The sequence below is a fragment of the Mastigoproctus giganteus genome, chromosome 14 (genome assembly GCF_048544385.1).
Source record: "Mastigoproctus giganteus isolate SK-2022 chromosome 14, ASM4854438v1, whole genome shotgun sequence".
Lineage (NCBI taxonomy): Eukaryota > Metazoa > Arthropoda > Arachnida > Uropygi > Thelyphonidae > Mastigoproctus > Mastigoproctus giganteus.
Window position 1 is genome coordinate 107,654,189 of NC_143588.1, and position 72,089 is coordinate 107,726,277.

The 72,089-nt window shown below is 38.4% G+C and overlaps 1 long non-coding RNA gene across 1 annotated transcript; it reads left to right on the plus strand.

Moving 5' to 3' along the window:
* Positions 1-15,060: 15,060 nt before the first annotated feature.
* Positions 15,061-48,630, plus strand: LOC150075511 (uncharacterized). The gene is made up of 3 exons (XR_016547920.1): positions 15,061-15,174; positions 18,548-18,816; positions 48,515-48,630. It is a non-coding gene; the product is annotated as an uncharacterized LOC150075511 (long non-coding RNA).
* Positions 48,631-72,089: the final 23,459 nt, after the last annotated feature.

The following is a 72,089-nucleotide window of genomic DNA, read 5'->3' on the forward strand; positions in this document are numbered from 1 at the left end:
AAGACAATACTTACTATTTCACTTCTTCATCCAGCCTAATAGTTTATTTAGTTTTTCCTTGAATTAATTCAAAGTGCCAACCTGTACAATACCAGATGGAGTTTGTTCAATCAACCATTTGCTGGCTGAAGAAAAATTTCCACACACTCAACCTGCAACCATCTGTCCTCAGTTTAAATTTTTTATGTCCCCCCCATATGCTTACTCTGAGCAAGAGAAAAATACCCATCAGCATTGAGCTTGCTCAATCTGTTCAAAACCTTAAACACCTCAATCAGATCATTTCGCATGTGGCTAGGCCCCAGATGCTGCAGTTTGCAGAACTGGAGCAGTTCTGGGTAAGAGCACTCCTTTTTTCAACTCTCCAATCTCGTTGCTCTTCTCTGTTCTCGGTCAGCTTTGCATGCTTTCTAAAATGAGGCCTCCATACCTGTATGCAGTACTCAAGATGTGGCCTGACTATTACCTTATACAATGGGATAATCACCTCTTTATCTCTGCTAGTAAAATTCTTGTATATCAATGATAACACCCCATGACTTGTCCTGGCAGCCTGTCTGCATTGCTCAGAAAACTTCATAACTGACTGCACAATTACTCACAGGTCTCTTTCAGTTTTCACTATCCTGAATGTAGTACCACGCAGTTGGTATGTTAAACTATTTTTGGGGAAATGGATGGGTTGAATAAATTCAAGGAAGAATGGCTGATCTATATAAGATTGATTTGTTGCACCATTACCACCCTCACCACCACCACTACTACTACTACTCTGGGGTTTCTGCTATCCATATGCTATACTTTGTATTGATAAATGTTAAACTTCACTTGCCATTTCTCAGTCCATCAGCCTAGCTTTTTTATATCTTGGTGCATTAGCATACCATCATTGCTGTCATTAACCACCCTGCCAACCTTTGTATCATCTTGCAACTTGGACATTGTAAGCCCGATAATCCTTAATATCATTGATAAATATAGATAACAACAATGGGCCTAATATCGAACGCTGACAGACTTCACTAATAGCATTAGTCCATGAACAACAGCTCTGCATTGATTTCAACCATCCCTTTATCCATAGCAGCAACTTGCCCTTAACACCACACTGCTCCTCCAATTTGTACAGCAGTCTTTTACTTTTATGTGCAACAGGATCAACAGCTGTTGCCATAAGTCAGAATGAGCATGAGAAAGGAATGTTGCTTGTTTTCCTTTCTTTTTGGGACAGTAAACCTCGGTCTCCTATTATACTTCTTTAAACTAACTTTAAAGCTTTTCTCCAACATTTAGGAGCCTATAGGTTAAAGCCTACATATATACCCTAAAACAGCTGTCTGGGTGGTGGTATCCACTGAGAATAAATAATATTTTCTGTTGGAGAAAATTTACTTATTTGAAAGGTAGCAATATAGGCAACTTGCTGTGAGGGCATTCACAGTATGAGATGTCATGAAATGATGACACTTTAATAACTTTGGTTAATTTGCTGCATAGCAACATGAGGCATTTGCACCAACTTATAAGTTTGTAAAGTAAAAAACACCAAATGGCACCCTTCTATTATGTGGTGCATGACTGTCCATTCACATGCTGCTAAACTGTCACTCAGCTTGAAAGGGACAGATGGATGGGGGGACAGCCGCAACCCCCCCTTCAGATCTGTATGCTTTGTATATGGGTAGCCGGATTCAGATGTTTCACATGCTAGTATAGAATCTGTATGGTGTGAAATAGTTGGAAGCAAAGGTATAATGAGAGTGGGAGTAATCTATAGGCCAGGTGATTGTGAAGATTTTGTTGAGAACCTCTACATGCAAATGGAATGGGCAAGTAAGCGTGAATGTGTTGTTATGGGTGATTTCAATTTGCCTCTAGTTAATTGGTGCAAATGGAAAGGAAACTCCACATGGGGGACAATTTTTAAATGAACTAGATGATTGCTATTTGTATCAACACGTCAGGGAAAGTACTAGAGAAAAGAATACTCTAGACCTCATCATCACCCATGAACCAGATTATATAATAGGGCTGACAGTACAGGAACCAGTAGCAGGAAGTGATCACAGAGTTCTACGGTGGATTAGAACTATTGTGTGGTGGATTAGAGGTAGCAGTGGTTAAAGGCAAAGGAATGGGTTATAATTTCAGGAAAGGAAATTACAATGCCTTAAGGTGCTACATGGCTCTATTAACTAGGTAGATATCTCACAGAGAGCGAATACAATTGAATTATGGTATACCTTTAAAGCAATCAGAAGCCTTGAAAGTTTATATTCCATTAAAAAAATACTCCACGAGGAGGTTTTTTTTTTTTTTTTTGATTTGGTAGTTATTGGCGCATCGGCTTCTGTGGCCATATTGCACCTCCCAAGGTTTTTGCAGTACTTTGATCCAAGCCCGAGGCGGGAATCGAACCCGCGACCTTTGGGTTGCCGGGCAGGTACTTTACCCACTCGGCTAGCCCGGTCGACCCCACGAGGAGGATTCCAAGTTGGATGAATAATGAAGTTGCCAAATCACTTGAGCAGAAAATGATGGCATGGAAAAGTTGCAGAGGAATAAAAAGTACTGAAGCCTATAAAAGCTACAAATTGATCCGTAATGCCACTGAAAAGGTGAGGCTGGCAAAGAGGGGGGATAAGGAATTCTTCACATATATAAATGCAAAGAATAGAAGGACAAACCAGATCGGACCCTCATGTAATGGACATGGGATAGTATTAGATACCCCAGCTGAAGTTACAGATGAACTCAACAGTTATTTTGCATCGATATTTACAGAAGAAAAACCCTTCACTTAAATGAGAAATTATAGGAGTGAAGTTGAAAAAAATGTAATTAGTGATGTTTCACATGTTTATTTAATGAAAAACTTTTGAGCCTATGGACTAGTAGGACTCCTGGGGTTGATGGCATTTATCCTATAATCTTAAGGGAGGTGGCAAGTGAGTGCATCAAACCATTGAGGCTAATTATGAGAGCATCACTGGACTCGGGAGTGATTCCGTTAGATTAAAAAAGTGCCAGTGTATCTCCAATACGTAAGGGCGTTAGAGCGTGAAGTGGGAAATTACCGGCCAGTTAGTCTAACTTCAGTAGTAGGGAAAATCAGAGACTATGATCAAAGGTGGAATTCAGGATCACTTAGAAATGGAATTCTGAAGGATATTTGGCATGGTTTTGTAAAGGGAAAATCATGTTTAGCTAATCTGATTAGCTGTTTTGACAGGGTCACTCAAGAGCTGGACTTAGGGAATAGTTTTGACGTTTATTTGGATTTCAGCAAATCATTTGACTTGGTCCCACATGAGCTGTTACTTTATAAGCTGGAACAGCTTGGAATCACGGAAAATCCTTAGGTGGCTTCGACGCAGGAGGCAGAGGGTTGTTATAAATGGCTATTCCTCAGATTGGATTGATGTAAGAAGTGGGGTTCCCCAAGGATCAATATTAGGACCACTGTTGTTTTTGATTTTCATAAATGACATTGATGAAGTGATAGACGGCATGATGTCTAAATTTGTAGATGATGTAAAGATTGGTAGAGTAGTTAATGATTACCGCCAAGCAGAGCTTCAGAATGACCTAGATAGACTTCAGAGATGGTCAGAAAATTGGCAGCTATGCTTTAATCCAGCAAAGCGTAAGGTATTGCACCTGGGGAACAGTAACCCCAAAAGAACTTGTACACTTTGCGGAATTGAACTAAAGCTGGTAGTGGAGGAAAGGGACTTGGGTATTATGATACGGTCAGATATGATGTTCCCTGAGCATTGTAGACTGGTTGCGAGGACCCATGGTGTACTATCGATGATTTATTGAACAGTCGCTAGTAGAGATAAGGACGTCATAATCCCATTATATAAGACTATTGTTAGATCACACTTGGAATACTGTGTTCAAGTATGGAGGCCGCACCTAAAGAAAGGTATTGTTTTCGAAAGCGTCCAAAGATGGGTAACTCACCTGGTAAGATCAGCAAAAGGGTGTCCATATGAAGAAAGATTTTCAATATGTGGGTTGCAGAGCTTGGAAACTAGGCACCTTAGAGGAGACTTGATTGAAGTGTTTTAAAGCTCTGAGAGGCACAAGCAATATCAATTTAAGGACGAAATTTTCATAGAAATGATTCTAGAACTAGCGGCCATAATTTCAAGGTATGGCAGGGGAGTTGGTTAGACCGGATTGCAGGAAGTTTTATTTTACCCAGTGAGTTATAAATTACTGGAATAAGTTGCCTACATGGGTGGTAGAGGCTGACAGTCTGGGAAAATTCAAAGGTCAGCTGGATAATTACCTAAGGGAGGAGGGAAATGCATAGGTTGTCCATTTCCTTTTCTCCTATTATTTTTTTTATATATTTTTTTCTTATTATTATCAATTTGTTTTTATTCTTATTATTATCAATATGTTTTTATTCTTATTATTTTATATATTTTTTGTTATTTTATTTTATTTTACTTTTTTAAATTTTTATTTATTTACTTTTTTTGACTGGTGCAGCATGAGCCATAGGCTTCCTTGCACCATGTAGCCAATACTAATACTAATTTGTCTTGAAATTGCCATGGCTATCTATAGGACAGTAAAAACAAGTAAATTTTTAACTATTTAAAAAGGATTTTTTAATAAAATACTTTTGATGGTAGGTTGGTTCCATAAAGTAATTACACTAAGTGATCACTAAATTATGACCACCTTATTAATAATGGACTATGCTGCATAGCTCACAGTATAAAAAACCAAACCTCATAGGCTAGAACATTGGTAATTTGCATCTGGTTGTGAGAGTTAGAGAGCAGCAGCAATTATGGGACACACTAAAGATATGGCGATTTAGAAGGGCATAATTTTAGGAGCTTGTGTTGGATACTTCCATGTCTTGTTCATTGCTCATGGCCCACTATGGTTAAGAAGTACAATCAGTCCTCATATAGCACAATAGTTGTGTTCCTAGAAACCCTCGTGCAATATAAATAATAGGCCCTATGGGAAATATAGGATTAGGTGCCGATCACATAAGATTGAACACACATTTGTAACCAAAACATTACCAAACAATAAATAATCGTAATAAAATAGTTAAGTATTTTATTATGACTTATTTAATAAAATATTAATGCTTTTGCTTTTATTGTAAGCAAACTTGTGTTTTTTGCAGATGACAAAGAATGGTGTGGAACAGGTGTCAAACCACCGGTGAGCCCTGTAAAGAACTATGCAAGGTTGGTGTTCCTGGCAAGCTAAAGACAGTGCATTCTCTGGCTCAATGAGAGTTCACTGCAATAGTTGACATTCCATAACGGGAATGCAAGAACAATGTCACAAGGCACCTCATCACTGATCATTGTTGACAGCAAATGCTGTTGTGTCAACATGCTAGTTGGACACTGGCAAAACGAGTGGTTGGATGAGTCCAGATACCCAGTACAACATGCCGAAGGAGGATGTCTTCGTGTGGCACTAGCAACAATTCCATGCAGCCATTGTGCTTGGTGCCCACTGCCCAGGTAGGTGGCAGTGGTTGCTTGATATGTGGCATGTTTTGCTCTAAAGAACTAGTACCTCTGGTGTGTATGCACCATGTCATCGAGCCACACTGTTCACAAATTCACTAACCAATGCATCAGAAACAATTCAACAGAGCGGGAACTAGAATGGGGTATGAGCCCCAAGTGCAGCATTTTAAGTGCGCATTCGACAAGTTATATATTTTAAAATTGCTTCATTTTTGATTTAATTACAGTCGACCTGTGTTTAACGAACTTCTTTATAGCGAAATTTTTGAATTACATTTAAAAGTTTCTGTAGAATGAAGAAAATTTACATATAAAGAATGGAGCATGCTTGCATTACACGGGGTATATCAATGCGCCTGACATCATTCTTGCAAATCTAGGTTCAACATATGTCACTTATACATAGATTGAGAAAACACTCCCTCTTGGTGCTGTATTATTCAAGCAAAAGAAATATAGTTTTTTTTTTTAATGAATTTTCATTTCGAACTACTTAAAGAAAATTCGGGACAGATTCCAGCGAAAAACGACGTGTCCATAATCTTGTGTACAAAAGATTACGAAAACCACTTTACGCGTGTGAATCCGTTAGTCTTGGGGTTTATTCTCCACTTGCCACCGTTTAAAACAGTGACAAATGGGGGATAAACATCCTAACTAAGACTAACCAAAGAGGACTAGGGATGTCAATCATTACTACCGCAACCATCAGTCGGAAGGGTGATAACTTAATTTTGATAACTTTACTTTTACTAGCATAATACAACGTTTTTTTTTTATTTGATAATTTCATGTTACCAAAAATAATACAATGGTTCCCCTCCCCATATGCCATTATATTAAATCCAAACTGCAGAGACGGGCCGTCCCGGGGATGAAAGGGGTGCACTGTACCCAGGCCCCAACGTTCAAGGGATGCCTGAAAACCTGAAATTTACACGAAGAAAATTATAAAGGGGGTTTGCCATATTTCAATTGGCACCCGCATGCCAAATACCCTAGGAACGCCCCTGCCAAACTGGTTCACTTTGGAACTGTTCTCAATCTATGTATAAGTGACACAAATAACCCCAGGGGCTGACATCTGGTGAGTATGGGCTTGGCACACCCCGAGTCCTGAGCTGGATATCACCATTGTTCTTTTTCTTGATTCCCTCCTACTTCTCTCTCTCTCAGGGTAATGCAGAAAATTTTTTTTTTGGCTGGTGCAGCATAAGCTTCAGTCTTCCTTGAACCATATGGCTAATAATAATAATACACTAAACCTAGATTTGCAACAATGACGTCAGGCGTATTGATATACCCCGTATAACGTAATATGCCACGAATGGATTAAGAGAGACTTAACTTTTTATGGCTTGTTTCCACCTCTGGCCTTTAGGCAATTTAAGCAATTCAAAAGCGCAAATTAAGGGTTAAAGGGATTACCATTCCAAAATGTAAGTGATGTGTAAAACGTATGGTTCTCCTTCCAGTCACAGTTCCCTGAATAGCTGTTGTGGCCACCAACAAATTCCTTCAACACCTAGGGGCTCACACCTGGTGAGCATGGGCTTGGCACACCCACGGTCCTGAGCTGGATATCATCATTCTTCTCTTTCTTGGTGATTCCCTTTAACTTCACTCTCTCTCTCTCTCTGACATTACTATTTACCGACGGGGAGGTCAGTGTTTTGGCTTGTATTTCTAGATTCTAACTGCAATGTGCGAGTTGGAGAACTTTCACGAACTTTCTTTGAAAATAAATCTTTAATGATAGTTTCTAATAAACTATATAATTGCTTAATTAATTTTTTTTTGGTCAGTGCAGCATGAGCCTCAGGCTTCTTGGCACCATATGTATTATAATAATAATAGTATGCAGCCACCTATAAAAATTGTATTAGAAGAAATACTGCATTATCTTTGTATGTACTACTTATGATTCCAGAAATTTTTGTGAGAGTGAAAAAAATAAATTCAGAATTTATAATCACGGGGAAAAAAATGAGGGAGGAACAGTGTTTTACAAAATTCGAAAATAACAGAGAAACTCCAATTACAAACTTCAAAAAGTATGGGCCGTTTTGAGACGTCACACCTCTGAGCTTTTTGGTTTGTTCTCCAGTGCTAACCACTGGAGGACAAACAAACTTTCTATTATTTTTCCAGTGGTACAAATATCTGTTGAAATATCAACAGATATTTGAAAAATAATGTTTTATCAATTCTGCAGGATATAAAATCTGCAACCCCTTTACAACTCCAATTCGTTCATGAGTATTGTCTAATACTCATGAATGAATCATTTCCCCCAGGTGCCTAGCTTAAGGGCGCAACTGAAGGAATTATCTATCACAATCAGGAGTGCCAGGAAGACATGTTGCCCCCGGGAATCGCCGACCCTAGCTATGCTTCTGAAAGATTGACTACCTGCATATAATGGGGGCGTACTTTTAACGCTTTTGCCCCAGGTGTAGGATTGCCTAGTTCCGGCTCTGCAAGTTAATATCTAGTAGTGCTACCTTTTCCTTTAATTGCAGCTCTAACATGTAGCATATATACTTCACTAGTGTCTAGATTTAGATGTGACAATTCTTCTGTTACGACATTTGTCAGCTGCTGAATTTTGATCAGTAGAGAAGCTGAACTGCACTTCCCAGCATGTTGCAGACATTCTCAATTGGATTCACATCTCGGGAATTAAGTGGCCATGGTAGATGTAAATTGCAATTTGATAACATTTGTCCCAGAAGAAAGAAGGAACTAACGTTGAACACAGTAATTCATTGGAGGTAAGATAAACCTAACGGTATGGGTGGACTGTTATACCAACATAAATTTTCACATCCAAATTCATACATTCACATCCAAATCCATACTCACCAGATATGAGCCCCAGGGGCTCATATCTGGTGAGTATGAATTTGGCACACCCAGGGTTCTGAGCTGGATATCATCATTCTTCTTTTCTTGGTGATTCCCTTCTACTTTTCTCTCTCGGTGATTCAGAAATTTTTTTTTTTTGCCTGGTGCAGCAAAACCCTCAGGCTTCCTTTGCACCACGATGATGATGATGATAATAAAAAAGGGGCGCGATGGCCCAGTGGTTAGACACTGGACTACCAGCCTGATAGACCCGGGTTCGAATCCCGCGGAAGCGAATGCGGCTCTATTACGCTGGGAGACAGATATAATAATAATATTAAAGTCACCCTATTGGACTTACTTTCCCTAAGGTCGCAGTTGCGACTGTGAAGATAGTGGCGCCATCTGGTGTCATTCATAAGAACTAGCTAAATAAATAAATAAATGACTGGATATAAGCCGAAGCTAAACAAGTCCACCTCCATAGATGGATTATGTCGCAATTAAACATTATTCATACTGCTTCGAGTGTGGCACAGGATAAAGTCACTCGCGTTCAGACTTTAGACAGAGAAGTCAGTTGGAAAAGTTGGAGACTGTCTCCCGAGCAAGACAGTGCAGCAAGTGGTGCTGTCCCCCACAAGAGAAGGGCAGGACCATCCAGCCTCACCAACTGGAAGTGTTACTGCACTAGTGACCACCCAGGAAGGAAGAAAACGCCAATGCATGCAGTGGAGCATTGAAATGAATACATACATAATGCGAGCATACTATGAAATAACCAGGCTAGAGACCAATATGACAATGTATAGATCGCGGCTACATACCAAGTGGTTAGAATGATACCCAGATATTCAGGTCACCGAACAGCGATTAGCAGCCCAGAGAAGGACCATCGTCACAAAGAACCTAATGGTTCCTGTCATCTTGGAAAAAATCAAGCAGGATGTCAGCGATCTGCTAGAAAGCACAAAGAATATGGTCAATATGGAACCAGAGGAAGAACAGCATACCATGGAACAGGAGGAGGAGGAGCAGCAAGAAGAAATACAACCCAGAGTAGCTGAAGTGGAAAGAGACAAAGTCATGATATCCAGAATAGAAGACGAGTGGAAGAAGGCGCTAACAGAATTCGAAGGAATGGACCCTACAAGAATCCATGTGATACATAAGCAGGAGCCAAATAAAATCCTATGGAGAGTAACAGACCACCTCAATCGGCAAATAATGCCACATTACCATGACAACAATGGTGAAACGCTGGAGGCTATAGCAGCCACTAGAATTAAGGGAGAGGAAACGAGAGACCAGCAGTAGAAAAACCGAAAACAGAAGGAACCGCCAGCTTGGAAAAGAAGACTTCAGATAAAAGATAGAAGAATTAAGAGTCAAGATAGGTCAGTTGGTAAAAAAAAAAAAAAAAAAAAAAACAGTGCCAACAGGGTAATAGAAGTAAGAAATTGATTGCAAGGTGAAGAGCATCCTCAAGAGAGACAGCAGCCATACCAAACATGAGACGAGAAATCAGAGAATAGGAGAATACTTACACACTGAATTAGAACCTCCTTGCACTTAGCAAGAGACTACACCAATAGAAAGAGAGCTCCCAGAGGAAAATAAACAACCGAATCTTCGATGAGGACCAAAGAGCCTTCTACAGGAAACCGGGTGAAGATGAGAAAGCAGGAAACGGACCACCCGAGAAGAAGACGATCGAAGAGTTCTGGGGAAATATCTAGAGCAGTGAAGTAAGACATAATAGCAAAGCACCCTGGGTAGAAGTAGAACGGAAGAAAACGAAGGACATACAAGAGATGAGAGAGTGGGAGATTCGAGAAGAAGTAAAACAATCGATCAGGAACACCCACAACTGGCGAACCCCGGGAATGTGTGTGCAGGTGAGCTTCTTGTCAAACAACCACTAGGACAAGAAGCTCACCTGCACACACAAGCACCTAGCAGAGCAGTTCACTCGAATGATAAGACACCCGGAGACAGTCCCGAAGTTTCTCACTGAAGGAGTAACATATCTGAAGCCTAAAGAAGAAGATACAAGAAACACGGCGAAATACAGGACAATCACATGCCTCCTAACGATATACAAGATCCTGACCAGCTGCATAACTAAGAAGATATTAGACCACTTAGAGAGCCAGAACATAATGGCCGAACAGCAGAAAAGATGCAAGCGGAGGAGCAAAGGATGCAAGGAGCAATTAACCATGGATGCCGCAATTATGGACCAAGCCTTCAAAAAGCACTGCAACATATACACGGCGTACATCGATCACCGCAAGGCCTTCGACTCTGTACCTCATAGCTGGCTAATAGAAACCCTGAAGATCTACAAGGTCAATCCGATAGTGACAAATTTCCTAGGAGCAACAATAGCGAAATGGAGTACCACCATTAAGGTCGAGAGCATCACAACCAGGCCAATCCCCATTAGAAGAGGAATCTTTCAGGGAGATGCTCTGAGCCCGCCATGGTTCTGTGTAACACTCAGCCCGCTATCCACCATGCTCAATGGCAGCAAGTATGGATATAACCTCAAAGGAGGAAGAAAGAACCTGTACACCCTCACCCACCTGATGTACATGGATGACATCAAGCTCTATGTGGCAACCGAGAAGCAACTACTCCGGATCACCGAAGAATTCAGCAAGGACATCAGGATGGAATTTGGTCTAGAAAAATGCAAGACCCACACACTGCACCAGGGAAAATGAGTTGGCCGAAACTACCAGCTGCTGACTGGTAAAGAGATCGAAGCTATGAGAGAAGGAGAGACCTACAAATACCTAGGGATGATGCAGGCTGAGCAGTTGGAACACAAGGAAATCAAGAAGTGCCTGAACAGAAAATATCATCAGAGACTCAGAAGCCTGCTGAAAGCAAAATTGAACGGAGGGAACACAGTTAAAGCCATAAACACCTATGCAGCTCCAGTAATAACATAAACATTCGGGTCATAGATTGGATTAACACCGAGCTAGAAGATATCATGCGAAAGACAAGGACAATGATGACCATAAGTAGCTAACACCACCCGAAGTCAGCAGTGGAGAGAATAACAATACCTCGGAAACAGGGAGAAAGGGGCCTGATAGACCTGACAGAACAACAGAAAACAGCGATAGTTAACCTGAAAGATTACTTCGAGAACAATACAGTACCACTCCACCAGGCCATAAGGAAGATAGACAAGTGGTATACCCCACTCAACCTAAGCGAGGAAACACCTCCCGCCCAAACGGTAGAAGAAACGAAGATAGAAAGATGGACAAAGAAGACACTCCATGGCAGACACTACAGTGACCTCCATCAAGATCACCTCGATAACATTGCTTCCAATGCATGGCTCACAAGCGGGACGCCCTTCCCCGAGACTGAAGGATTCATGCTGACCATCCAAGACCAGGTAATCAACACCCGAAACTATAGAAAATGCATCGCAAAGGAGCCCGGAATGTCAGATGACACATGTCGACTACGCCACCTGGCCTCAGAAACGACCCAAAACATCACCGCGGGGTGGAAGGTGATCACCCAGACTGAGTACACTCATAGACACGACCAGGTAGCCAAGATAATACATCAGAAGCTAGCGAGGAAATACCAGTTGACCAAAGAAAGTGTACCATACTACAAGTACGAACCCCAGTCAGTACTAGAGACCATAACCCACAAGCTGTACTAAGACCGCGCCATAATAACGGATAAGACCATCCCGCACAATAGACCGGACATAACTCTTGTGGACAAGAAGGAAAAGGCTACCTATCTGATTGACATAGCGGTGTCGAACACTAGCAATGTCCAAAAAACCCATGAGGAAAAAATTAGGAAGTACACGAACCTGAGACATGAGATCAAGGCGATGTGGCATATGCAAGAAGTATCAACCATCCCAATCATCGTTTCAACAATCGGTATGGTACCAAAGACTCTACATAGCAGCCTAGCAGCAATAGGTCTCCCACAGAACACCTACAAGGAACTCTAGTAAGTTGCAATCCTGAACACCTGTAGGATAGTCTGAGATTTCCTCGACCGACAGTAACACCAGACATTACAACCACCCTGTGTACTTGGCAGCAGTACCCGTCACGGAGAGGAATCCCCCAATGAGGGAGAAATAATATAAGAGCAACAACAACAACAACACCAATAATAATAATAATAATACCATGATACTTCCACATGCTTCAGTGGTGGACACGATATAGCTAGTTGAATGGTTGGTTAGTTGTAATGCAGTTTCTATGACCATTTTACTCTTTTTATACTGTAAATTACATACATTATTTATGATTCCAAGGAACTTGGAATCATAAATAATGTATGTATGTAAATAATGAAAAAAAAAATTTTTTTTTTTTTTTTTCTTCCTTGTTAAAATTCAGTGTGATTCGTGTAAATTAGACGCTTGCTGAATTCAAATATAGCAACAGTACTGCGGTAACAAACGACCAAAAATTTTTAGGGCAAATGGATTAAAGTCAAAAACTAAGCCAGTAAACAAAAAAAATTCATACATTTTAAGAAAACGTTTCATAGAGTATTAAATATTGAACAATATTAACCTAATTCTATTTACAAAATGTTTATCTGGTAACTTATTTAGCACTTATTTTTTTCTTTTTTGCCTTTTATAATCGTATATTGGTGTCTCCCTTTTGGTGAAACCTTTCACCATGTTCATCGAAGGCTGCTCCTAAATCTTCAAGAAGAAAGTCTAAATGGGAATGTAGGAAATGAAGCTCTAACGATATGTTGCATCCCAACTCTCTGTACGCTAAAATCATCCACAATTTCATTGTAATTTTGAGATTTCTTCTTGCCTAAACAGTTCAAATTAACGTTTTCGAATACCTTCCATGCTATTATTTCTGTAGCATTTAATTTTTTATTGAATTCCTCATCTTGGAATAACAGTTTGATTTGAGGACCCACAAAAATTTCCTCTCTTGTCTTGGCCTCAATGATTTGAGGAAACTTTTTCCTCAAGCAGGAAAAATCCCCCTTTTTTGCCTATAACTTTCGCAAATATTTTTAATAACCCTAGATTGATGTAAAGTGGAGGTAAATAGGTTTTTGACTCATCCATCAAAGGAAGATGTGTTACATTTTTCTGGCTTCGTATAGTTTATGAACAGTCTGGAAATTTTTTTAGTCTATAGTGACCAATTAACACGGCTGTGCCACTTGCATACAAAGCAGCAGTGTTTATTGTATCCACCTTGCAACCCTGTCATCAAATTTACCACTTTTAGGTAGGCGCATAGATATATGCGCCTATAGCCGCATAGATATTCCATTTGTATTCTTGATAGCATATTTTAAGCAAAAGAACATGTAGGTTCTCATACGTTTCTTCATTTGAACTGCATGGACAATGGTAGAGATGCATGCTTATTTCCATTATGGAATAAAACAGCTTTCGAACTGATCCTAGATGAATCAATGAAAAGCCTCCATTGCTTGGGGACATGCTACAGATGTAACTGTTTCCTTAATTCCCGGATATTGTTACAATAAACCAATGCACTGTCATTGGAATAATAGGGCGTTACATTAGACTGCCTCATTCTATGAAAAGACTTTTACACCTTTTTCAAGAAGATTCCACTTCTGAAGCTGTGATCCTACTAATTGAGCCTTGGTTTTGAAGAGTTTCAAATCTCTGACCAAATAGTTTAATTCTGACTGAGTGACTATATACGGCTTTGAAGTATCAAGAGTTGAAAAGTCTCGTTCTGGGTTCTGCATCTTCTGGAGACTCCTTTTCCAAGCTTGAATCAGAGTTGAGTTTATATATTTCTGATGGCTTTGGCACTGGCATTGTATCATCGTGAGGAACCGACCTTAGAACAGAAGGTATGATGGGATATTACAGATGGCTTGGATTTTACAGAGAAACCAAAAACGTTGGTCATGCAAAAGTAACAATCGTTTATATCATCACCATTATCAGCCATATGGTGCAAGGAAGCCTGAGGCTTTTGCTGTACCAGGAAAAAAAGAAAATTTCTGAGTTACCCTGAAAGAGAGAGAGAGAGAGAGAGAGAGAGAGAGAGAGAGAGAGAGAGAGAGAAAAGAATGATGATATCCAGCTGAGGACCCTGGGTGTGCCAAGCCCGTACTCACCAGATGTAAGCCCCTGGGGTATCGAGGTTCCCGCCATATCGCTGTAACAAAAAAAGGCATTGATTTATGACTACTTCTAAGCCAGCCGGTTAATGTCTTTGAACATGAGTTACAGGAAAGCTTTGGCGCTCGCACTTTCTCTTGATTTTTTTTTTTCTGTGGCTGCTTCTGTATCAGCTTGCCTTCTTGCATCATATGCTTCTACTAATGCTAATGCTAATTATTTCAGGAAGGAAATTGATACAGCCCATCGTTATTTGTTGACACCAATTACAAATTGTTTTTAATTTGATAGTCAGACCAAGACGATTTTGTAATGAATATTTTTTGATGGAGTAAAAGGATTATTAACTGTCCATATGAATGTTTAAAAAACAAAGAGGACGCTTCCTCCATTGTTTATTTTATGCGGATTTCCTTTTAAAAATGATGTTTAGAAATAAAATGGCAGAGGGCGCTGCCAAATGTTTTTGATAATACAGTATTTCTCTTTGAGGTTTGTTTACAGAGTAGTAACTAGTTTGTGTATACCTTGTTGTTATTTGATTAACGTGTTCTCTCTAACAAGTTGTTAGTAGTTTGATACTGTCACATTTTGTATAGTAGCATTCACTCTGCATCGTGAGTTAAAAGAATATGCACCATCCTGAATCTGGTAAATTTGTTTGAAATTTCCTGTTGTTTGATATTTACATAATATTGACGTGTTACTTTCGTGAATGGTTAATTAAGCATTCCAATTATTATTATGGTAAAACTCCAGATTATGAGTACACCTCTGGAGAAGTGGCTTCTTTTGCTTGAATCCGACCCGAATTGGCCATGCCCGTAACACTGGGACAAGGTGTGCCCATAATCTGCAGTTCAGCCACTGCTACTATTATTATTTTTCCAGATGGTTGTGATTAATGGATATTCTTCAGATTGGTGTAGCATCAGTAGTGGGATATCTCAAGGATTGGTCCATCATCAACAAAAGAGTAGAGGGCGTGATGTCAAAATTTGCAGACAACATAAAGATTGACAGTGTTGTTAATGGTCAGTGCCAAGCAGCACTCCTTTAGGATGACTTGAACAGACTTCCGATATGGGCAGAGAAATGGCAGCTATGTTTTAATGCTGCTAAATGCAAGGTGGGGAATAGCAACTTGCACTTGGGGAATAGTAACCCTTGGTGGGGTTGAATTAACCATGATAGGGTCAGCAGGTACGTTGTATCCCCTGATGCTGAGATCTTGTATTGTGACACTTGTGAATGTACCGGCTGACAAAAAATCCTGTCTATGCTACTGGAGACAGGGAAGTCATAATCAAACTGCGTAAGGCAATTGTAAGACCACATTTGGAATACTGTGTTCAAATATGAAGACCTCATCTGAAAAAAGACATCGAACATGTTGAAAGGATCCAAAGACAAGCAATTCGAATGGTAAGATCAGCAGGATGACCATATCACTAAAAACTGATTATGTTGGCTACAGAGCTTGGTAACCAGGCACCTCACAGGTGACCTGATTGAGGTTTAAGGTGCTCTGAGAGAGAGTAGTAAAATGAATGAAGGTGGAATTCTTACTGTTCTAAAGAATTCCAGAACTAGGAGTCATAAATTCAAATTACAGGGCTTGTAGTTTAGATAAGATTGTAGGAAGTTTTCTTTTAACCTGCGAGTCACTGATAGTAGAACAAGTTGCCATCGCAGATAGTTGAGGCTGACAGTTTGAATAAATTCAATGGTCAACTGAATACTTTTTTTTATTTTATCTCTCTAACCATCTGCTCAAGAGCACTGTTTTTGTTTTGAAATTCAGTCTATAGGCATCATTCTGTTGAGAAGATTAAGATGTGGTTTTTATAACATACAAAATAATACCTTTATAATAGGTGGAAAGTGAAAATCTTCAAGTATCAAGGATAAAATTAAAATTATTGGAAAAATAGAAAATGGAAAGAAGAAATATGTTGTTGCTCATGAATTTAACTTATGGAACTTAAAGGTGCACACAATCTGGAATTCGAAACAAAAAATAATATAGTCATATGAAAGGAACCACAGCAAAATGATATCCACTTGTAAACCCAAAAAGATTCTAAGGTCGACAAGGCTCTTTAAAAGTGGTTCAAAAAACAAAGGAATAAAAATATAACAGCAAGTATTCTTCCTTTTAATTATAAAACAAGAAACTTTTGCCAGATTATATGGAATTGAAAATGTTTATTTATCTAGTTGGATATATCAATTTCATATATATAAGTATGTATCTACATTATACCTATAAAAGTAAAATATTTTTTATTTAGTGTAACTAGAATCATAACTACATATGATATCTTTTTATACTTTTAATTAACATTAGCATTAGCTAATGTTAAATGCACTAGCAAATGATAAAATACACGAGCAAATGCCAATGCTTGTCATGCTAATGCATGTCTTGCTTTATGCATTGGCATAAAGCAAGCAAGAAAGCAAGCTTATACAGCATCAGCCAAAAAAAAAAAGAAAAAGAAAAACATTTCCCATTTCGCTGATTCATTCCCTCAAATACTTTGTCCAGCTCTTCCTTGAATTTATTTAAGTTATCAGCTTCAACAACAGATGGAAGTTTGTTCCAACAATTAACCATCTGCTGTGCTAAAGCAACTTCTGCACATCTATTCTTCAAATCTCCTCCCTCAATTTGAATTTGTGTCCTTTCATGTGTAGTCTGAACAAGAGATATAACTTCATTAGTACTGAGCTTGCTCAATCCATTCAAAATATTAAACACCTCAATCATATTACCTTGCAGGTGCCTAGTCTCTGGACGCTGTAATATGCAGAACTGAAGCCTTTATTGGTAAGAGTAATCCTTTGTTCCCCTCGCCAATCTCATTGTTCTTCACTGTACTCATTTCAACAGCTGTACATCCTTCTCAAAATGATACCTCCAGACCTGTATGTAGTACTCAAGGTGTAGTTTGACCATTGCTTTATATAATGGAGTAATCACCTTCTTCACCCTGCTAGCAAAATTCCTGTATATCGGTGACAAAACCCAATGAGCCAACCTGGCAGCCTATCTGCATTACTCAGAGATCTTCATATTAAACTGCCTAACCATCACCTTGTTCACAGAGATAATTGCCTCCTTTTCCCTGCTAGCAAAGTTCCTGTATATTATTGACAAACACCTATGAGCTGATCTAGCAACCTGTTTGCACTGCTCAGAAAACTTCATTTTTAACTGTTCAATTAATCTCAGGTCTCTTTCATTTTCACTATGCCGAGTGTAGTACCGCACAGTTATGTTAATTTGGGATTACTGCTACCCATATGCAGTATCTTGCATTTTTTAACCCATCTGTCTAACTTTTCTAGATCTTGTTGCAGTAACTTACCTTGATCGCTGTCACCTAGCTTTGTGTTATGTGCAATTTTAAACATCAAGCCTGATATACCTTCAACAGTATCATTAATAAATATTGAAAACAAGAATGGACCTAGCACTGAACCACGAATAACATTAGTTCTTGAAGATCTGTGCCCATTGATAACCACTCTGTCTTCTCCCACCCAGCCTTTATCTATAGCACTAACTTGCCTTTAATGATCCAGTTTGTATAAGCAATCTTTTGAAACTGGTGCACAGTTTCAAAAGCCTTCCAGAAATCCAAGCATATGATATCAATGAACACAAAGAATGTTATCAATGTACACAAAAACAATGCCTAGTTACAAGGGTGCTTTAGTTAACCATTTCTCATCTTTGCTGCATCATTTTTTGCATGCATTAAGAATAATATTCAATGATTTTACAACTTTATGCTGTAAGAAATGGAAATGGAAAAATTTTATCAAAGAATGTCAGATTTTATGAGTGAATTTTATAATGCATAAAATGACTTTTCCAAGTGTCATAGTTAAAATTATTGATAAAATTTTGAATATGTGCTGAAGCTTCCTGATTTTTGAACTAATTTCTCTAAGGAAACTTCATTTGGAAAGCTGCATTGACTAATTTCTAATATTTTCTTTATTTTATTTTCAGATTCATCAACTTAATTTTTCGATTTTTTAAGGCATACAGGAGCAGGAATTCAGAACAAAGTAATATCAACAATATGTTCTGGAAGCAACCACAATAAAGTAGTTACACCAGATATCAACAGGCAAAAAATGTGTTATTGGTTCTTGAAATCTTCTCTCTCAAAATGACAGAAAAAATTCACTAGTTAGTTCAGTAAGCAGAATTACTTTGTCCAGAAAGGGACTGTAAAAATAATCAAAAGTCATTTTGAAAGGAAAATGTTAAAATAGGTAAATATAAAATAAGTATAAATTTTTGAAATGTACAACCTGTGATATGGTATCATTCAAGAAAAAATTCTTTTGTGAAACATGTAGGGGGAAGCCAAGCAGTATGTTTATTACAGAAAACTATACATAACAAAAACTGTTCTCTAGGCAAGTAAATAGCATGTACCTTTTGAACACCATATTATCTTCAAACAGTATAGAGTCCAGAGAAACCCTTCTCTTAGGAAATATGGAAGGGAACTTTCAAAGGTGCATTTAAATTGTCAGGGAATGCATTTAGTTCAGACATAATTGAAGACCTTTAATTGTGTAATATGTCACAAAAAATTTCAGATTCAGAGAGCAAGGCATTTTCACAGTCAGGCAGCCTGCAAACTCATGTATTACTTCAGTCGCTGGAGAAACTTGTTTCTTGTGAAATATGTGGCAAGAAATTTTCACACTTGGATAATCTAAAACGACATTCCTTGGTTCACACACAGGAGAAATCCCGCTGCTGTGATATATGTGGTAAGAAATTTGCATCATCAGGTAATCTTAAAAGACATTTACGGACTCATACCCAAGATAAACCCTTTTCTTGTAATATATGTACAGAGAAATTTACATCATCGAGTAGCCTTAAAACACATTTACGAATTCATACTCAAGAGAAACCCTTTTCTTGTCACATATGTGGCAAGCAGTTTTCGCAATCAGGAAATATGAAACATCATTTATTAACTCATAACCAAGAAAAACACTTTTCTTGTGAAATATGCGGAAAGACATTTACATATGTGAGATATTTTAAACGCCATTTATTAACTCATACTAAAGAGAAACTCTTCTGTTGTGAAATGTGTGGCAAGAAATTTTTGCTAGCTCGTTATTTAAAACAGCATTTATTAACTCATACTGAACAGAAATACTTCTCTTGTGAAATTTGTAACAAGATATTTTCACATTCAGTTAGCCTAAAAATACATTTAAGAATTCATACTCAGGAGAAGTTCCATTCTTGTGAAATATGTAGCAAACAGTTTGCACTATCGAGTCGTTTTAAACAGCATTTATTAACTCATACTCAAGAGAAACCCTTTACCTGCGAAATATGTGGAAAGAAATTTTCACAATCAAATAATTTAAAACACCATTTAATAACTCACACCCAAGAAAAACCCTTTTCTTGTGAAATGTGTGGTAAGCAGTTTAACCACTCATCTAGTTCAAAACGGCATTTATTAACTCATACTCAGGAGAAACCCTTTGTTTGTCAAATATGTGGAAAGCCGGATTCACAATTGAGTAATTTAAAACAGCATTTATTAACTCATACTCAAGAAAAACCATTTTTTTGTGAAATATGTGGAAAGCAGTATTCACAATTGAGTAATTTAAAAAAGCATTTATTAATTCACACTCAAGAGAAACCTTTTTGTTGTGAAATGTGTGGCAAGCAGTTTGTACAATCAGGTAATTTAAAACAGCATTTATTAACTCATAATCAAGGAAAACTCTTCTCTTGTGAAATATGTGGAAAGAAATATTCACGTTCATTTAAACTTAAACAACATCTGTTAACACACACTTAAGAGAATTTCTTCTTTCTTTGAGAAATAGTTGCAAGAGATTTTCATAAAATTAGCCAGTCGGAAGCAACATTTAATATCTCACTATCAGAAAGATTGGTTGTTCAGTTTTAGTACTTTTAGTATTTATTTGTGTTAGCAGTTGAAGATGATGGAAGGAAGCAACATCAGCAAAAAAGAAAAAGCTATTCCACCTCATATATCTGTTCTAATAATTTGTCTAATTCTTCTTTAAATTTAATCGAATTACCATCTTTCACAACATAAGATGGTATATTGATTTAACAAATTTGTGGGGGGGTGAGATTATTCTTTTTTTATAAGTTACAAGAGTATGTGCAAATACCATAACTTTAAGCAGTAGTTATGGTACCAAGCCAGAGTGTAAAAATGCTGTTTATTCACAAGCACGACTGTTCACAAAATAATTTTTATGATGTTGCGTCAAATGTGTGTTCCTGCATTAACCATAAAACAGCTTTCCGGGGTTTCAAGGACCACAACTGATTGGCTGTGTGCATGTCCCGTTAGCTGATTACACATGTCACGCTTAGATGCGCGATCTCGTTAGCCATGTTTCTATGCTGTATATGGCATCCACCAGTTGAACTCGTAACTACTGCATTTATGATAGGTTCTTATTTACATAAAGTTGAAATGTGAATGAATGAAAACCATAAATTTGTTCTCTAATGCATCATTTTGCTACTGATAAAATGCATAATTTTTTCATTTCAAGATTTGAATGACAGGTGAAAGAATTGCATTTCAGAGAAATGATGAAAAAGCACATTTAATATATTTAATGTTATGTTTACAATAGCTTTTAAATTTTGTTTGCAGTTTTATGGTATGTTTAAAATATACATTTAAAAAGTTAATACTGTGTATTGTAAATAATATATTTTTAGTATATTTAAAACATTTTATTTTAATTTTTGCAGTTGATTTAAAATTATTTACAAAATTATAAAATATAGACAATTGAATTTTGATATAGATCATTGGATGAAAATAAAACAGTAAATTATTGATAAGAGTAATAATTGTACTGTGAAAGCACCAAGTTGCCATATTTCACCTTCAAAATACAGAATGATAAAAGTGCAAAACTAAAACTAATAATGCAAACAATTGCATTATTGCGCAGATTGCTGGTTGCACCTGTAGCAGATGTTTGTTAGTGGGATTTCTCTGCCCATCAATGTAATATTTAATTTTATTATTGGTAATATTAGTAGTAGTGAAAAATTATGCAAGGAAATGAGCTTATATATCAGGGAAAAAAAAAAGCAATGCTTCCCATTTCACCTCTCCATCCCCTCTACCAGTTTGTGTAGTTCTTCCTTGAATTTATTCAAAGTGCCAACCTCTACAATACCAGATGGGAGTTTGTTCAATCAGCCACTTGCTGGCTGAAGAAAAAAATTCCTCACACTTAACTGGCAATCGTCCTTCCTCAATTTGAATTTATGTCAAATTGAGGTCAAAAGTTGGCAAAGAACAGGAGTTCAGGAGCACAGGTTTTGAGAACAAGTGGAGAAACAGCATCAGGACCTGGAGCTTTCTGAGCATCAAGTTTCGTCAAAATCCTGACATTCTTTTGATGGAAGACCACAGGAGGCATTGAATGGAGCATGTTGGGAATGGTGGGAGGTTGGAAGAAAAATGGGATGCTAGCAGGTCAGCTCTATCCTTGGCTGAAGTGACAACAGAACCATCTGGTTTAGACAGAGGTGGGAGCAGAGATTGGCAAAAGTTGGGGGCAAAAGCTTTGGCAAGAGACTAGAATGCTCGGCTACCATTATGGCAAGAAGAACGTTTTCTACTCTTAGCTTGTTCAAAATCTAGTTTGGACTGGTTAATAATTGTTGCAAGCTTTGGTGTATGCAGAAAATGAAGCTCAATTGGAAACAAGCCAATTACAATATGCAACATTCTTCTCTTGAACAGCCTTAACCCGTTTATTCGAAAACCAAGGTTTAGATAAAGGATGAGATTTTAAAGTGGAGTGTGGAATAAAAGATTCCATTCCTACAAGAATAATTTCACTGAAGTGATCTGAGAAACCATTAACATCAGAAGTTTTGAAACAGTAATCCGACCAAGGAAAAGAAGAAAAGATCTCTGGCAGGTCATCCTTGTAGTGCCAAACAACATGATGTTGGGAATAGTCATGAGATAAAGTCTCCATTAGAGAAGAGACCATCACCAAGTTGTGATCTGAGGTGCATGTAGGACCACTCACTTTGACCATGTACTTAGAAGGTTGTTTGTGACAAAAATATGCTTGTTGGCTGTAAGGTTAGGATTGTGTGGTATTCGGGTAGGTAAATGGACGATCCATGCAAGGTCATTAGTAATTGCAAAAGCCTCAGCATCACAACCAGCTGGGTCAGTGTGACTAGAAAATGGAAGCCAGCTGGAGTTGTGAATTAAAATCACCAAGGATGCCTCACTGTTAGGAAAGTTGGACTGGAGAAAGTCAACTTGCAAAGGGAGGAAGTCAAAGAATTCCAAGTGATTGATGGAGTTGGGAGAACGGTAGAGACAACAGATGAATTTGACAGAATGAGGTAGACAGATTTTAAGCCAAAGAAAATCGAAAAGAGGAGATTCCAAATCACCAAGTCTGACATTGAATGTCAGAACAGACATATGCACAAGTACCACCTTCGAGGTAAAAGGAATCGTACAGCGAATAATTTGGGCAACTGAGATGAGCAGTGGTTGAATGAACCAATAACTGAGGTTCTGTCAGAAAAAGTACATGGGGTTTGGCAGACTGTAGTGCAAGTGGAAATGGGCATCATTCAGATTAGAACTGAGACCACATATATTTGTGAAATTAACTAGGATGTGTTTGGGAGGTTTGGATCTTTTGCCAGATAAGTTTGCTCTATTTGACTAATCATGGTGTATTCAATAGTAAGAAAAAGTGGGGTGGCAGCATGCTGTTTGAAGTAATGAAATTTTTGGATATGGTATTCACATCTTGAGAATATACTCATATCCCTGACGTAACATGGCCTCGACAATGCCATCTTTACACACTACTCGGACTCCCTCCAGTCACTATCTGGAAGAGAAGAAGCAACAATATTGTACACTAGTTGATCCGGAAGCCTCCTAGTGAGTTACCAATAGGTTCAGTCCGGTGTACTAACTAGCGGCCAGCCTGCGAACACCCTTTTAGAGCTGTACCCTCCAAATGTAAGGAAGTTTGGATCTCGCAATGGTGTTCATCGTAACCTCAAAGGACATCAATCGTAGTGCATGATGGAAGAGATGGGGAAGGATTGACCGGTACTTAGCTCTGGAGACTAAACATGGGTTTCACCACTTCAAGCCTCCGATAAGCAAAGTGGTGGTATTGCACCAATTGATGAGCATTATCTACCATCTGGTTTTGCCCCGTAACAGAGTAGCGGCATTCCTCCATGTGGGGTTAGCACCACTTCAACTCCTGCTTATGTTGGTTCACACTTGGGTGGTTACCCACAGTGTGCTTGTACATGGGAGTTATACCCAGGATTATTAACAGTCCCACCATCGTTAAGGTGGAAGCAGAGGATCTGGGCGTCACAGACTGTCCTGACTTCAGAGAAATTGGGTACACTTAACTTGGGTATCACCCAAATATCACTTCCATCAGCGTTTTAGACTCCCAGTTAGCAAGCACAGCTTGTCTGGCATATCTGAAAGAACGTCTGCGACAGACTCAAGGACCGATAAACTCATTAAACCGCAAACAGCAAAAATGTAGGTTCAAATATGCAGTTTCTAATTATTCCCGAGGAAAACTCCAAAAATCAGCCCAAAAAAAAACCCCTTCCCATTTAACTCATCTGGTGACTCCCTATGTTTGTCCATTTCAGCCTTAAATTTATTTAAGCTGTGAACTTCCACAATAACAGGTGGAAGTCTTTTCCAGCAGTCAGCTACCTGCTGGCTAAAGGTAAACTTCTGCATATCTATTCTATAATTGTCTTTCCTGAATTTGAATCTATGCCCCCTCAGGTTTTTAATATCAGTACTCCATCAGCATTGAGCCTGCTCAAACAATTCAAGGCCTTATACACCTCACCTAGTCTCCAGATGTTGCAACTTACAGAATTTAAGCTTCTACTGTTAATGGAACCTCTTTGTTCCTCTCACCAATCTTGTTTCCCTTCCTTGTACTCGTTCTAGCAGCCGTACATCCTTCTTAAAATGTGGCCTCCAGACCTGTACACAGTACTCAAGGTGTTGCCTGACTCTTGCCTTATACAAAGGTGTAATCACCTCCTTGTCTTTGTTAGCAAAATCCCTATATATCATTGACAAAGCTCCATGACCTGCTCTGGCCGCCCACCGCACTGCTCAGAGAACTTCATATCTGACTGCACAATTACCCCCAAGTCTTTTTCATTGTCCACTTCCCTGAGTGTAGTACCACACAGTTAGTAGTTACTCTTAGGTTACTGCTACCCATATACAGTACTTTGCACTTGTCAATATTAAACTTCAGTTGCCACTTCTCATCCCATATACTTAACTCTTCTAGATCCTGTTGCAGTACTATATTGCCTTACAGGATCTAGAAAAGTTAGGTAGATGAGCTAAGAAGTGGCAACTGAGCCCCATTGACTTTGATTAAAGAACACGTCACTAAATTTGTTTGAATTTTCCCCATGTGTACTCTGCAAATTAAGTTACACTGAACAATAAGTGACACTGAAGGCCCCGCCATTCACAAACGTTATACAGGGAAAATAATAATAATAATAATAATACACTAATAAATGCATGCAGCTGTTTCTTGGGAATAAGAGACATAACCGAAATAATTGCAATGAATTGTTTTTGAAAAACGAATAGAGCATACTTCTGTTCTTTAATGTTTATTACATCTACTAACACAAAATCAAGAAAATTCATCTAATGGAAGCCAAACTGGAAATGGAAAAAACTGGTGTAAAACTGAAAACACTGCAGTGTGCATGTAATAAAAGAAAAGTTTGTTTTATTGTAATTGTTTTATCCATTGCAAAGTACTGGTACGATTTACTACAGGAGCTGTCCATCTTTAATGACAACACAATTACAGACCAGTTAGTTTAACTTCTGTTCCTGGTAAAATAATGGAGTTAGCGGTTAAAGATGCATTGCAGGATCATCTAGACAAGACTACAGCAATAATTCACACACAGCATGGGTTTGTTAAAAAGTCTTGGCTGACAAAGTTGATTGGATCTTTGGATGTGGTTACAAACGAACTGGACGCAAAAAATAATTTTGATGTCATATACTTGGATTTCAGGAAAAATTTGACACTGCTGCGCATGAAAGAATCCTGTACAAATTGGAGAGAATGGTATTAAGGGTAAGGTGCTACAATGGATAAAAGGATGGTTGAGTGGGAAAAGACAGAGGGTAGTAATCAATGGGCGCTGCTCTTCGTGGACTAATGTTATTAGTGGAGTCCCACAGGGTTCGGTATTGGGTCCACTGTTTTGTATATTTATCAATGATATTGATGAAGGTATATCAGGCTTAGTATCGAAGTTTGCAGATGATACAAAGGTTGGCAGGGTTGTTAATGACAGTAATGGCAGTGTGCTACTGCAACAGGATCTAGATAATTTGGGCAGATGGGCTAAGAAGTGGCAACTGAAGTTTAACATTGACAAATCCAAAGTACTGCATATGGGTAGAAGTAACCCCAGAGGAATGTACCAACTCTGTGGTACTACACTGAAGGTGGTAGAAAATGAAAAACACCTGGGAGTAATTGTGCAGTCAGATATGAAGTTTTCTGAGCAATGCAGACAGGCTGCCAGGGCAGGTCATGGGGTTTTGTCAATGATATATGGGAATTTTGCTAGCAGGGAAAAGGAGGTGATTGTCCCTCTGTATAAGGCAATGGTCAGGCCACGCCTCGAGTACTGCGTACAGGTCTGGAGGCGTCATTTTAGGAAGGATGTAGATTTGCTTGAGCGTGTACAGAGAAGGGTAACAAGATTGGTGAGGGGAATGAAGGGATTCTCTTACCAAGAGTACTTAAGTTCTGCAAATTGTAGTGGCTGGAGACTAGGCACCTGTGAGGTGATCTGATTGAGGTGTATAAGGCCTTGAATGGGTTGAGCACGCTGAATTCTGATGGGATTCCTCCACTTGTTCAGATTACGAACCTAAGGGGGCATAAATTCAAATTGAGGAAAGACAGATGTAGAATAGATGTGCGGAAATTTACCTTTATCCAGCGGGTGGTTAATTGCTGGAACAAACTTCCATCTGTCATTGTGGAAGTTGATAGGTTAAATAAATTTAAGGCGGAATTGACATTTAGAGGGAATTGTGTAAATTTCTTTTTTTTTTTTTTTTTTTCTTGCTAATGCTGCATAAGTTCAAACGGTTGTTTTCTTGCTTCACATGCCACTATTACTACTACTACTAGAATTACTTCAGTTCCACGAGTTGGAAATCGAAAAATTTTCCATACTGCAAACAAGTGATGAAGACTTTCTCGAACAATATTTGAACACTTCTTACGTGAAATGAGAAAGGAAAGGACTGACCACATAATGGTATGTTATCTGAATTGAGAACTATGATTAGTAAAGATCTGTGCACATTGATATTGTCTCTTTAATATTCAAATAAAAGCCTTTCATTAGTTAAAACTGTCTTTAATGAAGATTTTCGAATTTTAACCCGAATAATGATAACATTATAATTACAGCTTGGAAATTCCTAGTTTACCTTATAATTTTCGTTTTCAGATGTGGGTATTTATTTTCAAACTTTAACCACAGTCGGCAAATTTCATTTAACTTTTAATTTCTTCTTACAATTTAAAATTTCATTTAATTGAAATTAATTTCAAAACTTTATAATTTTACATAATATTCCCGTTTAGGGCACCTGCCCATAACGCTCATACACCTCGGTTCGAATCCCACCAAATTAAATTATTTTTATGAAAAAAACGTGGCGCCATCCAGCAGCAAAATTTAAAATAAAAAATAAAGAGGACCGGCTTGCGCAAAGGATTATGGGAAGCAGATGTCGCAATTAAAATCAGTTCAAATCACCCTTACTTTCTTTTATAGAGCCTGTTTAAAATTTACTAGCACACCCCTGTACCAACCCTGGATTGGTTGAGACAATAGGCCAGTTGGCTGGTTGTAGTGGGATTTCTATGGACAGATTACTCTATATACCGTGTAAATTGAGTGTGTGGTTTGGTGAACGAAAAATTCAAGTTTCTTGGAGGAAAAGCATGTAACACTCGCCTGAGACCTACTAAAAATCCCTCACGTCTTCAACAGGACTTGGAAGAGCCATGCAATGAGGACCTCGTTGCATGGATTCATGAGGTTCACTCTACACTTTCCACTTTCACCCTACCACTGGTGCAAAAAAGTGAAATCGAGATTCGTAAAAAAACGTTCTTTTTCTGCTGTTTCACAGTTCAGTCTTGGCTTTGACGCACCACTCCAATCTAATCATTCGATTTTCACTGAGAGAAATGGCTTTCTTATAGGCACATGACTACCAAATCTCGATTCTTTAACCCCCACCGCATAGTTCGTTTGGAAATTGGTCTTTCTTTGCCTAGATTGTTTTTCAATCATTTGCTGCCCACTGGACCTTTTGTTCCCATGCATATTTCGCTTTCAATTCCTGTGGTCTCATTCTTTCAGTTCCAACCTTCTGCCGCATTCCTTCTTCGAGCTGCATTTTCCTTTTGCCTTCCACTCACTATATACGTTTGATATATAGTTTTTTTTTTTCCCACAAAGCTGTGATTTCCTTTGTTTTCCTAATTTCGGCTTCTGCTGAGCACCCTCTAACAATAATCCCATCCCCTTTTCTGAAAAATCATCTGTCTTCTCCATGGCTGGATTGACTAAGAAATCTAAGGAAAGCGTACATTATTTATCTGATACCAAGGAACTTGTGATCATATCATGCGACAACTTACTTTTGCATTCCCTTGGTCGGCAAAATTTTTTTCACTTGTTAAAATTCAGTATGATTCTTGTAAATTCAACGTTGCTGAATTCAAATATGGTAACCATATTGCTGTAAAAAACCACCAATTTTAAGGGAGAAGAGATTGAAGTCAAAAACTAAATTTATAGTAAAAAAGATTTCATATATTTTAAGAAAATGTTACATACAGTACTAAATATTGAATAATGGGACCCTATTAACATTATTTTATTCACAAAATTGTTTATCTGATAACAAAATACTTATGTTAACGTTTTTCGCCATTTATAATCAGTCTTCCATTGGTGTTTCCCGTACGAGATTCCAACAGTAGTCTACCAACATATTTGGACTCCATTTTACCTGGTATCTTTTTCAATTTGAGAAACATCTTAGTGAACGCTTTCACTGTGTACACTGGAGACTGCTCCCAAATTTTTAAGAAAAAATTGTAAATGGGAATGAAAGAAATAAAGCTCTAACGACATGTTCCATCCCAAGTGTCTCTACTCTGAAATTAGCTCACCCACAATGTCATGTAATTTTGTGGTTTCTCATTGCTTTAACAGTTATGGCAGGCGTTTGCGAATGCCTTCTATGCTTTTATGCAATAGCATTTAATTTTTTAGTGAATTCCTCATCTAGAAATAACAAAATGGTTTTAAGACCCACAAAAATTCCCTCTGTTATGTTGGCCTCACTGATTTGAGGAAACTTGCCTCAAACAGGAAAATCCTTCTCCTTTTTTTTGAATATCGCTTTCGCAAATATTTTTATCAAACCTAGCTTGATGTGCATGGAGGTAAATGGATTTTTGACTTCTCCACCAAAAGAGGATGTGCTGCATTTTCCTTGCCTTTTGTAGTTTCTGAATGGTCTGGCCATTTTTTTACTCTGTGGCAATCCTTTGCTCTGCTGCCCAACTTGCATAAAAAGCAACCGTATTTACTGTATCCACCTAACAGTCCAGTCAGGAAAGTTACCACTTTTAGGTCGTCACAAATATACCATTTGTATTCTTGATAGCATATTTTTTTGCAAAAGAACCTGTAGGTTCTCGTACGTTTCCTTCATTGTGAACACCATGGGCTAATGGTATAGATGGATACTTATTCCAGTAAAAGTTCTTTCAAACTGACCTTGGATGAATTAATAATGAGAAGCCTCCAATGCTTGGGGACGTGCTAAAGATGTAACGCTTTCATTCCTTACTGGGCATTGCTGCAATAAACCAAAGCACCATATTGGAGTAATTAGCATTAGCATTAGCATTAGTAGAGGCATTTGATGCAAGAAAGCAAGCTTATGCAGCATCAGCCAAAAAAAAAAAAAAAAGTAACATAAATAAATAAAAATAACCACTTCCACTTCACCCCTCTGTTCGTTCGAAATACCTGTCCAGCTGAGCCTTAAACTTATTTAGGCTATCAACTTCCACGACAAGGGATGGAAGTCTGTTCCACCCACCAACCACCCGCTGGCTAAAGGCAAATTTCCGCACATCTATCCTACATCTGTCTTTCCTCAATTTGAATTTATGCCCTCTCAGGTGATTTTTCTGAGCTAGAGGAAGAATCCCATCAGCATTGAGCATGCTCAAACCATTCAAGGCTTTGTACACCTCTATCAGATCACCCCGCTGGTGCCTAGTTTCCAGACACTGTAATTTGCAAAACTTAAGCCTTTCTTCGTAAGAGAACCCCTTTGTCCCATTCACCAATCTAGTTGCCCTTCTCTGTACTCGTTCCAGCAGCTCTACATCCTTCCTGAAATGAGGCCTCCAGGCCTGTATACAGTACTCTAGGTGTGGCCTGACCATTGCCTTATACAAGGGAATAATCACCTCCTTATCCCTGCTAGAAAAATTTCTATATATCATTGACAATACACCATGAGCTACTCTTGCAGCTCGTCTGCACTGCTCAGAGAACTTCATATCTGCCTGCACCACCACCCCCAGGTCCCTTTCATTCTCTACCACTGTCAGTGTAGTACCACAGAGTTGATACGTTGCTCTGGGGTTGCTGTTTCCCATATGTAGTACTTTACATTTGTCAATGTTAAACTTCATTTGCCACCTCGAAGCCCATCTGCTCAACCTTTCCAAATCCTGTTGCAGCAGCATAGTGTCAGTAGTGTCCTTGACAACCCTGCCAACCTTTGTATCGTCTGCAAACTTGGACATTAAGCCTGATATACCATCATCAATATCATTTATAAATACAGAAAACAATAAAGGCCCCAATACTGAACCCTGAGGGACTCCACTAATAACATTAGTCCACGATGAGCAGTGTCCATTGATTACCACTCTCTGTCTTCTCCCCCTCAACCACCCCTTTATCCATAGCAGCAACTTGCCTCCAATGCCACACTGCTCCAATTTGTGCAGCAGTCTTCCATGTGCAACAGTATCAAAAGCCTTTCTAAGATCCAAGTATATAATATCAAAGTTATTCCCTGCATCCAGTTCTTTTGTGACTGCATCATAGTATCCAATCAAATTGGTCAGGCAAGACTTCCCTTTAACAAAACCATGCTGTGTCCTAGCTATAACTGAAGTCTTGTCTAGATGATCCTGCAGTGCTTCTTTCACCAGTGCCTCCATTAATTTTCCGGGAACAGAAGTTAAACTCACAGGTCTATAATTACTTGTGTCAGCCTTTGATCCCCCTTTGTGAATTGGGGTCACATTTGCACATCTCCAGTCAATGGGTACCTCCCCTGAGTCCAAGGAAGCTCTCATAATTATGGCTAAGGGTTTGCTTACCTCCTTTGCTGCCTCCTTTAATATAACTGGATAGATCCCATCCACCCCAGGTGCCTTTCTTGTGTTTATCTTCAACAATTTCTCCTCCACTTTGCTCTCAGTTATTACAAGATTCTCTAGCTTACTGCTAGAGTTGAATACACCTCTGGCATTCCCCTCGCTGAATAACTCCTCATGTGTGAATGTCGATGCAAAATATTCATTTAGTTTGTTAGCTACCCGAGCAGGGCCATCAACAGTTGACCCATCGATCTCAAGTGGACCAATCTGATTCATCCCCTTCCTTCTAGAGTTTACATAAGTAAAGAACTCTTTGCTGTTTTTCTTCGCATCCCTTGCCAAGGATCTCTCGTAATCTGCCTTCGCCTGCCTAACCTCCTTTGTAACTTGGTTACAGATCAACTTGTATCTATCATAGGCATCCGTGTCACGTGTTAATTTGTATGTATCCCATGCATTTTTCTTCTCTGCCATATGCCTCATTAGTTCATCTGACAACCATTTAGGCCTAAACCTTGAACAATATTTCTTAGTTGGTATGTAAAGCCTAGTAGCTTCCACGATAAGTTCTTTGAATGCTTCCCATTTTGAATTTGCTGTTGGCAATATCATCAGTTGATCCCACTGTATAGAATTTAAATACTGTCTCAGTCCATTGTAGTCGCCTTTACGAAAGCAATACCCCTTCCCTTTACCCCTAATGGTAGTTACCTCTTTGAGTAACTCCCACTTCAGCACACTGTGATCACTGCCACCAAGTGGTTCATTTATCTGCAGATTCTGAATGCATGAAGAATCACTACTGATAATCAAATCAAGAGTATTACTCCCTCTAGTTGCCTCCCGAACATGCTGATGTAGAAAACAATCATCCAATAAATCCACAAAAGCCTTGCTACTGTGTGAGTGACCAGCCCCCAAATTCCAGTCAATATCTGGGAAATTAAAATCCCCCATTATAAGACTCTCTGATTTACTGGCCCACTCTATTTCTCCGAACAGTTTCTTATTATACTCATCAGAGTCATTAGGCCTATAGCACACTCCTACTCTCAATTTTGATCTCCCAGTGCTTATGTCACACCAAACTGACTCGACACTGCACTGTCCAGCGATGTCGACTGGCTTCACTTCCTTGGATTTTATGTGTTTCTTAATTAATAGCATAACCCCTCCTCCCTTCCTATCCTGTCTATCCTTTCTGTACACATTGTACTCCCCAAATTCCAGTTCTGCATTTCTTATATCTGTGTGACACCACGTCTCTGAAATCCCCACAATATCTGCCTTTGATGTTTTGAGCAATACCTCAAATTCATCAAATTTATTTACTAAACTCCTAGCATTGGTGTACACACAAGTATACATGCACCTGTTCTTTTTCTTAGCTACCCTAACACAACCCATGTGTTTACTTGTACCCCAATGATTCCCAGCAGTCTCTGAAATATCCTGCATCTTATTTTCCAGGCTGCGGCTCATTCCAATAGAAGCAGTGCAAGAATCACTTTCACCTCTGCCAGTGGCTACTGTTAATCTATTAGTCCTTGTATCCCCCCAATCTAGCAGTTTTCCGACCCACCTAACATTGCCTCGATAGCATCAGCAAACATTCTTGCACCCTTTCTATTTAAGTGTATCCCATCCCTGTAGAAGCAGTCTCTCCTGTTAACAAGTACAGACCAGGCTGAAAAAAATTCTACCCCTTGAGCCCTGCACAATCTTTCCAGGGCCGAATTGATTGACAGGGCTCTCATCATATACTCCCTCCTATCGTGTCTGGGCAGAATTGCAGACACTTTCAATTTCAACCCTAATTCACTGCTTTTTTTCATCAGTGACCTGTACTTGTCAAGTAATTCCGCCGGTCTCCTACTCTTAATGTCATTAGTGCCAACGTGTACAACTATATCACCTTTTGTGCCCTTAAAAGATGATATCCGCTCTACAACGTCATCAACTTTTGCCCCTGGCAGACATACCCTGGTCCTATTCCACCTATCCTTTTTACAAAGCATGTTTCCCGTTTCCCTGACAATAGAGTCACCAACAACTACTAGTTCCTTTGGGACCAGCGCATTCTGCCTTGGGGGTTGCCGCTGTGTTCCGCGATGACCAAGTGCAAGCTCTGGCATTGGTGTGGGCAGCTGAGAGCTTGATGGGCCCCTCACTTGTAATCCTTCGAGGGCATCCACCCTATCCTTCAAGCTCTCATATAGGCCCATAACAACGCTGAGTTGTCGCCTTATCTCCTTACACTCCTTGCATCGCACACACACAAAGACATCCCCCATGGCAGTATCATGTCCCATACTTGACTGCTCCGCAAACATCAAGCAAATAGTGCATCTTACAAGGCTGTGATTCAGAGGACAACTGCCCCCCTCAGTTCTCCCCTGGGCCACAGCATTCCCATTAGCTTGAGCCCTTTGCTTTGCTGCTCTGGTTTGAGTCATGATTTAGATTTACTTTCAATAAAATTTCAATTTCTGTACAAAATTAAATCCTAAACTTGTATCCAAACACAGTTATAACGCTATATTTATGTTTCAGTAACGAGTGTTATCTACGGAATATTTACGTTTCAGTAACGAGTGTTATCTACGAAATATTTACGTTTCAGTAACGAGTGTTATCTGCGAAATCCCTTTATATAACTTTCGTATCAAGTTATGTATTAATTATTTGTTTTTACTAATTATTTATGTTACGTAACCTAAGTGGTTATATGTATAATTAATTATGTTAAATAAAATTAATTATATTACGTTTGTAATCTAAGTCGTTATATGTAATAGGTCGTTGCATTAAATTGCCTCTTCCTATAAAAAAAAAAACACCTTTTCGAGAAGATTTCCCTGCTGAAGCCATGTCTTAGTAATTGATACCTTGGCTTTGAAGTGGTCCAAATCTCTGACCAAATCGATCAATTCTGACTGAGTGGTTAGCAGCGGCTTTGCAGTATTAAGAGTTGAAAAGTGAGTATCTGCTTGTTCTGGGTTCTGCATATTCTGGAGAGTTCTTTTCCGATCCTGAATCAGAGTCAAGTTCATAAGTTTCTGGTGTCTTTGGCATTGTATCATCGTGAAGAACGCTTCAGAGTAGAAGGTATGGTAGGATAAATAAAAAACAGAAAATTGCAAATTATGATAATAGCGTCCCCCGTAAATGATTACATCTACCCATGTATTTATTTTGCCTGTCAATTACGTGTGTTCTCTGGTTGATTTGCCTGTTTGCTGGACATTATTTGGGGGAAAAAACCTTGCTATCTACCCCTGAAACCGACTAACTCAGCCTCGGAGAAAAAACTCACTAAAGTTTCTCGCGTTATCGACGGGATTCCAACCAGGGCATTTTACATCCAGTGTAGGGAGGACGGTGACGATACCACTGTGCTACAAGCGCAGACAATGTTGGGACACTCTACTTTATGATTGGATTTCCCAGAAAAATCAGAAATATTGGTCATGCTAAATTAACCATCGTTTATCGAGGTTCTCGCGATATCACTGGAACATAAAAAGGCATCGATTTATGACTACCTCTAATCTAGCCGGTTAATGTCCTTGAACATGAGTTACAGGAAATCTTTGGAGCCCGTACTCTATCTTGATCTTCGACCTTATATCCGAAATAGAGTTTATAGGCTTTTCTCACACGTTGTGACAGTGGCTTCCGCTGCGATTTTAATACGGGTTCTCTGCAAATGTAACAAAAGCTATCAGGCTTATTACGGCAAGAACGCAACATATTAACCCCAGGGGCTCACATCTGGTGAGTACGGGCTTGGCACACCTAGGGTCCTGAGATGGAAATCATCATTCTTCTCTTTCTCGGTGATTCCCTTCTACTTTTGGCATTCTCTCTCTCTTTCAGAGTGACTCGGGAATTTTTTTTTTGGCTGATGCAGCATAAGCCACAGGCTTCCTTGCATAATAATAATAATAATAACCCAGAGTAGGTGAAGTGGAAAGAGACGAAGTCATGATATTCAGAATAGAAGACGAGTGGAAGAAGGCCCCTAACAGAATTCGTAGGAATGGACCCAACAAGAACCCACGTGATACCTAAGCAGAGGCCAAATAAAATCCTGTGGAGAGTAACAGACCACCTCAATCGGCAAATAATGCCACATTACCTTGACAACAATGGTGCAACGCTGGAGGCTATCCACACGGCCGTATACTGTGGTGCGATAGCAGCTACTAGGATTAATGGAAAAAAACGAGAGACCAGCAGCAGAAGAACCGAAAACAGAAGGAACTGGCCACTTGGGTAAGAAGGCTTCAGCAGAAGATAGAAGAATTAAGAGTCAAGATAGGTCAGTTGACCCAGTACCAACAGGGTAATAGAAGTAAGAAATTGATTGGAAAGGTGAAGAGCATCTTCAAAAGAGACAGCGTCCACAGAAAACATGAGACCAGAAATCAGAGAATAGGAGAATACTTAGACACACTGAAGTAGAACCTCCTCACACTCCGCAAGAGACTAGGCTGATACAAAGAGAGCTCCCAGAGGAAAATAACCGAATCTTCGATGAGGACCAAAGAGCATTCTACAGGAAACTGGGTTAAGATGAGAAAGCAGGAAACGGACCACCCTAAAAGAAGAGGAGGTCTGGGGAAATATCTAGAGCAGTGAAGTAAGATATAACAGCAGAGCACCCTGGATAGAAGTAGAAAGGAAGAAAACCGAGGACATACAAGAGATGAGAGAGTGGGAGATTCGAGAAGAAGTAAAACAGTCGATCAGGAACACCCACAACTGGCAAACCCCAGGAACAGATAACATCCACAAATACTGGTACAAGAAGCTCACCTGTACACACAAGCACCTAGCAGAGCAGTTCACTCGAATGATAAGGCACCCGGAGACAATCCCGAAGTTTCTCACCGAATGAGTCACATATCTGAAGCCTAAAGACGATGTACAAGAAACCCGGCGAAATACAGGCCAATCACCTGCCTCCCAACAATGTATAAGCTCCTGACCAGCTACATAACCAAGAAGATATCATACCACTTAGAGAGTCAGAACATAATGGCTGAAGCACAGAAAGGATGCAAGCGGAGAAACAAAGGATGCAAGGAACATCTATTATTATTAGGCGCAAAAGATCTTGATATGGACAAATTGTTTGTTGTATTAAAGATGTTAATGTTAGAGAGAGTATGGGATTAAAATGCCCAGCAAAGGAATTGTTGAATACAATGGAAAGTGTTTCAAACCGGTATATTTTTTTTTTTTTTTTTTTTTTTGGTTTTTAGGAGCATTAGCAACTAAGGCCATATTGGTTCCGGATATGCGGTGGTCATTCCCTGACCTTTCCGCATCCTCCGTATTTGGTGGTGACGGGCTCGAACTAATCAAGAAGCGTGTGCTACGCACTGCTGCTCCTTCACACCTGGGTACGGAGGCGCTCAACCCGGTAGAGAAGTTTTCTAGAAGGCTCACAATGTTTCTAGAAAACTCCTTCAAAAGTTCAAGAACCTTTAAGAAAAATCCGTTTTTTCTTCTGCACTTAATAATATTCTAGAACGTACCTAAACATTCTGCTGGATGTTGTAGAAATCCCCTAAATATTCTAGAAAAAATAAAAAATAAAATAAAATAAAATAGACGGAAAAGCTGATTTAATCAACTACAGGTCTTGGTTTTCGTTCATTAACCTACGGTGTTTGTAAATTGAGCGTGACGAGAACTTTTAAGCACATATCTGAATTTTTGAAGACATTTTCTACAAGAATCTATCGAAATTGTTTCAGGGAAGGAAATTAATACAGATCAGTGTTATTTGGTGACGAAAATTGTAAATTGTTTCTAATTCTATGGTTAGTTTGTATTTACTTGACATTTTATTAATTTTATGCTAAAACGGTGTCCCGGATACAGACCAAGATGATTTTGTAATGAATATTTTTTGATGGAGTTAAAGGGTCGTTAATTGCGCATATGAAATCAACTACAGTAGAAAAGTTGGGCAGATGGGCTGAGCGGTGGCAACTGAAGTTTAACATTGACAAATGTAAAGTACTGCGTATGGGAAGCAGTAACCCCAGAGTAACGTATCAACTGTGTGGTACTACGCTGACTGTGGTAGAGAATGAAAAGGACCTGGGGGTAATTGTGCAGGCATATACGAAGTTTTCTGAGCAGTTCAGACGGTCTGCAAGAGTAGCTCATGGTGTCTTGTCATGATAGACAGAAAATGTTCTAGCAGAAATAAGTAGATGATTATCCCTTTGTATAAGGCAATGGTCAGGCCACACCTTCAGTACTGTATACAGGTCTGTAGGACTAATTTTAAGAAAGATATAGAATTGCTGGAACGAGTACAGAGAAGGACAACAACATTAGTGAATGGAATAAAGGGTTGCTCTTACGAAGAAAGGCTTAAGTTTTGCAAATTAGTGTCTGGGGACTAGGCATCTGTGAGGTGATGTGATTGAGGTGTATAAAGCCTTGAATGGTTTGAGCATGCTCAATGCTGATGGAATTCTTCCTCTTGTTCAGAATAATCTGAGAGGGCGTAAATTTAAATTGAGGAAAGCCGGATGTACGATAGATGTGCGAAAGTTTGCCTTTAGCCAGCGGATGGTTGATAGCTGTAAGAAACTTCCATCTGTCGTTGTAGAAGTTGATATCTTAAATAGATTCAAGGCAGAACTAGACAGACATTTGGAGCGGGTGGATGCATGAAATGAGAAGTGGTGTTTTTTTTTGTCTTTTTTTTTGTCTGATGCTATATAAGCTTGCTTTCTTGCATCACGTGCCTTTACTAACGCTAATGGTAAATGAACTTTTTAAAAACAAATAGTTTCCTCCATTGTTTATTTTTACGCGGATTTCCTTTTAAAATTGATGTTTGGTTATAGGATGGCAGAGGGCGCTTCCAAATGTTGCTAATACATTTCTGTTTGAGGCATGTTTACAGATACACAAAGAAGATGTTCCGTGTTTGTAGAGTAGTAATTAGTGAGTGTAATCTTGGTGCAATTTGCATTTTAACATGTTCTCTCTAGCAAGTTGTTAGTAGTGTGAACTGTCATATTTTGTGTGTTTCGTATTGTATTCACCCTGCGTCGTGAGTTAAAAGAGCATGCACCACTCAGAATCTGGTAAATTTGTTTGAAATTTGCTGTTGGTTGATTGTTACATAATATTGACACGTGACTTGTTATTATTATTTTATTAGCCATGTTTATTATGCTTATGCTGCACCAGCCAAAAAAAAAAAAAAAAAATTCCCGAGTTACCGTGAGAGAGAGAGAGAGAGAGAGAGAGAGAGAGAGAGAAAGAAAGAAAGAAAGAAAGAAAGAGTCAGAAGTAGAAAGAAATCACCAATGGAGAGAAGTATGATGATATCCAGCTCAAGACATTGGGTGTGCACTTTCGTGAATAGTTGATGGCCAACAAAACGTGTTATAGGAGGACTGACTGTATGCTTTTTTTACTGTCTATTGTTAAGATATTGTCTATATAGAAAACAACAGGGATTACTCTTTATTTTTGATATAGGATGCTTCTTTTCCAACCAACTCTTCTGGTCCAACAATTCTTTGTGAAAGCGGTATAAATTTTACAAAAAATGTGAAACATCTTCCTCACTGTCAGAACAGTAGTGTTCAGACCCCTCATTCTCAATATTGATCGCTCAACCCAACTTCTGTCTTCAAACACCATACCGCCGCCAGCAAGGAGACCATTATGTAGATTGACATTAAAAAGGGTTGGCAACCTGCGACTTGCGAGCCGCATGCAGCTCTTTTAACACATAATTGCGTTTCTTTAACTTTACAGCCCACACGAAGCGCAATTTGAAATGGAGTTAAGAGGACTTAAAAATCAAAGACACCTGGAGTGCAAGACTAAAATGCCTTAAAACTGAAATTGAGGATTTGGAGAGGCAAAAGGTTGCCCTTTGCAATTCTACACAAATGGACGGCAATAGATGAGTTTAAAATGCAGACCAAATTGTGTTCGATGCGTGGAATAGCTTACCAGATCCATATATAAATTTGAAAATATTTGCATTTGGACTTCTCTCAGTTTTTGGTTTGACGTATTTCTGCGAGCAAATATTTTTGAACACGAACTATATTAAAAATAAATCAAGAAACCATCAGCTGAACAATGCGAGCATGTTTAAAGCTCAGCATGTTTAATTACGACATACTCACATGATGTTGAGAGACTCACTCAAGAAGTTAGTCAGCAAAAGTCACATTAATTTGTACCTAATTGGATGTTTGTTACGTTTTTTTCAGTATTAATAAATAATATTTCAAAATATATATTTTTTTATAAACACCTTCCCACTCTTATTCTATTTCTTAAAAACTCTCGCCTCCCCTCTCTCCTCCCAACTTGAACCGAGGTGTGGCTCTTCGGATTCTCTCTCTCTTAGATCAAAATTAAATCAAAAAAAAATTAGATCAAAAATGCTCTTCACTCAAAAAAGGTTGCCGACCCATGGCATAGGGTGTCGGATTAGAACTTAATAATAATTTGGAATATTCCACAAAAACTTTATTATGAAATTATTTTTACTTATGTTATTGTTTTTTACTTATTTTACTCACATTTTACTTATTTTTTTATATACTTGAATAATAAATTTATGTTTAATATACTGTGTTAACTATTAAGATGACATTCAAAAGTGTTATCTTATTCTAAAAACATCACTACTAAAGTAACAGTATCAGAAAAAAAAAATTTTAGAGTACTTTTCCTATCCTTTTAATTTTCATTTTTCCTGCTAGCAAAGAATGAGTACCGGCACCTATTTTTTTTTTACAAAAAAGCACTGATATATGGTATAAAATTTTATAACAGGTGGCAACCAAAAATCTTAAAGTGTCGAGGATAAAATTGAAGTTAATAGAAAAATAGAAAATGAAAAGAAGAAATATGTTGTTGTTCATGAATTTAACTTATGGAACTTAACAGTGCACAAGGAATTAAAAACAAAAAAATCACAGAGCCATTTGAAAAGAACTGCAGCAAAATGATATCCATTTGTAAACCCAAAAACATTCTAGGGTTGACAAGGCTCTTTAAAAGTAGTTGAAACAACAAAAGAATACACATATCTGCAAGTGTTCTTCCTTTTAATGATAAGAGAAGAAACTTTTGCCAGATTATTTGGAATTGAGAAAGTTGTGTATTTTGCTAGTTGGATATATCAATTTCATATACAGGGTGTTTCAAAAATGGTCAATAATTTGAAGGTGAAAAGTACGAACTAAAATAAGCAAAAAAGTCCCGTGAACATCGGGCCGCAAATGAACCATTTTCAAGATAATGCACATTTTCTCTTAAGATCTGCCACTGACTATGGGAGCACTAGTTTAGCAAAAAGCTGTGAATCCTTTGCTAAGGGTGGTTTTATTAAACATAAGATAATACATTTTTGGTTTCAACACTACAGGATTTTACAGATGTTACATGCTATAGGATGTTACAAAAGGTGTTCAAAATGCTGTCCTTGCATCCGTACACAACTTTGTAGTCTTCTCTACATTGAGTTGTGAATCCTCTCAAGCATTCCTAGGTAGGTCATTTCTGATTTTCTGAAAGACTCATTCAACTCGACTCTGCATTTCCTCAACTGTGTTAATGTCAGAAGTGTACCCCAAGCTTTTTACATGACCCCAGATACAAAAATCCATAGGATTTAAGTCTGGTGATCTGGGAGGCCACATTAGAGGTCTCCACCTCTACCTATCCACCATTGGCTATACCTTCTAGTTAGATACCGAGTCACAACTCGAGCAAAATGTGCCAGTGTACCATCATGCATAAACCACGTTCTGGCGTTGCCGATGTGGAACATTATCATTATGAAGGAGGTCTGGAAGAACATTCCACTGAAACCGAAGGTACAGCTCTCCTGTTAGCCTGTTTGGCAGAAAGTGTGGTCCAATTAGACAGTCTCCTGGTAGTCCTGCCCAGACATTCAACGACATATGTTGCTGATGTGACTCGTGAATTGCATTAGGATGTTCGTCGGACAAATGTGACAGTTATGAAAATTAAAAATACCATTACGAATAAACCCAGCCTTGTCAGTGAACAAAATATTGTTTAAAAATTGGGGGTTCAGGACACACTGTTGTTGCATCCACTGGCAGAAGTTCACTTGGGGAGGGAAGTCTGTATTGCTGAGACCTTGTACATGCTGGATATGGTAGGGGTACAGTAATTGGCAATGTAAAATTTGCCATACACTGCTATGACTCAGTACTTGCTCATGCAGAGCAACCCTCCTTGTCAAAATTCCTGAATTTTGTTCTGTTCTTTCTAACACCCTTTCCTCAGCATCAGGTGTTATGCTTCTGGGCCTACCTGCTCGTACTCCATGTGTGAAGTGCCCATGTTCTCTAAGGCATTGATGTACCCTGATGAATGTGTGCCTGTTACGCTGCCTCCACTTGGGAAATGCTTCTTGGTACAAACATGCAGTCTTGAGTGGTCTGCTGTTGGCTTTACCATACATGAAATGCATACTCTTTGTTGTTGTAACCTCTTTTCCATGTTGACTATCCTTTGACAAGTACTGGTATGCCTGGTACATCTCAGAGCATTGAGAGAGGGTGAAGGGAGAGAATGAGCATAACCTAAACAAACAAGTCAGCAGCGGATCTCTACTAGAAATGTGCAATATCTCGAAAACGATTCACTTAAGGACCCATGTTTACTAGGCTTGTCGGCCCCAGGTGCCAAGCGATTTATTAGTGACTAAGCGATTCCCAGTGATATATAGAGTGCTAAAAATAAACAAGTTTCTTTAATTTCCTCGTTAGAATCCTATTATTTTTTGTGAAGCAGCTCTTTATCTTACAATCAGTAAGTAAAGACACAGAAAGGAAACTCACCTTTCTTATTTTTTCTCTTATTCTCACTTTTACTAATCTAACTTACACAGCCGCTTGGTCACTAAGAGGCACTGCTCTTGCCTCCACGTGGCGGGGCTGGTAACCTGGGAGAGGAAAGTAACACTCCCAGGGCCAAAAGAGCAAACATGAGTAGTAAATTAACTACTAGTACTATAGGGCTTCAAGAGAAAGCTCTACCAAGTAGTGAAACAGAAAACACAAAATCAAAGAGACAAAAGACAGATATGGACCCACCAAAAATACCAACGTTCATTGTCATACATGCGACAGGAGATCAGACATTAGGAAGTATGTCTCCGTTTGTAATCCAGAAAACATTAGAGGGTCTAGTAGGATCTCCCAAGTCAGTTCGACGGCTGAGATCTGGAGACATACTAGTGGAAACAGAAAATCCCAAACACTCCCAGAAATTACTTTCAACAACAATTTTTGGAAGAATGCCAGTAGTTGTAACACCACACAACACACTGAATTCTTCCAGAGGGGTGATCTCAGAGTGGGACCTCTTAAATGTGTCAGAGGAAGAGCTCACAGAAGAATTAAGAAGCCAAGGAGTTACAGGAGTGAAGAGAATTAATATCCGAAGGGATGGAAATATAATTCCAACAAGAACCCTTATCATAACATTTAATACTCCAAAACCCTCCAGCAACAATCAAAGCCGGATATCTGAACTGCCAAGTACGACAATACATACCAAATCCACTACGTTGTTACAAATGTCAGAAATTTGGACATTCACAAATGGCATGCAGAACTCAGCCACCTGTGCAAAGTGTGATTCTAAAGAACACGAGACTACAGTTTGCTCTGCCAACATCTTGAAATGCACAAACTGTAAAGGGGAACACCCAGCCTACTCAAAAACGTGTGAAAAATGGAAACAAGAGAAACTAATTCAGAAATACAAAACAGAACACAACACAACGTACCAAGAAGCAAGGAGAATAATACAGCACGGCCTACAAACAAGCCAACATATGCACAAGCAGTAATCCAATATAAATCAGTAGAGGTTCAAACCGAAATTTCCATGATGCCAAAAGAATCATCTACTGGATTGAAGGCACAGAAACAGGAGAAAATAGTGAATACCTCAATTTCTCTTCACACAGAACAGATATCCACAAATCAGCATCACAACGAAAACCGAACTAAACTTATAAACACCAAAGAAAACCGAACAGATGGAAATAGGAAAAATAAACACAACTGAAGAACCAGTATTAGAAATTTTCACAGAAGAAGAAAAAATGACATGGACAGACCAAACTATCCTAAAAAAGATAAGACAAAGCATAAGAATGCTCCATTTCGGAAGCAACCCGGAAGCCCTAGAAAAACCAAATAATGGATCAGTTCATCCAGTGGAATTGTAGAGGACTACGTGCCAATTACGACGATGTCCAGTATTTAATAACACAACATACGCCAATATGTTTTTGTCTACAAGAGACATACCTTAGACAACAAGACACCCTTTCAGTGAAAAATTATAGACTGTATAGGAAAGACAGATTAAGAGAAAGGTCAACACATGGAGGTGTAGCCATCTTAGTCCATAACCATATCCCAACCGAACACATTCCTTTAAACAGCAATATAGAAGCGATAGCTGTGAGAATAACACTGAAATTTAGGGTAACCATCTGTTCAATGTACCTTCCACCAAGACCAAATATACCATTTGAGGAAATAGACCAACTAATCTCCCAACTCCCATCACCTTTCTGTATAATGGGGGACCTGAATGGCCATAGTCAACTGTGGGGAAACATTGATATCAATAGACGAGGACGGATAATAGAAAGAATAATAGACCATCATAACCTTTCTCTACTCAATAATGGCAAACATACGTATCTTCACTTTCCTAGTCGCACAACCTCAGCAGTAGACCTAACCATATGCACCCCTTCACTCCTACCGGAATTAAAGTGGCAAGTAATAGAAAACCCATACAGCAGTGACCACTACCCAGTAATCACCATACTGACCAGAAACCTACCTTGCCACCCAAACAGACCACCCCGCTGGAAAATAGAAAAAGGTAACTGGGAAAAATTTAGAGAACTGGCAATATTTAATCCACAAATCATCCAAGAAACATCGGTCGATGATGCTCTAAAGCACGTCACAGATACCTTAATACAAGCAGCCAAACAAACAATACCCACAACCTCGACTCGTTTTCCATTGCACCCAAAATCCTGGTGGGACGAAAATTGCATGAAAACAAGAAGAGAACAAAACAAAGCCTGGAATAAGTTCCGGAGATATCCTACAACAGATAATCTGATAAAATTTAAGCAAGCACGAGCACTAGCTAGGTATACACGGAAAAAAGCCAGAAAAGCTTCCTGGATCCAGTTTACTTCCTCTATAAATAGAACAACAAACACAAAAATAATATGGAATAAAATAGGAAAAATGAATGGGAAGTATAAAAACCAACCATCACTGGTATTACATTGGAATGGAGAAAGCATTACCGAACCATCAGAGATAGCTAATATACTAGGTGAAACGTTTGCTAAAGTATCGTCCAAAACAATCCTACAATACTGAATTTTTGACCTATAAAGAGAAAACAGAAAAAAACAGAATTAATTTTAATACTAAAAGGATTGAATCCTACAACCAACCAATTACAATACATGAATTACGTCAAGCAGTATCACAAACAAAACCAAGTGCAGTTGGACCAGACAACATACACTATGATATGCTTAAACACCTAAAGCAGGAAGAGATAGAAAACCTCCTTCAACTGTACAACCGCATATTTCTAGAAAACCAATATCCTGAAGCGTGGCATCATGCAATAGTGTTAGCTTTCCAAAAACCCAATAAAGATCAGAAGGACCCAAACAACTATCGTCCGATAGCCCTCACAAGCTGCTTAAGCAAAGTACTAGAGAAGATCATCAACAAAAGATTAGTCTGGTTTTTGGAGACAACTAACTGGTTCACCAATATGCAGTGTGGGTTTAGACACAATCGATCCACATTAGATCACCTTGTAAGAATAGAAGCAGATATAAGAGATGCATTTATAACCTCAAAGCATATGGTTACTGTATTTTTTGATATAGAAAAGGCTTATGACACGGCATGGAGACACGGTATATTACAAGATATCCACGATGCAGGACTCAGAGGACATTTACCACTATTCATTCAAAATTTCATGAAAAATAGAACATTTCAAGTTAGAGTACAAAACACCATGTCAAAACCATATAAACAAGAAGAAGGAGTTCCGCAAGGGTCCGTCCTGAGTGCCACACTATTTTCAATAAAAATAAATAGCATCACAAAACAACTACCACCCACAGTGTCATATGCATTATATGTAGATGACTTCAGTATTTCATACCAAGCACAGAACATGGGAACAATAGAAAGACAACTACAATGTGCAATTAACAACGTAAGTCATTGGGCTCAGAAAAACGGGTTTAGAATATCAAAAGGAAAAACAGTCTGCATACATTTCTGTAGAAAACGAAATTTACATCCCGAACCTGAACTAATATTACAAGGTAACACAATACCAGTTAAACAAAGTGTAAAATTTCTTGGACTTATTCTAGACAGCAAATTGACCTTTGTAGAACATATAAAAGAACTACGAATAAAATGTATGAAACAACTTAATATTCTTAAAGTCTTAACAACAACATCTTGGGGGGCAGACCGTTATACCCTGCTCAACTTGTATAAAGCACTAGTAAGGTCAAAAATAGATTATGGAGCACCGGTTTATGCATCAGCAAGAAAGAGCGCCCTCAAATGGCTAGATCCGATTCACCATAGCGCAATTCGAATAGCAACAGGAGCTTTCCGCACATCCCCTATATACAGTCTCTATACAGAGGCTAATGAACCACCACTGTTCCTGAGGAGACAACAGTTGTCATTGCTGTATGCTTACAGGATAAGACCCATAAGAGACCATCCGACTTGGATAACTTTATTCTCGCCAAAATGGGAAAACATATATAAGAACCGCAAAAGAGCAAACCAGCCTCTAGGCATCAGACTACAGGAGCTACTGATAACACATGATCTAAAAATAGACAACGTTGCAAACCAAGAAGGACATATAGATCCACCATGGATAAACCATACCACAGCCTATGAACTCCTCACACAAAACTGGAATAAAAATACTTTGTCAGACAGCAACTTTCAACAACTGCATGCAGCACATAGAATGCAATATCCCAATCACATACCAATATATACAGACGGATCAAAATCAGAGAACCATGTTGGAGCAGCAGCAGTATTCCCAGATAATACATTGTCACGCCAACTCCCAAAAGAATGCAGTGTCTACACTGCAGAATTAGTAGCAATTCAGATAGCCCTGGAGCATTTCAGAACCACCTACCACTTGAGAGCAGTAATATACTGTGATTCATTAAGTGTAATCCAAGTCATACAAAACACAAGCAATATAACCCATCCAGTACTCAAGCAAATTAAAAGGATACTAACAGACTTCACAAATAAAAAACAAGATATACGTTTCTGCTGGATACCAGGACACAAAGGGATAAAAGGAAATGAAGCAGCGGATAGAATTGCAAAATCAACCAATAACCTTCAAGAACAATATTTCACAGTTCCACACAATGACTACAAGCCAATCATTAAAAATCGCTGTCTAATCCAGTGGCAAGAACTCTGGCAAAAACAAACAGGGAATAAATTATATGAAATAAAACCAAAAGTTGAGCACTGGAAAACGAGCATAAGAAATCAAGGAGAGAAGAAGTAGTTCTGACCAGATTGCGGATAGGCCATACACATTTAACAAATGGTCATCTATTACGTGCAGAAGAACCCCCAAGATGCCAAGTATGCAATACTATCCAAACAGTTAAACATATACTAATAGAATGCCCAACATATGAAAATGATCACCGAATTTTTTCATCATTATATAAAGGAAACCAAAACATCACCCTTGAAGATCTTATAGGTGACAAAGAACACGTGTCAGATATTTTTAGATTCATACAAACAATCAACATATACCATCTGCTGTAAATAATAGTATAATACCGCAGAAACAGTTAACCTTTCACATTCGAACAAGATTTATATAAAGAGAACATTGTATAATCAATGAACTGGCGCACTATGATCTCCGTTGTCGATGCGCCAATAAACACCAAAACAACAACAACAACAACTAGGCTTGTCTGTACAGTTCACCTTTAAATTATTGATCATCACTTTTGAAACACCTGTATATATATGTATGTATCTGCATTATGCCTATAAAAATAAAACATTTTTTATTTAGTGTAACTGGAATCATAACTAAGTGTCATATGTGTGCATTTTATACTTTTTAGTATTAGCAAATGATGCAGAAAGTAAGCTTATATGGCATCAGCCAAAAAAAAAATTTTATTAAATAAAAAAACCCTCTCATTTCACCTATTCATCCCCTCCAATAGTTTGTCCAGTTCTTGAATTTAAGTTATCAACTTGCACAACAGATGGAAGTTTATTTCAGCAGTCTGTCCTCCCTCAATTCTGCAACTGTCTTCCCTCAATTTAAATTTGTCTTGTCTGAGTGTGTAGTCTGAGCAAGAGGCAGAATATCATCAGTAATATGCTTGCTGAATCCATTCAAAATATTAAACACCTCAATCAGATCACCTTGTTAAGAGCACTCCTTTGTTCCTTTCACCAATCTCGCTGCACGTTTCAGCAGCTGTACATCCTTCTTAAAATGATGCCTCCAGACTTGTATGGAGTACTCAGCATGTGACCTGACCATTACCTTATACAATAGGATAATCATCTCCTTAACCCTTCTACCAAAATTCCTGTAAATCATTGACAGAACCCATGACCAATCTGCAGCTTAGCTGCATTGCTCAGAGAACATCATATCTAACTGCGTAACCATTCCCTTGTACACAGAGATAGTCATCGTGTATAAATAAATAAGTAAATATCATTGGCAAATACCCGTGAGCTGATTCTAGCATCCTGTTTGAAACTGTTGCACAGTTTCAAAAGCCTTCCAGAAATCCAATAAATAATATCAAAATTCTTCATATCAATAAACACAAAACCAAAAATGCAAAGAATGTTATCAGTGTACACAAAAACAATAAGGGTAGAGTTGCAAGCATACATTAGTTACCCCTCTCATCTTTCCTGCATCATTTCTGCATGCATTGAGAATAATATTCAATGATTTTGGCCACTTTACAATATTCATGTTGTAAGAAATGGAAAAATTTCATAAAAGAATTTCAGATTTTATGAGTGAATTTTATAATGCATAAAATGACTTTTCCAAGTGTTATAGTTAAAATTATTGATCAAAATTTGAATATGTGTTGAAGCTTTCTATTTTGGAACTAATTATTTCTGTAAGGAAACTTCATTTTGAAAGCTGCATTGACTAATTTCTAATATTTTCTTTATTTTATTTTCAGATTCATCAACTTAATTTTTCGATTAAGGCATACAGGAGCAGGAATTCAGAACAAAGTAATATTAACAATATGTTCTGGAAGTAACCATAATAAATAAAGTAATTATGCCAGACATCAACAGGCAAAAAATGTGTTATTGGTTCTTGAAATTTTCTCACTCAAAATGATAGAAAAAAAGTTCACTAGTTAGTTCAGTAAGCAGAATTACTTTGTCCAGAAAGGAAGGATTGTAAAAATAACAAAAAGTCATTTTGAAATTTAAAATGTTAAAATAGGTAAATAAAAAATAAGTAGAAATTTTTGAAATGTATAACCTGTGAGATGATATCATTCAGGAAAAAATTCTTTTGTGAAATACATGTAGGGGGAAGCCAAGCAGTATGTTTATCTCAGAAAATATTTATTACAGAAAACTATACATAAGAAAAACTGTTCTCTAGTCAAGTAAATGGCATGTACATTTTCTTCAAACAGTATAGATTGATAGTCTAGAGAACTCTTCTCCTAGGAAACATTGAAGGGAAATTTCAGAGGTGCATTTTAGTTCAGACATAATTGAAGACCTTTAATTGTGTAATATGTCACAAAAAATTTCACGGCCAGAGAGCAAGGCATTTTCACACTCGGGCAGCCTACAAACTCGTGTATTACTTCAGTCGCTGGAGAAACTTGTTTGTGAAATATGTGGCAAGAAATTTTCGCACTCAGATAATCTAAGACAACATTCCTTGGTTCACACACGGGAGAAATCCCACTGCTGTGAAATATGTGGTAAGAAATTTGCATCATCAAGTAATCTTAAAAGACATTTAAAAATTCATATCCAAGATAAACCCTTTTCTTGTAACATATGTGCAGAGAAATTTACATCATCGAGTAGGCTTAAAAAACATTTACGAATTCATACTCAAGAGAAACCCTTTTCTTGTAACATATGTGGCAAGCAGTTTTCACAATCAGGAAACATGAAACATCATTTATTAACTCATACCCAAGAAAAACACTTTTCCTTTTCTTGTGAAATTTGTGGAAAGTTGTTTTCATGTGCACGTAATTGTAAACACCATTTATTAACCCACACTGAAGAGAAACTCTTCTGTTGTGAAATGTGTGGCAAGAAATTTTTGCTAGCTGGTTATTTAAAACAGCATTTATTAACTCATACTGAACAGAAACCCTTCTCCTGTGAAATATGTAGCAAGATATTTTCACATTCAGTTAGCCTAAAATTACATTTAAGAATTCATACTCAGGAGAAGCTCTTTACTTGTGAAATATGTGGCAAACAGTTTGCACAATCACGTCATTTTAAACAGCATTTATTAACTCATACTGATGAGAAACTTATTTATTGTGAAATATGCGGAAAAAAGTGTTCTACATCAAGTAATTTAAAACAGCATTTATTAATTCATACCCAGGAAAAACCCTTTTCTTGTGAAATATGTGGCAAGCAGTTTAAACACTCATCTAGTGTAAAACAGCATTTATTAACTCATACTAAGGAGAAACCCTACTGTTGTGCAATTTGCGGAAAAAAATATTCAAAATCATCTAATTTAAAACAGCATTTATTAACTCATACTGAAGAAAAACCATTTTTTTGTGAAATATGTGGAAAGACATTTTCACAATTGGGTCATTTAAAACGGCATTTATTAATTCACACTCAAGAGAGACCTTACTGTTGTGAAATATGTGGCAAGCAGTTTGTTCAATCAGGTCATTTAAAACAGCATTTATTAACTCATAATCAAGAGCTCTTCTCTTGTGAAATATGTGACAAGAAATTTTCATGTATGGTTAATCTTAAACAACATATGCTAACACACACTTGCTTGTGAGAATTTGTTCTGAGAAATTTGTAGCAAGCGATTTTCATGCTCAGCCAGTCTGAAATGTTTAAGATCTCACTAGGAGAAAGATTGGTTGCATAGTTTTAGTATAGGGTGTTACATAAAGGATGCAACCCTAAAATGAAGAAGGTAAAACTTATGGGCAGGCAAATGTCAAGTTTGAAGTGTTGGTGGCAGCACTGCACCCAAGGTTATCTGAGGTAAGCAGTTGAAAAACAGTGACATCCATTAGTCTCGTTCAGGCATCCAGTTCGTTGTGTTGTGTTGGCCATGTTGTTTTCCAAGAATGAGTGTGTGTTTATTGTGGAGTCTTACTTTGCGTATAAATCTTATAAACATGTGCAAGACGAGTTTCAGATAAAATTTCCTCAGTTGTTTGTCAACAAGATCATGTATAATTGTGGAATTTCGTGAGACTGGGAGTGTGGAGGACAAAAAGAGCCCAGGCCGTCCATCACTGTTAACTGCAAATGTTCTGGATGATCTGAATGAATGTTTAACCTGCTCACCAAGAAGATTGCTTAGGAAGTTATCTTCTCAAACCGGACTGTCGCCAACTACAGTTTTCAGGGTTACAAAGAAGTTAAAATTGTACGCTTACCGTATTGGTGTCATTCAGGAACTGAAAGAACCTGACCATGAAAAACGTACGGTATTGTCGTTGGTTTCATTTTTTTGTTGATGAAAATGGAATTGAAGTTTTGGATCGTGTTTATTTTAGTGATGAGGCTTGGTTCCACTTGGATGGTTATGTGAATAGTCAGAACAGCCGAATGTGGAGCCATGAAAACCCACATGCATATCACGAACAATCATTATATACCTTGAAAATTGTGGTTGGTGTCTCATCTCATGCCATTGTGTTATTTTTTGACAAAACTGGATGGAGAAGTTTATCATGACATAATCCAACAGTTTATTGCATTGTTGGAGGTGAATGAACAAGAATTTTGGTTTCAACAAAATGGTGCGACCTGCCATACAGCAAATGAAACAATGGCCATGTTACAGGAATTTTTCAGAGATCGCTTGATCTCAAAAAACTTGTGGCCTCAAGATCTCCAGATTACCCTCCAGATTTTTTTCTTTGGGGACAATTAAAATGTGAAGTATTTCACAACAATCCTCATACTCTTGACGAATTGAAGGTTAACATTGAAAAAGAGATTGCAAACATTACGTAAGGTGGCTGCAAATGTTATGAAAAGGGTACGAACCTGCATCCAGGTGACTGGAAACAATTTTCCAACACTTTTGTAAAGGTTGTGTAATTTCTTTCTGTTGTAAAAGTATGTGTAATTTATTTCCCTTTTGTGTGATTTGTTAAAATTTCTATAATACGGTTGTGTCCTTGATGAAACACCCTGTATTACTAGCATTAGCAGTCTCAAATGATGCAAGCAAGCAAGCTTATATGGCATCAGCAAAAAGGGGAAAAAAAACTATTGCACCTCACATTTCTGTTCTAATAAGTTGTTTAATTCTTCTTTGAATTTAATCAGATTACCCGCTTCCATATAAGATGGCAGATTATTCCAACATCACCTGGCTGAAAGCAAATTTTTGTATATAATCAGTCATGCAACCATCCTTTTCCAATTTTAATCTATATTTTATTGGAAAAGGCAAAAATATTGAAAAAATAGAAATTTAAGGGGCGGTGAGATCTTTCTTTTTTATAAATTAGAACGGTATGTACAAGTACCATGACTATAAACAGCTTTCACGGCACCAAGCCAGGGTTTAAAAATGCTCTGTTTATGGCTTCCATAGCTGAGTGGTCAGAGCGAGGGTGAGTACATGTGCTTTCACTGACCATGAATTTGATCCTGTGACTGCTAAATATGATACTGTTTCTCATATGCTCTGTATCTTGTGAACTCCTCTGACCTTGTGATCGTCCTTGAGTATAAAACAAAATTATTTATTATTTAAATTCACCTAGGAGATCATAAATAATAGTTTTTTAATGCTAAAAAACTATCAGTTGTATTTAGCAGTTGCATTACATCAAACCACAATCAGTTCATGTGTGTGTGGGCTCCTACACTAGCCACACAACAGCTTTCCTTTCTGATGTTCAAAGGACCATGATTGATTGGCTGTGTACATGCCACACAAGTTGAATGGGCACCTGCGTAGCCAGGTGGGCAGGAGCAGCAGTGCGTAGCACATGCTTCTTGATTAGACCAGGGTTCGAGCCCGTGAGCCACCAAATATGGAGGATGCGGAAAGGTCAGGGAATGACCACCACATATCCCCAGAGCAATATGGCCTTAGTTGCTAATGCTAAAAACCAAACAACAAACATAAGTTGAATGCACATGGCATATTTAAAGGTGTCCTCATTAGCCACTTGGCTATGTCGTGTGGTTTCCACCAGTTTAACTTGTAATTAGTGGGGTTAATGGTAGATTCTTATTCACATAAAATTGAAATGGGAATGAATGTTCAAATGTTTGTCATTTGAATATGATAAAATACAATTTTTACATTTCAAGATTTGAATGACTCGTGAAAGAATCGCATTTCAGACAGATAATGATAAATTGAAATGTAAGGAGAAATCTGATTTTTGTGTAAAATATATGGTAAGAAAATTTTAACATAATGCATAAACTTGTTGCCACGATCATTTTTCGTTTTGTGGAAGACTTCTCATCGAATATTCAGAAAAAAAATTTTCATCATTGGAATGACATTGGGAGACTTGTTAATTTATTCCAAATTCATGCTATCTGCCCATCAATTTCTGATATGATTTTCATATTTATGAAATTAAGCAACTAGACCATTGATTGTTCTTATTGTGCATCATGTGAGTTATGCTTGTAATTTTGCTTTTAGCGTTTTCTCTGACTTATAATAATAGCAGGTGCTTAGTGTAATTTTTTTCACCTTCACTTACATTTTTAATGAAGGCTAGGAATAATTGCGTTAATTTAAAAATGGTTTTAAAATTATTTATATGTGAAATAATTCTGATGTCGAACCATTTTTATATATGTTTTAATATATTTGAAATTATGTTTACAATAGCTTTTAAAAGTTTTCAGAGTTTTGTGATATATGTATACATTTAAAAAGAGCATATTATTGAAAATAATATACTTTTAGTATATTTAAAACGTTTTAGTCTTTTGCAGTTTATTTTAAAATTATTTACAAAATTCATAAAATATAGACCATTGACATGATATTGATCATTGGATGAAAATAAAACAGTAAATTATTAATAAACATAATAATTACAATGTGAGAGCTGTAAACTGTCATGCTACTATTTCGCTTTAAAAATACAGAATAAGAGTGCAAAATCGAAACAAATAATAATAAAAATACTACACATTGCTTGTTGCATCTGTAGCAGATGTTTATTGATGTTCTCACAAGCATGGTGGGTTTCTCTGCCCAGTATTGTAACTTTTTTTTTATTATTATTATTAGTAGTAGTGACAAATGATACAAGAAAACAAGCTTATATCATCGGGGAAAAAAAAACTAAGGCAACGCTTCCCATTTCACCTCTCCATCCCCTCTAACAGTTTATCTAGTTCTTCCTTGAATTTATTCAAAGAGCCCACCTCTACCAGATGGAAGTTTCTTCAATCAACCACTTGCTGGCTGAACACAAATTTCCACACCCAACCTGCGACTGTCCTCCCTCAATTTGAATTTGTGTCCTCCTATGTGTGTAGTCTGAGCAAAAGGGAGAATCCCGTCAGCATTGAGCTTACTCAATTCATTCAAAACCTTAAACACCTTGATCAGATCGCTTTGCAGGTGCCTAGTCTCCAGATGCTGCAGTTAGCAGAACTGAAGCATTTCTGGGTAAGAGCACCCCTTTATTCCCCTCTCCAATCTCATTGCCCTTCTCTGTTCTCTATCAGCTTGCATCCTTCCTAAAATGAGGCTTCCAGACCTGTATGCACTACTCAAGATGGGCCCTAACCATTGCCTTATACAATGGAATAATCACCTTATCCCTGCTAGCAAAATTCTTGTATGTAATTGACAAAACCCCATGAGCCGTCCTGGCAGCCTGGCTGCGCTGCTCAGAGAACTCCATAACTGACTGCAGTTACCTACAGGTCTTTCATTTTCTAGTACCCTGAGTAGAACCACACAGTTGGTATGTTACACTATTTTTTGTGGAAGTGGATGGGTTGAATAAATTCAAGGAAGAACTAGACAAATAAATGTAGGGTACGAATGGGTAACTAGTTTTGTTGTTTTCTTTTTTTGGCTGATGTATATGTGCTTGCTTTCTTGCATCATTTGCAATTACTACTACTACTGTGTGGTTACTGCTACCCATACGCTGTACTTTGTATTTGTGAATGTTAAACTTCAGTTGCCATTTCTCAGCCCATCTGCCTAACTTTTCTATATCTTGGTGAAGTATATCATCATTACTGTCATTAACCACCCTGCCAACATTTGTATTATATTGCAACTTGGATATTAAGCCTGATATTCATTCAATATCATTGGTAAATATAGAAAACAACAGTGGGCCCAACATCGAACACTGAGGGGCTCCACTAATAACATTAATCCATGAAGAGCAGTGTCCATCATTGATTACCACTCTCTGTTTCCTCTTTAACTATCCCTTTATCCATAGCAGCAACTTGTCCTTAATACCACACTACTCCAATTTGTACAGCAGTCTTTTATGTGCAACAGCCCTTGCACATGAGTCAGAATGAGTATAAGAAAGGAATGTGGCTCCTTTCTTTTTGGGACAGTTAACTTTGTTCTACTATACTTCTTCTTTCCACTAACTTTTAGACTTTTCTCTAATATTTAGGTGCCTATAGGTTAAAGAGCATTAACCTATAGGCACCTGACTGCATATATACTCTGAAACAGCTGTCTGTTTGGTGGTATCCACTCAGAACAAGTAACAATAGTTTCTGCTGGGGAAGCATTACTTATTTGAAGTGTAGCAATATAGGCAACTCGCTGTGAAGGCATTCACAGTATGAATAATGAAACAATACCACTATAATAACTTCAGTTGATTTACTGCATGTAGTCATAATGCATTTGCACCAACTTATAAATTTGTAATGTATGAAACACCAGATGGTACCCCCTTCTATTAGTAGCCTTTGGTGGTGCACAATTGCTAGAGCAGTGGTACTTTGCATCTGGTCATGCAAGTTAATGATAAAGTAGCAATTATGGAATGTATTAAAGATATGGTGGTTTAGACGGGCATGATTTTAGCAGCTCATGCATTGAATACTTCCATATTGGAAACTGCATTTCTTGTCAGTTGCTCATGGCACTGGTTAAGGTTTATAAAGAATGGTGTTGAACAGGTCAAACCACTTTCTGCCAACAGCTGTAAATCATTATACAAGATTGATGTTCATGGCAACCAGAAGGCACAGCACATTCCACTGGCTCAACGACAGGTCACTGCCACAGTTGATATCCCAATACAGTGTGGAATGCAAGAACAATATCAAAAATGACAGGGCACCACACACTCAGATGTATAAGGTTCCACAGCAGACAACCCAAGAGACACTCCCATTACCACTGATCATTGGTGACAGTAATCGAGTGTGTTGGTAGGATGAGTCCAAATACCTGCTACAACATGCTGAAGGACGTGTGGCACAAGCAACAAGTCCATGGAGCCATTGTGCTTGGTACCCACTGTCTAGGCAGGTGGCAGTGGTTGCTTAATATGGGGCATGTTTTGCTGGCAAGAACTAGGAACCCTGGTGCATATGGATCAAGGGTTAAATGTACCATGTCATCAGACCTGCACTTGCACTGTTCACAAATGCTTTGAGGAACTGATGATATGACCCATATTGATTGGCCACAATTTGTCTAACTTCAATCCAATTAAACACCTGTGGGATGTTTTGGAATGCAAATTAGGAGATGTGGACAGACTGTCATCTATCCCAATACCGTGAAAGGGCAATGTGGTTGCAGTCCTTATCGACATCATTCACTGATCATAATGTTAGAAACTTCAATGTCTAGTAAGGCCACCTGTTGGAATTATTATTATAATTAGTCATATGGTGCAAGGAAGCCTTGAGTCTTGCTGCACCAGCCAAAAAAAAATTTCTTAGAGAATGTGTTTGAAAGAAGGAATCGCCAAGAAAGAGAAAAATGAAGATATCCAGCTAAAGACCCTGGGTGTGCCAAGTCCATACCAGATGTGAGACCCTGAAGGTAAATACCTGATAAACATTGTGCCATGGACTCCACTAAGTGTCTGAATGACCATTCTTCCATCATGATATTTTTCAACTGCTGAATTGTCAGTAGAGAAATATGAAGCTGAATTGCCCTTTCCAACATGGAGGCATTCTCAATTGGATTCACATGTGTATTAGGTGGCCACAGTAGATGAAATCACGCAATTTAGTAACATTTGTCCAAGACGAAAGAAGCAACTAACAAATGTAATTAATTGGACATAACACGACCTAATGGTATGAATGGATCCAGTCCATACCACAGAAAATCCCCTATACCATGATACCTGTTTTACATGCTTGAGTGGTCGATACAATATAGTCTAGTTGCATGGTTCGTTGGTTGGTTGTAGGAGCATCCACAACTGTGATCATATTGCTCCATGTTATACTGTGTAAATTACATGTGTTGTCGATTTTCTTTTGCTGGATGAAAAACTCGAATTTCCCAGAGATAAATGCATGCAACCCTTGCCTGAGACCGACTAAAAATTCCTCATCATCAACAAGATTTGGATTCAGATCTTTTCCACCCTGTGTGGAAAGGACTAATTCTACTTACTGTGCTACCCACGAGGGCCTGGTTGCAAAGCTTCTTGAGGTTCACTCTGTACTTGTTCCTAAACTCAAAGTATATGATGTCAAAATTATTTTTGCTTCCAAATGTGACATCTTAGTAACCACAGGGGCTCACATCTGCTCTCTCTCTCTCTCTCTCTCTCTGGGTAATTCAGAAATTGTTTTTTTTTTTTTTTTTTTGACTAGTGCAGCATAGGCCTCAGGCTTCCTTGCACCATATGGTAATAGTAATAACCCAATCAAATTGGTCAGACTACACTTTGGTTTAACAAACCTATACTGTGTCATAATTATTACTGCAGCCTTGTTTAGATGATCCTGCAATGGGTCTTACCAGTAACTCCATTATTTTCCCCAGAACAAGTTAAACTAACAGGTCTGTAATTACTTGTGTCACTATTTGGTCCCCTTTGTGAACTGGGAATACATTTGCACACTCCTGTCCATGGGAGCTTCCCCTTAATCCAAGGATGTTCTCATAATTGTGGTTAAGGGTTTGCATACATCCATTGCCTCCTCCTTTAATAAAACTGGATCGATCCCAGGTGCCATTGTTTAACTTAAACAATTTCTCCTACACTTTGCTTTGTATTAAAAAAATCATCAAGCACTCTGTTTGTTTATGATGTCCAAATTATGCACACTTCCCTGCAAAATTCCTGATTTGTGAATGTAGATGTAAATTTTTCGTTCAGTTTGTCAGTGATCTGAGCAGGATCATCAACAGTCTAACCATCGATATCAAGTGGACCAACCTGATTAATTGCCTTCCTTCTAGAGTTTATATAAGTAAGACCGTACTTATAAACAGGGGCATGAGACACTGACCTTGGGCCTCACCATAAAGGGGGCCTCGCATGGCCTCTGTATTCTCAAATTTTTAAAGCGATCTTTTATTGCAACATTTGCATTTAAACAGATCAGTAAAAATAATTGTTTTTTCTGGTTATATTTATATATACAAGTTTTTTCTTTTTGGGCTCTGGACCTCTGGTATCTTTAAAGGGAACCCCGTAAGAGCTTAGCGCCTCTGGCCCCGAGAAGTGTAAGTTAGGTCCTATGTATAAGTAAAGAAGTCTTTGCTATGTTTCTTTGCATCCTTTTCCAAAGTTTTCTAGTCATCTGCCTTCACTTCCTAACCTCCTTTGTGACTTGATTACAGACTAGCTTATACCGGGTGGTTGTAAAATAAATTTCCCTATTCAGGAGACCCTAGTGTCAAAACGGTTAGAGATTCGGTGAGTATGATTATAAACTGCTGTGAATCCACACCATACTGTAACGTATGGACTCTGTAGTGGTCTTTCATGCAGAGCAGATGGGCGTAGAAGATTTCGACTGGATTCGTGATTCATTTGTTGCAGATACAAAATCTCTTCCGATGAATGTACAAGAACTAACAGAACATTGCTATTAAAACATCGTGGTGCAATTAGACACATTTTGGTTGTCAATAAGGAAAGAATACCCGGCTAGCTCCGAGATGGCAATTAATATGTTATTAATTGCCATTTCGGGTTACCATTTTCAACTACATATTTGTGTGAACTGGGCTTTTCGTTCACACATATTTGTGTGAACTGAAATTAAAACATCACAGAAGGAGAGATTCAGATCCACTGATGAAGAAATGAGGCTTTCATTGTCAAAATTCCGCTACGCATCAGCCATCTGTGTTCAGCAAAGTAGGCACATTGAAGGTATGCATAGTTATTTGGCTTAATACTAATATAATTTTTATTATTATTATTATTTTTTTTTTTTTTTGGCATTGCTTTTTGTACAGTGATTTAGGATCCATAAGATGTTAATATATGCAGGAGCCAATTTCCTCTGGATTGTAGAAACAATAATAATGATTCTATTGTGACTTATAGCATTGCCATAAAGTATGCTTTTTGGGGGTTTAAGATTTTGATGTGCCGTGTTGTGTCAGGATAACTTAAGGTGTGCCGCAAAGAGAAAAAGGTTGTGGACCACTACCTAAATGACATGCCCACCAATTTTCACAGCGCTAACTCTAACCGTTTTGACACTAGGGTCTCCTTAATAGGGAAACTTATTTTATAACATCCTGGTATCTACCATAGGCTTTTGTGTCGCCTGGCAATTTATATGCAACCCATGTATTTTTATTCTCTGCCATGATTCTCATTGGTTCATCTGACATCCATTTAGGCCTAAACCTTCAACATCTTGGGAAATGAAGCAAACCTAGATCAATTTTCCTCCTTTGTAAAGAAGGTAAGTATGTTCTCTCACCTGTAAAAACTTACAAATTTGAAACTAGTAGTAGTAGTAGTAGTGGCATGTGATGCAAGAAAGCATGTGTATGAGCTTATGCAGCATCAGCCAAAAAAAAAATCACACCATTCCCTCCAAATGCCTGTCCATTTCCTCCTTAAATTTATTTAACCTATCAACTTCTACAACGACAGATGGAAGTTTGTTCCAGCAATTAACCACCTGCTGGCTAAAGGCAAATTTCCGCACATCTATTCTACATCTGTCTTTTCTTAATTTGAATTTATGCCCCCTTAGGTTCGTAATCTGAACAAGTGGAAGGATCCCATCAGAATTCAGCGTGCTCAACCCATTCAAGGCCTTATACACTTCAATCAGATCACCGCGCAGGTGCCTAGTCTCCAGCCACTGCAATTTTCAGAATTTAAGCCTCTCTTGGTAAGAGGATGCCTCCATCCCCCCCACCAATCTTGTTGCCCTTCTCTGTACACGCTCAAGTAAATCTACATCCTTCCTAAAATGAGGCCTCCAGACCTGTACGCAGTACTCAAGGCGTGGCCTGACCATTGCCTTATACAGAGGGACAATCACCTCCTTCTCCCTGCTAGCAAAATTCCTATATATCATTGACAAAACCCCATGACCTGCCCTGGCAGCCTGTCTGCATGGCTCAGAAAACTTCATATCTGCTTGCACAATTACTCCCAGGTCTTTTTCATTTTCTACTACCATAAGTGTAGTACCACACAGTTGGTATGTTTCTCTGGGGTTACTTCTACCCATATGCAGTACTTTGCATTTATCAAGGTTAAACTTTAGTTGCCACTTCTTAGCCCATCTGCCCAAATTATCTAGATCCTGTTGCAGTAGCACACTGCCATTACTGTCATTAACAACCCTGTCAACCTTTGTATCATCTGCAAACTTCGACATTAAGCCTGATATACCTTCATCAATATCATTGATAAATGTACAAAACAACAGTGGACCCAACACCGAACTCTGTGGGACTCCGCTAATAACATTAGTCCACGAAGAGCAGCATTCATTGATTACCACCCTCTGTCTTCTCCCACTTAACCATCCTTTTATCCATTGTAGCAACTTACCCTTAATACCATTCTGCTCCAATTTGTACAACTATTATATCAATAATTGTAAAGCACAATATGGCCGCTGTAGCCGTTGTTGCAAAACCTGCAACAACAACCCAATTCTATTATATAAATAATATTCTAAGGAGGCACCACAGAGTAGTATGATATGTTGCTACTGTGTGGGGGACGCTGTTGTCGATCACGAAACAATTTTAAAGGGAACTTCAGAGTACAGGAGTAGTTATTATTGTTCTGCGATTTAGTGATAATTTGTTTAATCCATTCACCAAGACAATGCTCTAGCACACAATGCACTCTGTCAGTTTCTGATCAAGAAACATCCTTATGTGTGAACATGCACCCTACTTGCCAGACCTAGCCCCTTGTGACTTTTTTATCCTTCCCTAAACTGAAAAGTGTACTAAAGGAACCTATTCTCAGTTCATTGATGAACATAAAAAAAAGACCGCAGTGTTACAAGGGCTTACAGAAGATGACTGCCAAAGATATTTCTGTGATCTGAAGAAATGTATGGAACAGTGTAACTTGTAACGTATGATATATTTCGTTTTATTTATTTTATTGCAACAGTTTATATGTAATTAGCCACACCTTTTATACAGAATGTAATAGCATAACTTCTTTTGCAGAATGTTTAACAAGGAAGGAAAAATAAAACAAGATTAGTCAGTAAATTCTGTTATTATTTTTGTTGGTTTACTTTAATTATATATTTAAATGTTACACATCCTCTTGAGTTATTGGAATTGTGGTGAATAATGGTGTGATATCTGGCACCAGGGAGCGCTACCATTTTTTTTTTTTTTTTTTTTTTTTTTTGTAAGAGAAACAACAATGCTGGTGCTCGTGTCAGGTTATTCGTAAACTTTATTGGTAAACTTTTCTAATTTTTATTAAAATAAAGTATTTTCTATTATGTATAATAGATAATTAAAACCGAAAAATATCAAAAAACAGTTGGCTTGGGCTAAGAGCCTTCAATGGTGGACCACTAAAGAACAGGAAATGTGTTCAGTGGATCGATGAATCTCAATTGGAAATTTTGGATCCAAGCACAGAGGTTATGTGAGGATCAACTGAACGTCTCACATAAAACAATTCGTGCCACATTGATTAATGCTTTCAGTCAAGCGTGGTGGTGGTGGTTCAATCATGATATACGGTTGCTTCGGTTTTTCTGGAGTTGGTGACATCGTCAGAATTGAAAGAATTTCAAGAAAAGAAGGCTATAAAAACATTTTTGAACATAATTCAGTATCCTCTGGACTTCAACTTTGTGTGGAAGAAATTTTATATAATAACAAGACAATGACCCGAAGCAGAGCTCACCTCTTAAAAGCAACAACAGAAAGGATTATTGCAAATTATGGTGTGGGTACCTGAATCGCTTGACTTAAACCCATTGACGCTTTTATGGGATCATCTACACCAGTGCTACTCAAAGTGTGGTCTGCGGACCGGTGCTGGTCCGCAACGAATTGGAAATTGGTCGCGGACGTTACTAGTCCCTGACGATTTGTATTTTACAAAAGTACCAGTCTGCAACAAATGAGAAATAAAAGAAACTGGTCCTTCGCCACAGACAGTTTGAGAAGCACTGATCTAGACCATTAAGTCTGTGAGGGCAGCCCATTTTCACCTTGCAGATCGTTTGAAATAACGTTAGCCACGACACTATTATAAAATTAATCCTTCCGTTGTGGGAAAGATGATGACGATGTCACTGTACTACCTGTGCAGAAACTAAGACGTATGTGGACGTGTGTGTATATTATTATTAGCCATAAGGTGCAATGAAGCCTGAGGCTTATGCTGCACCAGCCAAAATAAAAAATAAAAAATCCCGTGTTACCCTGAGCGGGACAGAGAGAGAGAAGTAGAATGAAATCACCAAGAAAGCAAGAAAGAAAAGAATGATGATATCCAACTCAGGACCCTGGGTTTGTCAAGCCCATACTTACCAGAAGTGAGCCCCTGGGGTAAACGTAGGGTCGCTCCTAGAACATCCGTTCAAATCCGCCTCGTTTTTTTGTAAGTTGAACGAACATCTGCAAAACAGGCCAGCGTGTAATAGTGTAATGTTCATGTAGTTAATGCACGTGTTGTGTTATGCTGGCCTCTTGGCTACCTAGAAGCAGCTGTCATCAGGAAGGCTGCTTCTAGATATTCGTCCACACCACAGGAAGGTAGACCAGTTCCAGTAAATGGGACGCCTAAGGTCTTTGGTTATGAGACAAAAAAACTCTGGGGGCCCAATCCAGAATAAAAAAAAAAAACAATATAAAAAATATATACATATATATAAAATAAAATAATAAAAAATAAATAAAAATAAAATACATTAAAAAAAAAACTCCTCGCATTAGTCTTCAGCATTTTGGACACACTTAAGTAATCTTTCCAAGACAATATTCTGGTTCAACTGTTTAACAGGCAGTTCCTCAATTCAAAGATTCCCTTTGCAAATTCCTGGAATAGTTGAAATACACTCCTATTAGATAAAAATATCTCTTCTTAACCTATTGATGCTCAGCGATGATTTCCCTAACACTATCATAAATTGTACACACATATAATATATGCACCCAAGTCTCAACCTCACCACAAAAGCAAAAATCTGTATCCGTAAGTCCCAACTGATATAACTTCGTTTTCATTGTGCTATGACCTGTTATTAAAAATGATGCTGCAAACTTGGTGTAAACCAGCTCCTAACTGTTCTGTCACTTGAAAAGGTAACATCCGGAATAAATTTCTTAGTCACTTGACCAGAAGATGGCCAGAAGAAAACTCGACCGACAGTGTCCCATCTTGTTTGCTACAAGTTAACAATATCATTTAAACCTCTCCTTTTCTCCCTCTTAATATCAGAATTTATATCAACTTCTACGCCAAGTCTAGTAGGTATTTTCTTCTTCATGCCATAGCACAGCCCTCCATAAGCCATGAACAAACCCAATGGGGTTGCCCCAGCCATCACTTGATGAGCAGTCTTAGCTACAGTTCAGCAAACCCTTAATATACTGAGAAGCATAATTCTTTCCAGCGAGTTTAATTTAGCCTGAAATCTTACAAGACCCACTCTGTGGGACCAAATGTGTATATGGTCCCACAGTTGCATATGTAACTATTGGCAGAAACACTGCTTTATAATATAGAAACAAAAGTTTATGAGATATCCCAATCTGCTCTTGATACTCATAATATAACCGACAAATTTCCTGAACTTGCTATGTAAATGTATTATATGCGCATAATAAGACAACTTGTGATCAATAATGAGCCCCAAGTATTTAGTTTCAGAAATCATAGTCAACTGTCTCCTATTTAATTTTATTTGTGGCTGTCGTCTAAAATTAAATTTTGTTTTAAAAAGCATCATTTTAGTCTTTTGTGGGCTAAGGGTAAGCTTAAATCCTTGTGCCCAAGTATTAATATTATTTGTCAGCGCGAGTAGCACAGTAGTATGGTGGAAAAGGCCCGGGTTCGAATCCCATCGATGACGCGAGGAACATTAATGGGCCTGTTTCACTCCATGGCTGAGTTAGTCGGTCTCAGGCGTAGATAAGCAAGGTTTTTCGTCCAGCAAAACAGACAGATCGACCATAGAACACACGCAATTAACAGACATAAGATGCACAGAACAGCAGATGAATTTCATTATTTTGGGTGGCCTAAAAATAATAATAATAATAATAATAATAAATATATATATTAATATCGTTCATTACACGATTAGCATTTTGCCAAATTCTGTTGTGATCGACTGGCCACAATTAATGTGACATCATCAGCAAAAGCTATCACATGACAATTTACTTGTGGTCGAACCAGCCAGTTCAAATAGGAGTCAGGGCCGTGCCGAGCCCTTTTAGTAACTGAGGCAAGAATGAAAAATGTTAATCATGGCAACGTTGGCAATTATTTAATCTTTCTTTTGGTGCCCCTTTCAGCTTTTAATCTGAGGCAAGAGCCTTGTTCGCTTCACCCTCAGCACGGCTCTGAGAAGGATCTAATAGAGAGCCCTGAGGACAACCTCGCATAATCTGTCGTTGAAAGTGAAAATGTTTAGATTTTACAGTCACATACCTCTCAGAAAAATAACTCCTAAACACTATAACTGCTTAGAACAGTCAGCACGACACAATTGAGAAAGAGCTGCCTCTCATCACACTGAGTGGAACGCACCTGCAGGCTATATACAGGGTGTTTCAAAAATGATGGTCAATAATTTAAAGGTGAAAAATACAAACTAAAATAAGCAAAAAAGTCCCAATGAACCGTTTTCGAGATAATGCACGTTTTCTGTTAAGATCTGTCACTGACTATGGGAGCACTCTGGGAGGGTAGTCTGTATTGCTGAGACCTTGTACACGCTGGATTTGATAGGGGTAGAGTAATTGGCGATACTTTTATAATATAAGAGTATTGCTACACACTGCTGTGACTCAGTACACGCTCTTGCAGAGCAACCCTCCTTGTCGAAATTCCTGGATTTTGTTCTATTCTTTCTAACACTCTTTCCTCAACGTCAACTTCTGGGCATACCTGTTCGTACTCCATGTGCGAAGCGCCCATGTTCTCTAAGGAGTTGGTGCTAAAAAGAACATTCAATGAATGAAAAAATGAATATTCTTTCTAACACCCTTTCCTCAACATCAGGTGTTATGCTTCTGGACCTACCTGCTCGTACTCTATGTGCGAAACACCCATGTTCTCTAAGGCGTTGATGTACCCTGATGAATGGGTCTGTTGGGCTGCCTTTGGCAGCGAAATACTTCTTGGTACAAACGTGCAGCCTCGAGTGCGCTGCCGTTGGCTTTACCATACATGAAGTGCAGGTCCGCATAACCCTTCGTTGCAGTAATCTCTTTCCATGTTGACTGTCCTTTGACAAGTATTAGTATGCCTGCTACGTCTCAGAGTATTGAGAGAGGGGAAAGGGAGAGAATGAGCATAACCTAACCTAAACAAACAAACAAGTCAGTGGTGGATCCCAACTCTGTACTGTTCACCTTGTCAGTGGTGGATCCCAACTAGAAATACCATAAATGAAGTGGACATACACTTCATGTATGGTAAAGCCAACGGCAGTGCACTCGAGGCTGCACGTTTGTACCAAGTAGCATTTCCCTGCTGAATGCAGCTTAACAGGCACACATTCATCAGGCATACCAATACCTTAGAGAGTATGAACAACCCTAAGCAAAGGATTCACAGCTTTTTGCTAAACTAGTGCTCCTCTAGTCACTGGCGGATCTTAACAGAAAATGTGCAATATCTCGAAAACGATTCACTTGAGGACCCATGTTTACTAAGTTTTTTGTATATTGTAGTCTGTACTGTTCCCCTTTAAATTATTGACCATCACTTTTGAAACATCCTGTATATAGCAAGTTCATATTTTGAATCAGAGTTTGAAATGTATGTTTGAAAATCCAGAAGAGCATCCTCACATGATTTTCCTGTTGTAAAATCGTACTGATTAGATGGAATCATGTCATGGCGTTCTAATAATTCTTGTAAACGTATTGCCATCAACCTCTCTAACACTTTGCCCAGATTAGCCAACAAGGCAATTGGACGGTACGACTTAGGCTCAAATAACGGTTTCCTAGGTTTCCTAATTAGCCTCAATAAAGCAATCTTCCATTTCAATGAGAACAGTCCTACCTGTAAATACTTGTTATATAACAGAAGCAATATGTTAGGTATCAACTTGAAAAACCTGACTATAAATGCATTGTCAATCAAATCTATTCCTGGAAATTTTGCAAAATTAAGGTTCTTTAACCCTCCTGCCACTTCATCTAAGACGTATGGAGTTCCACAGTAAACTACTCAAAGAGACACTCTCTCCTCACCGCTCATCATCGTCGACTGTGAATGCTGTGGTGTCAACTGGTTGGACACAGGAGGACTGGAAACGAGGGTGCTGGTCGGATAGGTCCAATTTCTCTTGTAACACGCTGGTGGACTCCTACGCTTCTGGTGCAAACAACAGGAGTCCATGGACCCATCATGCATAGTGCCCACTATCTAGAAGGTGGCGGTGGTTTCTTAATATGAGGCATGTTTTGCTGGCAAGAACTAGGACTACTGGTGTATGTGGACCACCTTTTCCTTGTGTGGTCTACCCGTCGCCGACGCTGCCAACACTGCAATAAAAAGAAAACGACCTACACCTGGCACTATGCTGTGGTGGACCCATGAGTTGCAAGGACACCGGAAAGAAGTCCAAAACAGGAGGAAAAACTTACAAAGAGCGAGAAGGACTTGGCCCCCCACAGTGGAGACACTCAGGGAACTCTATAGAGAGGCACGGAACTCATACACTGCTCTCATACAGAAAAAAAAACAAGAATCATGAAAACGACTTGTGACTAACGAGGGGAACACTGATCCCTGGGGCCCCCTTATAAAATCCTCACGAACAAACTCCCCAGGGGGGAGATAATAACAACAACGATCACACCAGAAGTTGTTGCAACAAGTTCCTGGGATGCATCAACAAATAACATCCTGGATACTGCCTTCTGCCCTCATGTGGACCCACAAGCAGAGGAACAGATTAGGACAGGTCGGGAAAACAACGCTTATCGAACTGACGATATGGAGCCACAATTTTCTAAAGAGCAGGCTGCATCACATATAACTGCTAGAAAATGCCCAGGCCTGGACCTCCTGTAGCCGGAGATCATTAAGAAGGTCAATGAAATTGAACCTGATCTATTGCTCCAACTGTTCAACCGATGCATGCTAGACAGATCCTTCCCACTCGACTGGAAAATAGTCAATGTAAAACTAATAATCAAAAATCCGAACAAACCACCTGAACAACCATATTCATACAGACCAATCGCTCTTCTCACCGTCTGCAGTAAACTTTTTGGAAGATTACTATTAGCAAGAATCCAACATTACTACCAACTAGCAAACCTACCTTCACCCAACCAATATGAATTCCGACAAGGTCGCTCCACTGTTGACGCCCTTCAAAGCCTAATCACACAAGCACAGGAGACGGATAAAAAATACCTGCTCCCTATTTCTATAGATTTTGCCGGGGCGTTTGGCACCCTATGGTGGCCAAGCATCCTGGGCTCGCTCAAGGAGGCCAGAGTCCCTGGTAACCTGTACAATGTTATCCGGAGCTACCTCACCGACAGAACGATCATCGTCAACACCCCCTACAAGGCAATTCAGAGACAAATCCACAGAGGCTGCCCATAAGGCTCAGTGCTGGGACTAACTATGTGGAACTTGCTGATGGACGATTTCCTGAACAAGGACCTGGACGAAGTTCGTTCGCAGGCTTTCGCGGACGACCTTGTCTTGACAATTGCAGCCAACTCCAGACTACAGCTGGAGACTCAGGCAAACCGCGCCAACAAACCCTCCAAAACTGGGTTGGACTTCACTTGCTCCAAATCTCACCCACTAAAACTAACTCCATACTCCTCAACGGAACTCTGGATATACGCAGATTTCCCCAGATAAAAATAAACAATACAACCATCCGATTCAGAAAAGAACTCAAATATCTGGGAGTCATACTCGACACGCAAATCGGAGGCATAACAGCCTGACTGCATAACACCGACTGTAAAGTTCCCCGCCTGTCAGATGGTCTGGGGATAGATAACAAGCAAAGAGGTGAGGCGAATTAAGTTTATTAACGGAACGGTTAATGAAGAAACCTACACTGCTATCTTGGAGAAGTGTCTGAAACCCGTTATTAGGGATCACCACACAGACGTCGGAAACTGCGTTTTTCAACAAGACTCAGCACCTTGCCACACAGTAAAATTGGTACGTTTTTGCTATTTTGATTTATGATAAGTTTGTCTTCTGGTCTCACAAGGCATAAAACATATTTTCACCAATGTTTTTCCCTCGTTTTTCTCCCTTAAGGTGCAGTTATACCTCAGAAATGCTGGCATTACAGTGTTGGACTGGCCCGGCAACGGTCCGATTGAAAATTGCTGGTACATAATGTCATCTAAAATTGCTCAGAAGAAGCCAATAAGAAAGATTCAGCTGCAGGAGAGCATTGTAAGGGTGTGGTACCACGAAATTGGGCAGCTGTGTATCCAGAAGTTGATTTGCATAAACCTATATGATGTTAAGTGGTATTGGAAGAGTAATTAAATCGGGCAAATTATTAGCTATATGGTGCAAGAAAGCCTGAGGCTTATGCTGCACCAGCCAAAAAAAAAAAAAAATTCCCGAGTTACCCTGAGAGAGAGAGAGAGAGAGAGAGAGAGAGAGAGAGAGAGAGAGAGAGAGAGAGAGAGAGAGAGAGAGAGAGAGAGAGAGAGAGAAGGGAATCACCAAGAAAGAGAAGAATGATAATATCCAGCTCAGGACCCTGGATGTGCAAAATTTAAGTACCTGTCAGGTTTTCACCTGGCTTCTCATAGGAGTGTCCTGGATATGGGAATAGCATACCAAATGAACCTCGTGAGTTACAGAAATGATGAAGGAAACAACAGTGACACAACAATGGAAACAAAACGGTACAGAGGGATTTTATTCAAAAATAGCAACATAGCACTGGCTGCCATGATACAGATACAGAACTTGTCTATAGCTGTCTACCTTCTAACTTTAAAGCTACATGCAGATTACAGAATTCAGGATAAAAGGAATACATATTGTGCTGCAATAAGGATATCTTTAACCGTGTTAAGCAATAAATTTTTATTCTGCTGACATTCCAGAACTTTCTTTTTAAGCCTGGATGTAACTGATCTCAACATTAAGAATTTTTTTGTATTTTGGGTGTTGGCTCATTCTCTGCACTTAACCCAGCTACTTCATGCAAAGCATCATTCAGCAGAGTTGTTTTTGTATCGGGCCTGGCTGAAAAACAGGGACTGAACGCCTCACAATCAGTTGAATCCAATCATAAAAATGAGATCCACACAGTTAGCATTATTATATAATAAAGATGCATAATTATCTTGATGTTAAATACTATCATACTTATCAACTTTTTTCTGCCAGTCATTTGACCCAGAAAAAAAAAAAAAAGATTAATATGAGCAGGAATGGCATATTTATAGAACTGCACAATTTAGAAGGGAAGAGTAAACTCTCCAAACCTATCATGTCTTTACATCTATACATTTAAATTATTTAATTATTCAATAAACTATTACTTCAATTAATATCAATATGCTATTCATATTAATGTAACCAAGTGGTCGGGAGTGCAGTAGCACACACTCTTTGAGTAGATTTGGGTTCAAGCCCCTGACTACTAAATATGGTTGAGCTGCTAACCAGTGTGTGGCAGATTATGGTCCATTTCTCTCAATATGGATTGTTTGAGGATGCTTCCATCCTGCAGTGGATTGATGCTTACCTCTTATTCATATTAATTAATGTAATAAGTTTGGAATTCGTTAATAATTAGCTATTTCAGGGGCTCACATCTGGTGAATGTGGGCTAGGCACACACAGGGTCCTGAGCTGGATATCATCACTCTTCTCTTTCTTGGTGATTCCCTTCTACCTCTCTCTCAGGGTGACTCGGCAATTTTTTTTTTTTTTTTTTATTTGGCTGGTGCAGCATAAGCCTTATGCTTCCTTGCACCATTTAGCTAATAATAATAATAATAATAATAATAATAATAATAATAATAATAATCAGTAGTGTTTTTTTTTTTTCTTACATTTCAGGGTTCAGTTATGATAAATTATCTTAAATGTTCTTTCGGAAATCAGTATAATCGCACTCCATATTTATTACATGAGAAACACTTCTCTTGTCCATAATGTCAGCAGACAAATACAAAAAAAAATAAATAAATAAAAAATATATTAAAATAATGCACAAAAATACTTATAATAATAGTAACCAAAATGCAATGAAAAACGAACTCGCTACGCTAATAATAATACACAAATAATTAAAATAATAGTAACCAAAATGCAAAGAAAAATGAAAAAACAGTACCAACTTTATTAGCAATGGGCATGCGCGTTAGTTGTCTCTGGATTTTGATGGTCGCGTTAGTTGTCTCTGGATTTTGATGGTCGCGTTAGTTTATAGGTCCGACACTGGTGGCGCTGGTAGTAACTCAGCAAGTGGATACTATCTTATTACTCTGTGATTTGCTTGGTCGGTTGGTATCGATTTGTGCTAATTTGTTTAATCTACTGTAAGAAAAATATTAATGATTGATTAATTCATTCATCAGAATGAAATTACCGGTAAGATCACAGTGCATCATTTTTCTGAATTTGAAAAAGCTTTATATTATTTGATCCTTTGGATATCGAATTTTCCAACGTTACTTCGTCCATTTAGTGAGTTGTTTTTTAAATTTATTCAAACTAGCCACTTCCACAACACCAGTTGGAAATTTGTTGCAGAAATCAGCTGGCTGAAAGCAAATTTACGCACACTTATTTTAATTAAATTTACAATGATAAAAAAAAAATACATTACAAAAATAAGTCTTAAAGAATAGTGCACCAGTGTTAGCTTGTGGGCAGCCCGCTCGTCTCCATAACCCCCCTTTTTTTTTTCATTAATATGAGTTGATGTATATAATTAAATTAATTGCTCAGTGTTGAACTATAATTCCTTCAACTGTTCTAAAGAATTTAGATTTACGGACGATTTGATTCTCCTTGTAAAAGGAAACACAAAGGCGATTGTACAGCAAAGATCAAATATTGCCCTTGTGCAACTGCAGAAATGGGCACAAATGCACATGCTCAGAATATCACTGGAAAAAACTAGATCTATACTTTTCAGAGGAAACCTAAGGAGACCCCCCCCCCCTCAAATTAAAATTAATAGAATAACCATAAAAATGCTATCAAAACTAAATACTAGGGGTCGTTTTTTTACTCAAAATTGACTTTTTATTCCATTTGGCATATTTAGCAAAAAAAAAAAAAAAAAAAGTGAGACACTATGCAGGCATGATTGCCAGGATTGGTAGGGCTGACTGGGGGCTCAAAAGAAAGACCCTGACAATCATATACTGAGCAGTGTTCTTGTTTGTCATCACCTATGGAACACAGCCATAATCAGAAACAGGGACAATTCAGAGAACACTACTTCTCACTATCACTCTGCTTGTTGCACCGTGAGACCACTTTATTTGGCAGTAGCCAAAAGAGACTTATATTATAGTCTCAGGAAGGGCATACCCACAGAAATTTCATTTTAATAACATCATGGCTGAGAGAAAGAAAATAACCACAAAGCTCCATGAGCAATGGCAACCAAATTGGGAGCAGGGAACCAGAGGTGCTGTTACCAAAAGGTTTCTGCCACAGGTGGCAGTAGTTAGTGCAAAGCCACCAAAGTGGACACTTTACAACCTCTATATTTACAGGTCAGGGTTCCCTAAAGGCAAAATTACTTTCTTAGGGCTGACTGATGACACATAGTACCTGTGGCGAGAGTGACGACTGGGCACACATTCTCTATGAATGTATACTTTATGATATACCAAGAATGCAGTTAATAATTGAAATTGGCCCCCTTCCAAGTGGACAAGAACACTTTTTCGTAATAGAG